Source organism: Aquarana catesbeiana, linkage group LG01, assembly GCF_042186555.1.
Source record: "Aquarana catesbeiana isolate 2022-GZ linkage group LG01, ASM4218655v1, whole genome shotgun sequence".
Classification (NCBI taxonomy): domain Eukaryota; kingdom Metazoa; phylum Chordata; class Amphibia; order Anura; family Ranidae; genus Aquarana; species Aquarana catesbeiana.
The window spans coordinates 466,168,307-466,240,395 of record NC_133324.1 but is presented as its reverse complement, the minus strand read 5'-3'; positions in this window follow the sequence as shown (position 1 = coordinate 466,240,395).

Here is a 72,089-nt window from a genome sequence, read left to right as displayed (position 1 = left end):
GGCGGACCTCCCTTAAACTTCCGCCAATGTCACGCCAATATAACGGATATGGCCCACTGATTCTGAAGGTTTTCCCTCCAGGTGTGAGTGTAAAGCTTTGCACAGGCACCCCCTGGATTAGTGCACCCTTAAAAGGGACTTCCACTGTTCTCCTAAGACAGGAGCCTTAAAGCTGTAAAGCTTCAATAATGAAGATTGGGTACTTCTCCGGTTCGTTTACTAATCTTTTTCCCGGTCCGTAGGATCTTGCCTCCTGGTGTCTACTTGGGAGTCGCCATCTGTATGCTGGACCTTTGAATTTTCTGTTTTTTGTCAGATGATATTCGCCCTGACCTGCTAATGGTCACCCTTGAGGTGGCTGTATCCTGTCTACTCCCAAATAGATTGGATCTGTGTTCTGGTGTCTTGCACCATTTTTTTTTTTTTTTGGCCGGATCCACCAACCATGGCTTCAGCCATAATGCACTCCTTGCCGTGACCGTGGGGAACACCACTCTTGAAAAACATCAATTAATGTCTAACACATCCACCACAGAGTATGCCGCCAATTTCAGCTCTTACAAAGCTATTACCACCTTGTCTCTTCACTTCTTCCAGACGGGCTTATTTAAAGGGTTACACCACTTTTTTTTTTCAGGGCTGCAGTTTTCTGTAAATTCTGCACACAGAATGTGTACATAACACTCCCTTAAACATAATTTCCCAGAAGTCTGCACCAAGATAAAAGTCAGATTCTTTGGCATCCACCACAATAAAAATTTCATTTTTGATAAGATACTCCCAAAAGGGAATCATGTCTAAAGGGATGCAGACCCTGCCACTTTCCTCAGTCCTGCAGGTACAGCAGCTGGTTGACAATTATGAAACCACTCCCATTAAAACTCATTCAGCACATGGGCTGGTTATTGCTGGTGTGCCAGCACCTGCAGATGCTACAGTATGAAGGAGCACTTCAGATCTAATTTTCGGACTAGAGCCTCCTTGAATGTGCCATGTCTTGCCAGCTACATTCATGATGCATCCATCAGGAGAAGACTGTAGCAGGTTGACCTCTAGCTTTTTCAGGGAATACAGTTTTGACAGCCTGTTTATAAGGGCATTTTTCTCTGACCCCTTCAATGCTTCCTGGATTAACTCTTCCAGCTGTTCAGTGAAGGAAATTAGTACTTTCTAACTTTAACCCAGGCAATTGCATCCTTAGCTATCCTTGCAAAAAAAAGTCTCTATTGGGCAATCTTCAAAGCTTGTGCAAGCTTTCCTATTTGGACACCACCTACTGGTTCTGGTTGGAAGTGCTAGGCAATTTATGCACTGTAGCTTGTCAAGCAATGACTTTCCACCACAAATGCAGCAACATTAGGGCTGGTAATCTGTGGTGTTCGTAAACGGGGAGCAAACAAAATGAGAGGTGAGAAGATGACATTGATCAATGTTGCATGTATGTCTGTGCTTTGAACGGTGACTTTTCTGGCTTTTAGCAGTCTCTCTTCACCTTGAGGTCCTTGCAGGGCTGTATAGTGCTTGCTCCAGGCAGATTTGACATACTAGCTTGGCAGTCAAATGACCTTCCACCACAAATGCAGCGACTATTAGGGCTGGTAACTTGTGATGTTTGTAAACGGGGAGCAATGATAATGAGGGGTGAGTTGATGAGTTTAATCAACATTGCCTTAATGTCTGTTCTTAGATGGTGACTTTGTCTTGACCGTCAGAAGGCTCCCTCCATCTTGTATTCCTTTTAGGACTATAGATATTGGCTCGCTTTTTCTCAATCTTCACTACTTACCTAATCCCTATACCTTAAAAGCAATGGGTGGTCTGGCTGGACAGCGTTTCCCATAGAAACAGAGCAAAGCAGCAGACTTAAATGAAAAACAGCATAAGCTAAGTCTCCACTATTGCGACCTGAAAGTCACAAGATTTTGCTGCAATTTGAGGCGACTTGAAGCAATGCCTGTGTATTCTTAAGGTCTATGAATACAGATATGAACGGTACTCATTGGAAATCATGGGGTACGGCTTGTCATGCAACTTTGCAGTAACAAGTCGCACTAGTGGAAACTGAGCCCAACACAGTGATCCCAGAGCAAGCATAGAAAAGGGGATAGGAAGAGCCCAGGTGAAGGCCATAAAAAGCACAATGATCCTAGAGCAACACTGAGAAGGAGATAGGAAAAACACAGGTGAATGCCATAAAAAGGAAAAACATACCTGCAAACAATGACCACATAAGCATCCAGCATGCATGAGTAGAGAGCTCCACCATTTGTTGCCCAAAAATGCCAAAAAAACATTTAGAACTCACATTTGCCATTAGCGATGATATCAGTGCTTGAGCATGTTAAGATCGCCAACCTGGAAAAGCTCTAGCCAGGAAACACAGAGGCCGCATCACTTCCTGCCTCTCATGCTCAGAGTGTACTTGCACTGCTGCAGCCATCTTGGAAATGGCAAACGCCCATAACACAGAGAAAAGAAGTAAAAAGCATATGGAAAGCAAAAGGAAACACTGTCACTTATGTCAAAGCTTGTTTAAAGCTTTCTTTGAGAAGCCTGCACCACCAGAATGGGGCTCCAACCATTTAGCTCATTTAGAGGCTGTACAGGAAAGACTTCTGCCCAGGAGAGGCTTAAATATGCCCCCCAGACCACCAGAATGGGGCTCCAACCATATAGCTTCATTTAGAGGCTGTACAGGAAGGACTTTCACCCAGGAGAGGCTGAACCTGGCTGGGGCGACAAGCGGTAAGGGATACCTCGCCACTCCAGTCTTGATCAGGTGAGGAAAAAAAGGAGAATGCTGTGAGCCAGGTCTGTCTTTGATTTATAGTTAACCAGTCCTATCAGGTTGTGGGGGCGGAGTCACAACCCATATGTATGCTGCCATGATGCACCAGGAAATATCTTTAAAAATTGTGTTTAATGGGGAGTAGCTCATTTAAAAATGCTTAAGGCAAATTTTCACCCTCAGGAGAGACTTCCCTCCTCACCACCCTCTCCTCCACTCTGCTGCGGCTGTCTCTTTTTTGTTTTGTTTATTTTTATTTAAAAAAGTGCAGCCCCGCCGTCCTTTGCACATGTCCTCCCTATGCCTCCTGGGATATGCAAGTCACATGTCCCAGGAAGCATAGTGCTTCATTCAGAAAAGAAGATGGATGTATGCCTAGTGCCATATCATCAGGAGGTATTACAGCTGAGCCAGGAACCCCTGGCAGGCCTCTAGATGATGTTACAATCAACATGGTGGAGTGGGACTGAGAGGTGGCCGAAAACAAGAGGATCTTATTGGGACAACGCTGGATCCTCTGGGTAGGTGAGTATCAGAAATGTGTCACCTAGGCTACCCAGTAAGCGGGGGTGGGGGAAAGGGGGGGAGGGTGGCCACAGATTTGTTTTGAAGTGATACTAAAGAAAAAAAGTTTTTCTTTTTAAATAACAAACATGCTATACTTATCTGCTCTATGCAATCATTTTATACATAGCAGCCCTAATCCTCCTCTTCTGAGGTCCCCTACTGATGCTCCTGGCTCCTCCCCACTGCTGAGTGTCTCCAAAGCGAGCGGGGAGGACTCAGCACTCCGAGTCCCACTCTGTGTGTCCATAACACACAGAGTGGGGCTCAGCTCTGCACTCCGCAGCCTCCTTACTAGCTGTTATTGACAGCAACGAGAGCCAATGGCTCTCATGCTGTGTCTGAGCCAGTGAGACTGGGAGCGCAGCTGCTCTCATGCACATTGGTGGGTCAAGATCAGGATCAGGTAAGTATTAGGAGGGGTGGGGGGGGGGGATACATACTGGAGATTTTTTACCTTCATGCATAGAATGTATAAAGGTAAAAAACACCTTCAGCCTTTAGAATCACTATAATTGGTCACATTAATAATACAGGATTCCTTTAAATACCAAACTTGGTGGATTCCTTAAACCTACAGGTGAAGTGGCGCACCTGTATGATTTACTACAGTAAAAGTGAAATGTAGAAAGAAAGAAGTATTTTTTAAATTGCCTCTAAATGACATTTCCGGGATACTTTGTTTACTGTTTATAAAAAAAGTGGCCAGGGATTACCCTGAACAGATAACCAGACCCAATCCTTTATAAGGGTCTGGTATTGGTTTAAAGGGGGAATCCCCCACAAAAACAGAATTCATACCAGACTAGACCACAGTATGAGGTCTAGGTAACTAGGAAAGAGGGGGCAGCAAGCATTCTCCCCCCTACTGAAACATTCCATGCCACATGCCCTTAAAAAGGCCTCATCTTCACATATCTGGCACATATATGGGAGTCTATAGGGAGCCCCCAGATATCTGTCCCCCCCTACATGAATGAAAGAGGTGCATAGTACCAACAGTTACTAAAAAAGTAAATAAGCACACCATGCCCAATTAATTTACACCTGCCAACTCATTGACCTGCCCCCCAAAAAAATGCCGACCTGCTTGGACAATCCTCTTCTGACAGACTCCCATTGTGAATAACATTTCAGCAGCTGACAGATAAATGGTAACAACAGGGCAAGGGATCACAGGTGACATTATTGACTAACTAAACATGATCATGACCATATTTGGTTAATATGTCAGTCAGTATCACCTTCCACTTTGTTTGCATTTGGCAACAGTCCATCTGAAGTGGGTTGTATCGATGGGTCAGAATGTTCTGTTTTAGTGGGTAGTTCATTGTGATTGATATGGATTTACATTGTGGGTCTTTTTTAACGAAGGACTTAATATGGCATTCCATTTGGTGGTGATAGCGATACCACCACTCAATAAATAATTTCAGCTGCAGTAGTTGGGGGTTTAGTAGGTGAGTGAAGTGGCCTTCTAGTTTGTCTAATAGGGATTGGCTCAATGTTCGAGTTGAACGCAAGTTCGACTTGAACATCAGCTGTTCATTTGTTAATAGAACAAACAAATATATGGGGCGCTCGTGGCAAGTTTGTCCACCGATATCGCAGTGCATTGATGGCTGCTAATTGGCCAAAACATGCACCTGACCTGTATGCATTGGCCAATCACAGCAGAATGTGCTGTGAGAGCCATGATTGGCCAAAGACACGGTGCCTCTGGCCAATCATGGCTCAGGGGCTAAGTCTCCGCCCCACACCATATTAGGCTGCTGCTTACACGGTGGCCACATATAGTGAATGAATAGAGATTAGGCAGGTAGTGTAGCGTAGTGTGAAGTCCGTCAGTGTAGTGTATACCGTATATATTACAGTTCAGAGTATATATAAAAAAGTTCAGAGTATAAATTGCAGTCCTTGCAGTATATACACTACATTGCAGAGTATATAGTGCCATCAGTGTAGTATATATAATACATTGCAGAGTATATAGTGCCATCAGTGTAGTATATATAATACATTGCAGAGTATATAGTGCAGTCAGTGTAGTATACAGTATGTAATACAGTGGAGAATATATAATGAAGTCCATGTAGTATATTGTATTGTATTTGTGGATGAGGCTCTTTATCTTCTCTGATGGTAATGCTGTCCATTCCTCTTGGCAAAAAGCATCCAGTTCTTGTAAATTCTTGGGCTGTGTTGCATGAACTGCATGTCTGAGATCTCCCCAGAGTAGCTCAATGATATTGAGGTCAGGAAACTGAGATGGCCACTCCAGAACCTTCACTTTATTCTGCTGTAGCCAATGACAGGTCGACTTGGCCTTGTGTTTTGGATCAATGGGGGTTATTTACGAAAGGCAAATCCACTTTGCACTGCAAGTGCAGTCACTCTAAATCTAAAGGGTAGATCTGAAATGAGTGGAAGCTCTGCTGATTTTATCATCCAATCATGTGCAAGCTAAAATGCTGTTATTTATTTTCCTTGTATGTCCCTCTCGGATCTACAGCGACTTTACTTCCAAGTGCACTTTTAGTGCACTGCCAAGTGCACTTGCAGTGCAAAGTGGATTTTCCTTTAGTAAATAACCCCCATTGTCATGGTGGAACGTCCAAGTACATCCCATGTGCAGCTTCTTGGCTGATGAATGCAAATGTTCCTCCAGTATTTTTTGATAACATACTGCATTCATCTTGCCAACAGTTTTGACCAAATTTCCTGTGCCTTTGTAGCTCACACATCTCCAAAACATCAGCGCTCCACCTCTTTATTTCACAGGAGGAATGGTGTACCTTTCTTCTTTTCAAACTTTTTTATTGAGAGTAAGACATAAGGTTTAACAGGCAATACATATGTCACATAATTGGGTTTGTCATTGTACATTAATACCCCAGTGGGGATTGTGTTATAACAATTTTCAAGGATAAAATATGCGGTACGGTCCAGTGACAAATTTTTCACAGAGTTAAGTGAGAACAAAATATAACGGTTTCTTGTTACGTCTATATGACAAAACAAGGTTTATATCAAGAAATATTAAAAAAATAAGAGCAATGTCAAGAGTAAAGTGATAGCATTTACATATAGATAGTAAATCTGCGAACATATAAAGGATCAGAGTTGGTAGACTTTATATAATCTACAATAAAGTTACCTGTAAAAAGAGCGCAAGAAGAAAGAGAGAGTAAAGAAAGGGAGATCCGAGAGAAAAGAAGGGTAGGGAAGATAGAGAAAGGTTAGAGAAGGGTAGGGAAAGGGAGAAGGGGGGTCGGGGGGAGCGCACGAAAATCCGGTTCGCCACCAGGTCTATCTAATGTGATATTGGGTCATTAAGGGTTAAGGAGGTTTTTATCAAAGTCTGGGGGTAGAAAATGTTCGGTCCAGGGATTCCAAATTTTCAGATGTTGAGGAATCCTATCAAGTATCGTGGCTTCTATTTTACTATGGATCATAGCTTGGGTAACCCTATTTTTAGCCTCAGCTAGGGAGAGTTTCTGGGTTTTCCAGGCCCTGGCTATCGTCTGTTTAGCTGCTGTTGTGAGCTGAAGAAGGAGGCGGGTCTGAGATCTGGTGAAGTCCGAGGGGATTAGATTCAGCAACGCTATAGCTGGATTGGGTTCAATTGGATGTTGAAATAAGATAGAGGCTATTTGGAAGATCGCAGCCCAAAATTCCTGTGCTATAGAGCATGACCACCATATATGTGCATGGGTACCTTGCTCGTTACAGCCACGGAAGCAATTGGCTGGGTAATTTGGGAGAAATTTGGCAATCCTGGCAGGAACCAGATACCATCTCATAAGTACTTTATAATTTGCCTCTTGTGCAATTACGTTTTGAGAGGATATTTTCGTATTGGACCAAATGTCAGACCAGTCCTCTGTATCAAGGTCTAATGCAAGATCCGCAGACCACTGTGCAGTATATGGAGGAAGGTTGTTTGGGGGAGAGGTCAGGTGAGCATATATAAGAGATATTAGTCCAGGGGCGTGAGGGTCAGAGTTGCAAATTTCTTCAAAAAGAGATAAGTCGTCTAGTGACGTATGTGTACCAATCGTTGTTCGGATAAAATGGGATATCTGTAGGTATCGAAAGATTTCTGTATTGGGAATATCAGTTAGGTTTTGTAGCGAGGCGAACCTCTTTATATCTGATCCTGAAACAAAATCGCGTATGCGACATAATCCTGCCCTGCGCCAGATTTGAAATGAGTTCGGACTGATTTGGGCTGGGTAGAAATTCGGATGGTCTAGAAAAGAAAGTAGTGGGGAGTGTGGGGATTGTAGTTTAAAGGGACCTCGGAGTTTGTCCCATAGCTTAAGAGAATGTCCCGTTATGGGGTTACTAATTGGGCTACGAGTTGTGGGGGGCAACCATAGTAGGTTAGATATTTTGAGCGGATATAGGTCAATAGCTTCCAAACTGACCCAAAGTGGTATCTCATTCTGTGCATGAAATAATGTAATCTGGGCCAGCTGGGCGGCGTGATAATATCCCATGAAATTAGGCAGACCCAACCCACCCTTGGTTTTACTTCGGAGCAGTACCGTTTTAGAAACTCTGGGTCTAATTGGGCCCCATATGTATTTGGATACTCGCGTTTGAATGATTCGATGGTAATATGGGGGGATTGGGATCGGAAGGACTCTATATAGGTAAAGTAGTTTTGGAAGTAGGGACATCTTTACAGCCGCTATCCGGCCTAGCCAAGAGGTACATATTGGGCGCCACGCTTCCAATAAGGCTGTTAGGTGTTTTAACATGGGGAGATAGTTGGTTTTAAAAAGATGGTCTGGGTCACTGGTTAGTTTAATACCAAGATAAGGAATTGAAGCTGGGGCCCAAGTGAAAGGGAAGAATTCCTTTTATATGTACCAATTCAGGTTGTGGTAAGGATACGTTGAGAGCCCTTGATTTAGACTGATTAACTTCCAGGCCTGATATTCGGGCAAATTTGTCAAGGAGATGTAGTAGGTTGGGGAGTGTAGTTCTAGGTGATGTGACAAATAGCAACGCGTCATCTGCAAATAAGCATATCTTATGTGATGTAGAGGCTATGTCAAGGCCTTTGATATTTGGGTTTGCCCTTATGAGGGCTTCAAGGGGTTCGATCGCCAGTGCGAATATAAGTGGAGAGAGGGGGCATCCTTGTCTAGTACCTCGTAAGATTTGGAAACAGTCCGAACGATATCCTGAGTATTTGACATAAGCTTGTGGTTGGTGATATAGGGAATTAACCCATTGCAAAAAATTTGGACCAAATCCCCATCTCTGGAGTACATAGTTAATATAGGGCCATGAGACTGTGTCGAACGCCTTACGAATATCAAGAGAGAGTAGGTGCATGGGGATCTGGCGTGTTCGGGCTAGGTGTTGGAGCAGAATGACGCGTCGAATGTTGTCACTGGCTTGACGTTTTGGTATGAAGCCAACTTGGTCTTTGTGGATTAGGCTACCTATAATTGGATTGAGGCGTAATGCCATAATCTTGGCCAATATTTTTATATCCAAGTTAAGTAAGGATATGGGTCTATAGTTGGACCATAAGGCGTTGTCTGTGTTAGGCTTGGGTATCATGGAAATGATGGCTGTCAACGTATCTCGACCAAAGGAATGTTGTTTAAGGAGAGAGTTAAAAGTATTAGTAAGAAGGGGGGCTAAAGTGGGGGCAAATTTTTTAAAATAAGAGCTAGATAAACCATCGGGGCCTGGTCTTTTATGGGGTTTAAGAGATTTTATGGCATGAAGGACTTCCTCAGACGTAATGGGGCATTCCATAGACTCTCTGTGGGCCTCTGATAGATTTGGTAGGGTGATATTTTGAAATAGTGACTCAGCTTGTGTTGCCGAGAATGAGCGTGTCGGGGTATATAATTCAGCTAACTTCTTACGGAATTCTGCAAGAACTTTAACAGGATTACTCGTGAAGTTATCTTTGGCCAGTTTGAGTCTGATAGGATTATGCGCCCTTTCCGGTCGACGGAGTCTTAGTGCCAGGAAGGAATCAGGTTTGTTGGCTTTTGTGTAGATTGTATGATTAAATCTTCGAATGGTTTTATCTGCTGATTCTGCTAAAATTAAATCCAGTTCAGTTTTCGTTTTTTCAAGATCCTATGGGGTTCAGTTGGGGTGGATTGGAATTGGAGGAAGAGACGATGATATTCAGCTTCTAGTTGTTGTGTTTTAAGTTTTTTATCTCTTTTGAGATGAGTGGATGTAGATATACAGGTCCCTCTAATCACGGGCTTGTGGGCTTCCCATAACAGGATAGGCGAGATATCAGGTGTGGCATTATGTTGTGTGTATTCTTTTAGGGCTAGTTGTATATCAAAACAATAGGATTGATTGGTCAAATGCGCCTCATTAATGCACCATGTACGGTCTTTAGATTGGGGGATCAGGGAGGAGACTGTTGTTATTACTGCGCAGTGGTCTGACCAAGTGATTGGATGTATGTTTGAATGGAGCAGGGTTGGGGAGAATGAAACTGGTATAAAAATATGGTCAATCCTTGAGAAGGATTTATGTGGGTAGGAGTAGAAGGTATAGTTTTTCTTAGCAGGATTGCATTCTCTCCAAGTATCTAGTAGGGAGGCTTGTTGAAAAAGTTTTCGAAATGATAGAGAAGAGGAATATTGTTCTGGGGCGTAAGGAGATTTGTCTAAGTGTGGGTGCAGTACTTGATTTGAGTCGCCACATAAGAAGAGGGTACCTTTACAGTGTGCTCGTATAATTTGTAGGAGGTGAGAAAAAAAGGGGTTGGGATTAGTATTAGGGGCATAATAAGAGACAACAGTAGTTGTCACATCTTGTACATGCCCAACTAAAATAATATAACGGCCTTCAGGGTCTTTGATTTCATTAGTTAAGATAAACGGAAGAGTGTGGTGGAACGCAACAAGGACACCCCGTTGCTTAGTAGCTGCAGATGCAGTAAACACTTGGGGGTATTTGGAGCTAAAATATTTAGGTGTTGCCTGATTAGAAAAGTGAGTTTCTTGTAGAGCTATAATACTAGCCTTCAGGGATGCGAAAGTGCGGAAGGCCTTAACCCTTTTGTTAGGAGAGTTAAGTCCCTTTACGTTAAGGGAAAGTATGTTCAAAGGGGCCATTTAAGCAATTTGGGAGAACGACTACTGGGAAGATATGTATGGTTCGTGCGATTCCCCCGACCCAGTGAGAAACTATCAGGAAAGGAGAGGTGAGGAAAAAAGTAAAGAAAAAAAAGAGAGAGAGAGAAAATAAGAAGCAGAGAGAAGGTTTTGTAGAAGGAGAAGGTAAGTGTCAGAACACTTGGTGAGTTGGGCTTCTCAGTCCAACAGGTAGATGTCTGTACCCCCAAACCAGCCGGCTGGGATGGAAGCACGTACATCTTGTAGGGGGGGAGCAGTGACAGTTCCCCACCGCAGACTGGGGAAAAAATATAAACAACATAAATCTCAAACAGTCCAAACATCTCATGTTAGAGAATTACCGGTATATATAAAAAAGAAAAAATATAACATTTAGGTAACATACCCATTTAGTGGGAGAACTCAGTGTCGCAATTCTGGTAAAAAGGCAGAGACATGAGGGGAGGGCGGGGAATGGGTGGGGGGAGAAAAAAAAAAAAAAAAAAAAAAAGGGGGGGGGGTAAGAGAAGGCGGTCAAGCAGGAAGGGAGGGAAGAAAAATAACCTGGAAGGGAAGCAGGGAAAGGGAAGAAGTGAGGAAAGTAAGAGTGGAAAGAGAGGGAGAGATGACACAGTTAAACTGAAGATTACCAGTACTTTTACAGAGATGTAGAGGAAGTCCTCTTATCAATATTCTTTCAATTCTCTAAGTTTCAGTAGCTATCACCTCCTAAATCCTATCTAAAAGATAAGGAAAAATAAATAATAAACAAAATATAACACAACATTTAAAGGTTAATAACACCAGTGCCTAAGAGTACTGGGAATGGCATGTGCAAACCAAAAGAGGAGAGGGGGGGGGAAACAAAATTGAGTGGGGTATATCAAAAAGGATATATCTCAAGGATTTGGTAAAAAAAAAAAAAAAAAAAAAAAAAAAAAAGAAGGGGGGGGGGGGGGGGGCAAAAATATGAAAAATAATAAAGAGTATATAAAAGTAGGGGGGACGTATTCAGGGCGTCTCAAATTGGCAAGAGTTCTCACAGGTATAACATCACCTGTACATTTGTAGTAAGGTAAAACCACATCTGTTTCCGGTCAGTATTTTAGTAACAATATGACCAGAGGTTCACTTGTGGTGTGAAAGATGATCCGAGATTAGTCAAAAATCAATCAACGTGATGTATGAGACTTTGGATCAAACAGGTTTGCTTGGCGAGATGGAGTTCCTTTGCGAATCGAGGATGGGCCTTGCTGATTCTGCTTCGGTGTGGTGGTATAAGGGTGGTATGATGAGCGTGCTGGGGTGCGCGGTAGAGCAGTCTCAGATTGGTGTTGAGGAGGGGACAGGTGAAGCGTTTCGAGGAGGCGTTGCAGCGATTCTGGAGTGGTGGAGGAGTGTTGCTGCCCCTGGTATGTAAATTGAAGGGAGAAAGGGAAACGCCAGGTGTATTTTATTTGATGCTGTATCAGGATTTGTAGTTGTGGTTTCATGGCTCGTCGCTTAGCTATAGTAAGGGGTGCCAGGTCAGAGAAAAGCTGGTAATTATGGTTTTGGAACTGGAGAGCGTCCTTGTTACGAGCAGCAGTGAGAAGTTGTTCCTTTGTGCGGAAAAAGTGTAATTTAATTATTATATCTCGTGGAGGGCCGTCTTGCTGGCGACGAGTAAGCGCTCTGTGAATTCTATCGAATTCTAGACGTTCGATAGGAATAGAAGGGCAGAGTTCTTGGAAGAGAGCTGTGGCGAAAGATTGTATGTCCTCAACCACCTCAGGGATACCCCTGAGGCGTAAGTTGGACCTACGCGAACGGTTTTCTGCGTCTTCCAGACGTGACAGTAATGTCGCATTTTCTTCGCGGAGGGCTGCCTGTTCCTGGGCATGCTCTTGGAGAGTAAGCTCTATGTCATCTACCCTTGTTTCCAAATCTGCAGTGCGCTGTCCTAGTTCCCTTATCTCACGTGACAGTCTGTTAGTGATTTGGTCGGAGGTGACTTTCAGGGCCTTATTAAGCATCTTTTCCATGTGTTTCAAAAAGTCAGGCTGTGACATACCTGGTTGTGAGGGTGTGGGGGAACTGCTGTATGCTGGATGTGTGTCCTCATCCTCCTCGCTGTCCGCTCGGTCAGATCCGGCTGGAGATGCAGCGTGCTGTGCGGCGAGAGCCTTCGCCGCCATCTTGGACGAGGCGCGGGCCAGGGCCTCCTTAATCGGTTTGGACTTGTTTTTGCCCCTGTGTCCCGTTAAAACCATCCCGATTGTATCTCGGGATTTGCGGGAGAGGATCGCTTGATAGCTGGAGCGTCTAGACAGTCCGAGAGCGGTGTAGGGTCTCGAGTCTGCGGCGGGGAGTGCGGAGCTCTAAGAGGAAGCGTCCTCCATGTTAAGCCTCGCGCATGCGCCCCATGGTGTACCTTTCATCATAGGCCTTGTTGACTCCTCTCCAAATGTAGCGTTTATGGTTGTGGCCAAAAAGTTCAATTTTGGTCTCATCACTCCAAATGACTTGGTGCCAGAAGGTTTGAGGCTTGTCTCTGTGCTGTTTGGCGTATTGTAAGCGGGATACTTTGTGGCATTTGTGTAGTAATAGCTTTCTTCTGGCAACCATGCAGCCCATCTTTCTTCAAGTGCCTCCTTATTGTGCATCTTGAAACAGACACACCACATGTTTTCAGAGAGTTCCGTATTTCACCTGAAGTTATTTGTGGGTTTTTCTTTGCATCCCAAAAATTTTCCTGGCAGTTGTGGCTGAAATCTAAGTTGGTCTACCTGACCGTGATTTGGTTTCAACAGAAACCCTCATTTTCCACTTCTTGATTAGAGTTTGAACACTGCTGATTGGCATTCTCAATTCCTTGGATATCTTTTTATATCTCTTTCCTGTTTTATACAGTTCAACTACCTTTTCCTGCAGATCCTTTGACAATCCTTTTGCTTTCCCCATGACTCAGAATCCAGAAACGTCAGTGCAGCACTGGATGAAAGATGCAAGGGTCTGTCAGGAGTCCAAAAACTCATTGACCTTTTATACACACACATTAATTACAAGCAAACAGATCACAGGTGAGGATGGTTACCTTTAATAGCTATTCAAACCCCTTTGTGTCAACATTTGTGCATGTTATCAGGCCAAAATCACCATGGCATGTAAACTTTTTGATCAGGATCAGGGTAGTTTCTTTTGTCATTATGATTTAAAAAGAGTAAACACAGTTGATTGATAGGGATGAGCCGAACACCCCCCGGTTCGGTTCGCACCAGAACTTGCGATCAGACAAAAAATTTGTGCGAACATGCGAACACCGTTAAAGTCTATGGGACACGAACATGAAAAATCAAAGTGCTCATTTTAAAGACTTATATACAAGTTATTGGCATAAAAAGTGTTATGGGACCTAGGTCCTGCCCCAAGGGACATGTATCAATGCAAAAAAAAGTTTTTAAAACGGCTGTTTTTTCAGGAGCAGCAATTTTAAGAATGCTTAAAGTGAAACAATAAAAATGAAATATTCCTTTTTAAATATTGTGCCTGGGGGGGGTCGCCTTAGTTTGCCTGTAAAGCAGCACATTTTCCCCATGTTTAGAACTGCACCACAGCAAAATGACATTTCTAAAAAGAAAAAAAATGTAATTTAAAATTGCTCACGGCTGAAATGTATTGCCATATCTCGGCAATATACATAAAAAAATTGTTGAAAAAAAAAAAAAAAAAACAACAGAGTAACAGAGTGGTCCCCCCCCCCCAGTCCATACTAGGCCCTTCGGGTCTGGTATGGATATTAAGGGGAACTCCACGCCAATTTGTTTTTTAAAAATGGCTTGCCCCCCCCCAAATCCATACCAGACCCAAAGGGCCTGGTATGGACAGGGGAACCCATGCCGTTTTTTTCTTAATTCTGTCATAGGACTCCCTTTAACCACTTCAATACACTATATTATATATTGTACACTGCACTATATACCCTGCACTGTATTATATATACTACACTGGCTGCACTATATACTCTGAACTGCAATATATATATATATATATATATATATATATATATATATATATATATATACTATATGGACTGCACTATATAATCTGCTGAAAAATTGGGCTTTAGGTGTTGGTGGTGGCAGAACACAGTAACCCCTCAAAGTTACTTTTGTTGGGTGCAGGAACGGGCCCTGCTGTTAAATATTATTTCAAAAATTGTGATTACATTGTAATCACATGCCCCTGTTAAACAGGGGCAGAAATTTGGGCCTTGGGTGGTGGTGGTGCCACAACACTGTAAACCCTAACAGTTACTCTGAACTGCAGTATATATACACTATACGGACTGCACTATATACTCTGCTGAAAAATTGGGCCTTAGTGGTGGTGCCACAAACACTGTAACCCCTCACAGTTACTCTTGTTGGGTGCAGGAACGGGCCCTGCTGTAAAATATTTCAAAAATTGTAATTACATGCCCCTGTTAAACAGGGGCAGAAAAATTGGGCCTTGGGTGGTGGTGGTGGCCTAAACCAAAAATATTGTTGGAAGCTAGCATTATCATGATTGAGGAGGAATAGGATAAGCAGCACAGGCAGTCTTCAAGGGATCCCAGATCCATAGAAAATTCAATCAGTTACATCAGCATCAGGTGCTTGATAGCTGCTGATCCAAGACTGATTAATTTTGATAAATGTGAGCCTATCAACAGAGTATGTAGACAGGCGCACTCTTTGATCCCTCCAGCAGCACTGAATGTGCATTCAGAAAGCACGCTGGATGCAGGACAGGCTAGTAGCTCAATTGCATATTGAGCAGGTTCTGGCCAGTGGTCCATCCTCAAGACCCAGTAACCCAGTGGATGCTCGGAAAGGTCTCCAAGTCTGCTCCTGCTCCTAGATTTTCCTGCACCATGTAATGCAGATGCTGGCAATGGTTGCTTGAACCTTTCAGACCTTGATGCTCAGGACTGAAAAATTGTTTAAAGGCATCGGTCAGCTGGCCACCATCTCCACCACTCTTCCTCTGACCGAACAAAGCCTCAGAAACATGTTGTCCAGCACCAGGAAATGGTAACCTCCCAGGGTCTGGAAATGCATTACACAAACCTTTCTTCAAGGCCCCCGGGAAGATGTTTCATCCTTTGTTCCCTCTGCGATAGCAGAATGAGTTCTGCAACCTTACCCTTGTAACGTGGATCAAGAAGGGTTGCCAGCCAGTAATGATCCCTCTCCTTAATACCACAAATCCTAGGGTCCTTTCTCAGGCTTTGCAGAATCAGGGAGGCAATGCAGCATAAGTTTGCAGTGGCATTTGATTCTGAGTCCTCTGGGTCACTAAGGATCACATTATCCGTAACTACCTCCTCCCAGCCACGTACAACTCCTTGTGTTTCTGGGGAGTGAAAACCAACCCTTGAAGACTGCTGTGTGTTATCCTCAACAACCATGCTGACACAATCTTCCTCCTCTTCTTCCTGTGTGTTTGGCGGACCCACAGGAATGCTAAAATAAAGGGGGCCTTGAGAGGAAAGGAAGTCCTCCTCTTTCTCCCGCTGTTCTGCCTCAAGTGTCATGTCCATGATTCCACGAAACGTGTGCTCCAGCAGGAAGACTAGAGGGACAGTGTCACTGATGCATGCATTGTCACTGCTCACCATCCTTGTGGCCTCCTCAAATGGTGACAGGACAGTGCATGCATCCTTGATCATTAGGTACTCATTGATAAAACACAAAACCCCCCTTGGGTGAGTGTGACTTTTGAAGTGACCAAAAACAATACTTATATCGTATAAAACAAAAGTTTATTACAAAATAGTATATTCAATAAATAAAGTACATAGACATTTTTGTAGGTAACGATACATATACAGACACATGTAGGCTTAATGGATGAACCCGACGTTTCTGGCTTGATGCCCATCTTCAGGGATTTTTTAACATACAGAGCCAAGTGTCTAGTAGAAAAACATATATATCATTAATTACTATGTGGCTGGGCGGCCCTCAGTGTGATACAGCACCTCATCCCAAAAATTTGAAAGTCAAACCAGAGGAAAGGGAGTACAGGGATTATGACGGTGCCAGGAAAAACACAGTATATTCAAATTTTTTAAGTTAAAAATAATTTTTATTATTAGACAAAAATTGTAAAAAATGAACAATACAATCACAGAGACATGGTGTGCATAATTGCTAAAAACATATCTGTAGCGAACTTCACGTCACTTGGCCTGAGAAATGTAGCGGCCAATGCAGTGGGTAGGTATTTTAGATGCCCGACATGTTTCGCCAGTATTGGCTTCCTCAGGGACAGATTATTGATACCTAAAGCGCTACAGTAACTCTATAGAAAGAAATATAACAATCAATATGCATACTAAGACAGATGATACATTAAATACAAAAAAGATATAAAGGATATAAATATACACATGTTTGCGGGCCGTCAGGGTAGACCAACCCCCACCACCAACCAAATAGTGCCACAGGAGACTCCCCCACACATACGACACCAGATAGCCAAAGGCCCCCAACCAGACATTCTAGAGATGGAAATTATATACCTGCAAATCACAGGAGGGTGCCGCACACCTTTCTATTTTTTCCTCCTGAGTTCTGTCCCTCTTTCTATTCATGCCGTGTGTGCAGGCGCTTCTTTGGGGCTTTATATACATCCCTGGCTTGTTCTCACCCACCTCCGCCCCCTTTGTGCCCTGGTGGCATTCTTGCACCTCCGGATGCCTAGTCCCCCTTTCCTCCTCTTCCCCCTTTCCTCCCTCCCCTCTCCCCCCCTTCCCTTCTCCCCTTCCAGCTTCTCAATTGCCCTCAGGCCCCTGTATTTCGCTGTGGTGGATGCGCACTCGATCTGGTGCTCTCAGCCTCCTGCAATAGACACATTCAGCTGTATGGACACCCAAGGGCACTGGATTCTCCTCTGCCCGCCCCAGCCACGGCACACTGGAAATTGACACCATCTTCCAGGTATCATGCTGCTATTTGCGGCATCTGGATACTGCGGGCTGTCCGTGATGTGTTTACACATCACCATAGACACCACCGCAATGCTCTCTGGACCTTGTAGGCCTGGACGGAATTGCGATTGGCGCATGCGCAGTGGCTCTTTCTCGTCCGCTCACACATGCGGTGACGTCAGACGCCGCTCATGTGTGGGGGGCATAAGAATGCCAGCATCCCAGGCCAGTACACACGCCAGGGATGTACAGGACACCGTTGCATTCACTGCCATCTGGTCCGGTTGGCATTTTTGTGGACCATCTGTACTTGTGGTATTGGTTTATTTTCTTTACAGATTCATTTCTTGCTGACATTGTCTTTCGTCCTTCAGCTTGCCCCATCTGGTGTTGTAACCGGCTGCAGGCTCTTTCTCAGCCCACTATCTCATTTTATATCTACTTAGTGGTAAGTGTCAAACTTACTTTGCTTATTGTTGGTCCAATCTACTTACTGATTTAGCCCAAGTGCAATTTGCAATTGCACTATCCCTTAGACAATTCCATATGCCACAAAATTTCTCTTTTTCTATTCAACTTATAGAGATACCCTCTCTGCTGTTGTTTCAACATTAGTGACCTATCGGTGTTCTGTTATTCATTTTAAAGAGTATTTTTCTGTAAGTACATTAATTAGAGACTATGTTAGTCCTATATATTTTCTTTATTCTTTAACTAATGGGGGGCCATATGACCCCTCTAGAATCTATTATAATGAACTTATCTATAAATAATTGTACTTTTTAGACATATACTCGGCCAGGCCTTTCCTATTGCTCCCTGCAGCTACTTATTGTGATCTTTGTTGGAGGCCCTGCTCTGGAGGTGTGCGGCACCCTCCTGGTGATTTGCAGGTATATAATTTCCATCTCTAGAATGTCTGGTTGGGGGCCTTTGGCTATCTGGTGTCGTATGTGTGGGGGAGTCTCCGGTGATCAGAGCCGTCACAGCTGTGCTTACATACCAGCGACGGCTCTGATAAATATCGATGGGACATCCTCGCATGCGCAACGGAGGCATCACAACACACGCCCAGTGATGGGAGCAGAGTCACTGCGCATGCGCATCAGCCAGGTAGTACGGACTAACTGTTCCCCGAGCGCAGAACGCTGCCCCAAAGAGGCGTGACGACGGCACCAGGGGGGACACCAGCACATAATCACGGCCAGACGGCAATGAGCTAGCCACAAAAAAAGCCTGATAATGCCAAAGCCATGAGAAAAGTGAGGGGTATCAGTGCCAAAGGCACCGAATGCCCCCCAGTGCGGCGGGTGAGAGATCATTGAAACCGAGGGTGGACCACACAGATAGGAGGGATTGAAGTCAAATAAAGGAGTCAAATAAAGAAAGAGGGGAGAGGTAGGAGCAAAGGAGACCGATGTATAAGAAATGTACCCAATAAAGTACACATAGAGAAACCATATGAATATTGCTCATTCAGGAGGAAATGGTGTATTGAAAACATATCAGATATGAAATACCTTATATTAAGTGGTAGAACAAAAGGCAAACATCCTAGATTACAAAGAAAAGATTAAGCTCAACAGATAAAAGGTGTCAATATCATAAATAATAGAATTTAAAGAAAAAATATCTATTCTTCCCATCCCCCAGAGGAGAAGCCTTCCAGAAAAGAATGGTAGCTAACTGTATTATTAAGGCCAGGAGGTAGGGTGGCATTTAAATAAATCATCCAGCATGTTTCATGTTGTAGTAAAATTCTGTTCCAAACACCACCCTGAGTACTGGGGTGTATTCTATCAAGGATTAGGAACTTTATGTTGTACTCATTGATGGCCCTCTGCTGTGTGTGCAGCCGCTGCAGCATTGCCAAATGTCACAAATAAGGCGGTTGATGGGCAGGTTGCATTCCCTTGGAATGTCATCCAGCCGAGCACTGGCATTGTATGACCGGTGGAAATGACTACAGACTTTTTTTGCTTGCCTCAGGAGATCTTGTAAGCCTGGGTACCTGGTCAAGAAATGCTGTACCACCAAATTCAGGACGTGTGCCAAACATGGAACATGGGTCAAGTGTCCCTGTCAGAGGACGGAGAAAAGGTTGGTGCCATTGTCGCATCCAACACTTCTGGCTGAAGCTGGCATAGCATCAACCACCTCTGAGCCTGCCCCTGCAGAGCTGACAGAATCTCTGCCCCAGTGTGGCTCCTGTCCCCTAGGCAGATCAACTCAAGCACTGCATGACATCTTTTTGCCTGACTGCTTACATAGCCCCTTGAACATTTAGGGAGCACTGCTGGTTCAGAGGACAATTCTGCAGAAGAGGCCATAGAAAATAAGAAAAGGAGGGAGGGGAGCATATAGATGTTGTGGCAGAATCACCACTAGCTTTTTGGAGGTGTGGTGGTGGAACAAGCTCCAACACTGAACCCTGTCCTGCATCCTTCCCAGCTTCCAGAAGAGTTTTTCAGTGCATCGCGAAGGAAAGGCAACGTCCCTGCCCATGCCTGCTGGACCATGAGTCAGCGGTAATATGAACCTTACTGCTGACCGCTCTGTCCAATGAGGCCAAAATATTGCCTTCCACATGGCAGTAGAGAGCCGGAATGGCCTTATGTGAAAAGAAATGGTGTTTTGGAACCTGCCACTATGCAGCAAAATCCACAAATTCACGAAAGGGGGCTGAGTCTACCAGGTGAAAAGGCAGCAGTTGCAGTGCTAGCAATTTGGCCAAGCTAGCATTCAGATGCCAAGCATGTGGTTGGCTGGGACAGAATTTCTTTTTACAGTTCAGCATCTGGGGTAGGGAAATATGCCTGCTAAAATCAACTAGTGGTGTACTGCTAGCAGATTGGCTGCAAGTACTTGTGACACATATTGCTATACCTTCATTCCACTCAGTGCAGGTTTTGAGAGGACTGGAGGTATAGTAGGGTTTGAGATCCCAGATGAGGAGCAAGGAGAAGTCTGCCTTTTTCTATGATGTGAGTCTTTCAGGTGCTGCTGCCAAGGTACTGCACGGCAGGTCTTCATATGTCTGGTCAAGCATGTGGTGCCCAAGAGGCTGCTCTTCTGGCCATGCTTGACATAGCTTGCAAACAGCAACGGTGCGATCTGCTGCACACGTGTCGAAAAAGGCCCACACCAAGGAACTTTTAAAAGTCAGCGGGGAGTCAGCAGTGCCCTGCACCTGCAGAGCTCTGCAGTGTGATGCAATAGGGTGGCTGCCCTTAAGCTGACCCATAGAGGACATCCTGCCTCATTGTGCCTCCACCTCCTCACTTCTCTCAGGCACCCAAGTATGGTTAGTGACCTCATCATCCCCTCACTCCTCATCCCTGGAGCAAACTTAGCAGTATGCTGCAGCTTGGGGAACATGACTGCCAGTTTCTTGTCCTTCTGTGGCACCCCCTCTCTCTAGGCTCACGTTACTCCCTTCCTCCACCACCTGGGAACCAACATCAGAGCCTTCAAACTCCTCCAGCAGCATATAACCAACACTGTGGTCAAATAATTCTGGGGACTCCTCCGTGCATGATGGTGGGGCTAAGAAAGGAGTAACTGTAGACAAGGAGACAATGGAATAGGCCGCTTTGGCAGCTGCATTGGAAGGCAAACTACTATGAGCCTGGGTGACAGAGGATGAGGACGGCTTCATTATCCACTCCACCAACTCTTCTGCATGTTGTGGCTCAATAACACGGCCAGCAGCAAAAAAAAGAAAGACAAGCGTGCCCCACGGCCACCTTCAGAGGATGCACCATGTCCACCACTGTTGACTGTAGACACAGAGGCTGCTTGCCCTATTTTAGTGGCCTGTTTGCATCTGCCTCTCCTTAGTGGCCTTCCGGACATGATGGGGATTTTTTATTTTCACAGCACACTACACTATATTAGAAACTGTATAAAATATTGCGTACACCGCCTGAAGTGTATTAGAAACTGTACGCCACCAAATGCACTGTATATATAGGCCACACTGAATGCAGAGTATATACTCTGCATTTGAGATATATATATCTCAAATACACTGCAACTAACTAACCTGCCTGCCTAATCTAGCTCCAACCTATCTCTGTCCACAGTCACACACTATACACGTCCGCTATGTAAGCAGCCTTATATATAGTGTGGGGGAGGACTCCCCCTGAGTCATGATTGGCCAGAGGCAACCTGCCTTTGGCCAATTATGGCTCTTTCTGCAGAGTACACTGTGATTGGCCAAAGCATGCAGGTCAGGTGCATGCTTTGGCCAATCAGATACTAATGTACTACAATCTCGCAGTGCATTATGAGGCGTTCCGCGGTGCTCTAATTTTCCGTGAATGCCCCATATTGTTCGCTGTTTGGCAAACACCCAATTCGAGTCAAACATCAAGCTCATCCCTATTAATTGACAATAAATGGCTTCAGCCAAACACAAACCATGAGTGAAAGAAAGGTTTGTGTTAGCATTCATATTCTCTGAAAATGGCCAATAAATCATAAATTCTGCCAGGGTGTGTAAACTTATGAGCACAACTGTATATAATACAGTACAGAGTATATAGTGCAGTCAGTGTAAATATATATATTATATATTTTCACACACATACACATAGTTCAGAGTATATATAATACAGTGGAGAATATATAGTGCAGTGTGTTGAAATGGTTAAGGGGAACCCAATGACAGAATTAAAACCAGTGTGCCCCCCCCCCCCCCCCCAAGTCCATTCGCTATGTCTTGCCAACATATTCTGAAAATTTCAGCTCATTTAGTAAATCACACCAAAAGTTATTCACATTAAGCTATATTTTACAATGCTAAAACGTTTAATGTAAAGAGCTTAACGTACCATAATGTACCTTAACCTCAATCAATTGTCTTGAAACTTTGCACAGCCTAAGTTCTCAACTTCCCAAACCTATCCAAGACGTTTCATGTGATTCAGTTTACCATAAGGCAAACTATGGACATTAAGCTTGTTTTTTGGAGAGTTTAATGTTGCTTAATGTACAAAAAAGACCTTAAATGTTATCCAATTTTCCCCAAACTTCACACAATAAAAGACTCTATCCATGCCAACATATTCTGAAAATTTCAGTTCATTTGGTTCATCACACCAAAAGTTATTCACATTAAGCTATATTTTACAATGCTAAAACGTTTAATGCAAAGAGCTTAACGTACCATAATGTGCCTTAACTTCAATCAATTGTCTTGAAACTTTGCACAGCCTAAGTTCTCAACTTCCCAAACCTATCCAAGAAGTTTCATGTGATTCGGTGTACCACAAGGCAAACTATGGACATTAAGCTTGTTTTTTGGAGAGCTTAATGTGGCTTAACGCACAAAAAAGACCTTAAATGTTAATCAATTTCCCCCAAACGTCACACAATAAAAGACTCTATCCATGCCAACATATTCTGAAAATTTCAGTTAATTTGGTTAATCACACCAAAAGTTATTCACAGTAAGCTATATTTTACAATGCTAAAACATTTAATGTGAAAATGGCTTAATGTAGCTTAACGTATAATAAAGTGCCTAAACCTCAATCGATTGCCCTGAAACTTTGCACGGCCTATGTTTTTACATTTCTAAACCTATCCAAGAAGTTTCATGTGATTCGGTGTTCCACAAGGCAAACTAGGGACATTAAGCTTGATTTTGGGGAGCTTAATGTGGCTTAACATACAAAAAAGACCTTAAATGTTAACTAATTTCCCCCCAAACTTTACACAATAGAAGACTCTATCCATGCCAACACATTCTGAAAATTTTAGCTCATTTGGTTAATCACACCAAAAGTTATTCACGTTAACCACTTCAGCCCCGGAAGGTTTTACCCCCTTCCTGACCAGAGCACTTTTTACAATTTGGCACTGCGTCACTTTAACTGCTAATTGCGCGGTCATGCAATGCTGTACCCAAACGAAATTTGCGTCCTTTTCTTCCCACAAATAGAGCTTTCTTTTGATGGTATTTGATCACCTCTGCCGTTTTTATTTTTTGCGCTATACACGGAAAAATACCGAAAATTTTGAAAAAAATGATATTTTCTACTTTTTGTTCTAAAAAAAATCCAATAAACTCAATTTTAGTCATACATTTAGGCCAAAATGTATTCGGCCACATGTCTTTGGTAAAAAAAAATTTCAATAAGTGTATATTTATTGGTTTGCGCAAAAGTTATAGCTCCTACAAACTAGGGTACATTTTCTGGAATTTACACAGCCTTTAATTTATGACTGCCTATGTCGTTTCTTGAGGTGCTAAAATGGCAGGGCAGTACAAAACCCCCACAAATGACCCCATTTTGGAAAGTAGACACCCCAAAGAAATTGCTGAGAGGCATGTTGAGCCCATTGAATATTCATTTTTTTTGTCCCAAGTGATTGAATAATGACAAAAAAAAAAAAAATTACAAAAAGTTGTCACTAAATGATATATTGATCACACAGGCCATGGGCATATGTGGAATTGCACCCCAAAATACATTTAGCTGCTTCTCCTGAGTATGGGGATACCACATGTGTGGGACTTTTTGGGAGCCTAGCCGCGTACGGGGCCCCGACCAATCATTGCCTTCAGGATTTCTAAGGGCGTACATTTTTGATTTTACTCCTCACTACCTATCACAGTTTTGAAGGCCATAAAATGCCCAGATGGCATAAAACCCCCCCAAATGACCCCATTTTGGAAAGTAGACACCCCAAGCTATTTGCTTTGAGGCATGTTGAGTCCATGGAATGTTTTATATTTTGACACAAGTTGCGGGAAAGTGACAATTTTTTTTTTTTGCACAAAGTTGTCACTAAATGATATATTGCTCACACAGGCCATGGGCATATGTGGAATTGCACCCCAAAATACATTTAGCTACTTCTCCTGAGTACGGGGATACCACATGTGTGGGACTTTTTGGGAGCCTAGCCGCGTACGGGGCCCCGAAAACCAATCCCCGCCTTCAGGATTTCTAAGGGTGTAAATTTTTGATTTCACTCTTCACTGCCTATCACAGTTTCGGAGGCCATGGAATGCCCAGGTGGCACAAACCCCCCCCAAATGACCCCATTTTGGAAAGTAGACACCCCAAACTATTTGCTGAGAGGCATGGTGAGTATTTTGCAGCTCTCATTTGTTTTTGAAAATAAAGAAAGACGAGAAAAAACATTTTTTTTTTTTCTTTTTTCAATTTTCAAAACTTTGTGACAAAAAGTGAGGTCTGCAAAATACTCACTATATCTCTCATCAAATAGCTTGGGGTGTCTACTTTCCAAAATGGGGTCATTTAGGGGTTTTTTTTGCCACCTGGGCATTCCATGGCCTCCGAAACTGTGATAGGCAGTGAAGAGTGAAATCAAAAATTTACGGCCTTAGAAAGCCTGAAGGCGGTGCTTGGTTTTTGGGGTCCCGTACGCGGCTAGGCTCCCAAAAAGTCTCACACATGTGGTATCCCCGTACTCAGGAGAAGCAACAGAATGCATTTTGGGGTGTAATTTCACATATTCCCATGGCATGTTTGAGCAATATATAATTTAGTGACAACTTTGCGCAAAAAAAATTACAAAAAATAAAAAATTGTCTCTTTCCCGCAACTTGTGTCACAATATAAAATATTCCATGGACTCGACATGCCTCTCAGCAAATAGCTTGGGGTGTCTACTTTCCAAAATGGGGTCATTTGGGGGGGTTTTGAACTGTCCTGGCATTTTATGCACAACATTTAGAAGCTTATGTCACACATCACCCACTCTTCTAACCACTTGAAGACAAAGCCCTTTCTGACACTTTTTGATTACATAAAAAAATAATTTTTTTTTGCAAGAAAATTACTTTGAACCCCCAAACATTATATATTTTTTTAAAGCAAATGCCCTACAGATTAAAATGGTGGGTGTTTCATTTTTTTTTTTCACACAGTATTTGCGCAGCGATTTTTCAAACGCATTTTTTGGGGAAAAAACACACTTTTTTAAATTTTAATGCACTAAAACACACTATATTGCCCAAATGTTTGATGAAATAAAAAAAGATGATCTTAGGCCGAGTACATGGATACCAAACATGACATGCTTTAAAATTGCGCACAAACGTGCAGTGGCGACAAACTAAATACATTTTTAAAAGCCTTTAAAAGCCTTTACAGGTTACCACATTAGATTTACAGAGGAGGTCTACTGCTAAAATTACTGCCCTCGATCTGACCTTCGCGGTGATACCTCACATGCATGGTGCAATTGCTGTTTACATTTGACGCCAGACCGACGCTTGCGTTCGCCTTTGCGCGAGAGCAGGGGGGACAGGGGTGCTTTTTTTTTTTTCTTTATTATTATTATTTTTTTTATCTTATTTTAAAACTGTTCCTTTCATTTTTTTTTTTTTTAAATCATTTTTATTGTTATCTCAGGGAATGTAAATATCCCCTATCATAGCAATAGGTAGTGACAGGTACTCTTTTTTGAAAAAATTGGGGTCTATTAGACCCTAGATTTCTCCTCAGCCCTCAAAGCATCTGACCACACCAAGATCGGTGTGATAAAATGCTTTCCCAATTTCCCAATGGCGCTGTTTACATCCAGCGAAATCTAAGTCATAAAATGCTCGTAGCTTCCGGTTTCTTAGGCCATAGAGATGATTGGAGCCACTCTGGTCTCTGATCAGCTCTATGGTCAGCTGGCTGAATCACCGGCTGCATTCTCAGGTTCCCTGTTGAGACAGGAGAGCCAGAGAAAAACACGGAAGACGTTGGGGGGGGCATTCCCTCCCACTGCTTGTAAAAGCAGTCTAGAGGGTAATTAGCCGCTAGGATTGCTTTTACATGAAAGCCGACCGCTGGCTGAAAAGAATGATACCAAGATGATACCTAAACCTGCAGGCATCATTCTGGTATAACCACTCAAAGTCGTGAATGGCGTACCTGAAGACAAAAAAATGGTTAACAATAAAGCACAGTAAACGGTAAAGTATAAGAAATTGCATACCTGAAAAGCAAACATGATAAAACATAATAACAATAAAACATTGCAGAATAGAATACAGTAAAAAAGAGCAGAACAATAGAGAGAATAGAGAGAGAAAGAACAATAAAACGACAACTATTATTTTTTATTTTATATTTTTGTTTGTGTGTTTTTTTTTTTTTTAAACTTTTTTTTGTAACTAACTCTTATAACTGTAACCGGTTCCAGGTTCGGGTCTCTCAAAATGCGATGGCATCTTGGAGACCCTGTGAAAGTGTGCCTAGTCTGTGCAATGCTGTACCCTACGCTAATACTCAACTAGTGAATAGTAGCGTTCAAAACATTCACCAATGCAAAGACCAGGATTGTCAGGACAGGAGAGACAATAATAGCGGGTGTCACGCCTATATCCGCGCTTGCTGCAGACACGACATCTTTTTTGGGGGGGTTCGTTGGGTAGGGGTACTCGGGAGGACATAAAGAGAATGCCTCTCATGCAGCCGACTGCATTTGGTTGGGGATGTGAATGGGGGAAGTACGGGCACTGCAGAAGTGGTGGGTTCCCAATTAGGATTGGCGAATGCAGCAGGAAGGGCATTATGGGCATGACGGGCCTGTGTTTGTCTTTTTGGTGGCAGCGGGACACTACTTGTGCTTGCCACCTCACCAGCTTGAACTGCACTTATGGGACTCGCCACGTCACCAAGTGTTACTGCAGTGCGGGTTTGACTATGACCGGGCCGTACTAGGCCGCTGGTGCTTGCCAGTTCACCAAAACGCTACAAAAAAAACTGTTAGCGATCGCAGGGATCAGGCCTGACTCTGCGAACGCTGCAATTATGCGTTTAGTGTTTTGTAAGTGTCAGTGATCGATCGATACTGCACTTGGGTGGGCTGGGCTGGGCCGGGCAGAGGGGCAAAATGCAGGTGCTAGCAGGTATCTGGGCTGATCCCGCTAACACTGCGTTTGTGGGAACCCTAAACTGCTGGGGACGCTAGTATAGATCTGATCAGATCAGATATTGATCCGATCAGATACTATACCACCAAGGGAGGTGTACGGTGCGTGCATGGGTGTTAGCGGTACTGGCGCTAACCTGACGCTGCCTGGGGCTGGTGCTTGCCAGTTCACCAAAACGCTACCAAAAAAACTGTTAGCGATCGCAGGGATCAGGCCTGACTCTGCGAACGCTGCAGTTATGCGTTTAGTGTTTTGTAAGTGACAGTGATCGATTGATACTGCACTTGGGTGGGCTGGGCTGGGCCGGGCGGAGGGGCAAAACGCAGGTGCTAACAGGTATCTGGGCTGATCCCGCTAACACTGCGTGTTTGGGAACCCTAAACTGCTGGGGACGCTAGTATAGATCTGATCGGATCAGATATTGATCCGTTCAGATACTATACCACTAAGGGAGGCGTATGCTGCGTGCGTGGGTGTTAGCGGTACTGGTGCTAATCTGACGCTGCCTGGGGCGACGCATATCACCGCCGGGCGATCAGGGGGCTAAACCTTTATTCGGTAATAAACGGCGGGTGCCCTGACACTATAAAAAATAAACGAACTAACCAGCGTCACCCGTAACGGTTATACGGTGATCAGTGGTGAAAGGGTTAACTAGGGGGCAATCAAGGGGTTAAAACATTTATTAGATAGTATATGGGGGTCCCTGACGCTATAAAACGCTGACGGCGAACCTAAATATTTACCTCCCTAACTAGCGTCACCAGCGACACTAATACAGCGATCAGAAAAATGATCGCTTAGTGACACTGGTGACAGGGGGTGATAAAGTGGTTCAAACTTTATTAGGGGGGGTTAGGGGGGTACCCTAGACCTAAATGGGGCTACCACTCACTGCCCTAACACTGTAACTGTCACAAACTGACACCAATCAGTAATCAGAAAAAAAAAAATAATACTGGTTGGTGTCAGTTTGTGACAGGGGGGGGTGATCGGGGGGCGATCGGGGGGGGTCGGGGGTGTTTTATGTGCCTGGCATGTTCTACTGTGTGTGTTTGTGTTTTGTGCACTTACATGTCTTCTCTCCTCGGCGCTGGAACGGAAACTGCCAAGCCGAGGAGAGATGACATCACATCCTCTGCCTGTGTGAAACTACACACAGGCAGGGGAGGATTCTGATTGGCTGGGAGCGATCGCGAGGGGGGGGGCACGATCGGATGGTCTCCCCCTCACCTCCCAACGCTCCCAGTGAAATGCCGACCGCCGCTGGCACCGGGGGGGTTCCGATCGGAACCCCCGCCCGCGGGAGGCAGATCACGTACAGGTACGTGATTCTGCCTGCCCGTGCCATTCTGCCGACGTATATCTACGTTAGGCGGTCGGCAAGTGGTTAAGCTATATTATACAATGCTAAAACATTTAATGTGAAAATGGCTTAATGTAGCTTAACGTGTAATAAAGTGTCTAAACCTCAGTCAATTGCCCTAAAACTTTGCACAGCCTAAGATCTCAACTTCCCAAATCTATCCAAGAAGCTTCATGTGATTTGGTGTTCCATAAGGCAAACTAGGGACATTAAGCTTGTTTTTTGGAGAGCTTAACGTACAAAAAAGACCTTAAATGTTAACCAATTTCTCCCATACTTCACACAATAAAATACTCCATGCCAACATATTCTGAAAATTTCAGCTCATTTAGTAAATCACACCAAAAGTTATTCACATTAAGCATATTTTACAATGCTAAAACATTTAATATAAAGAGCTTAACGCACCATAATGTGCCTTAACCTCATTCAATTGTCTTGAAACTTTGCACAGCCTAAGTTCTCAACTTCCCAAACCTATTCAAGAATTCCAGATTGTTTGGTAAATTACCCCAAAAGTTATTCACATTTAACCATTTTTTTACAATCCTTAACCAGTTGCAGACTTTGGGCGCACTAGACACGTCCAAAAACATGTCGTTAGTGTACACAGATCATGTCTAGTACATCTAGTCCTTCTGCTCTGCTGCCAGGATGCTTCCCTGTCTCAGTACCCAACAATTCAGCAGGGGCTGTCAAAAAAAAAGAAGCAGGCTGGCAATGTTTATCAACTATGGAAGAGCCCTGGGGCCATCATAAAAAAAAATACAGAATTATGAGTTTGAAAAAAAATATTTTTTTTTTACAGAATTCTGAGTTTGAAAGTCAGAATTCTGAGTTTGAAAGTCAGAATTCTGAGTTTGAAAGTCAGAATTCTGAGATTCAAAGTCAGAATTCTGAGTTTGAAAGTCAGAATTCTGAGATTCAAAGTCAGAATCGTGAGTTTAAAAAAAAAAAAAAAATCTACAGAATTCTGAGATTAAAAGTCAGAATTCTGAGATTAAAAGTCAGAATTCTGAGTTTCAAAGTCAGAATTCTGAGATTAAAAGTCAGAATTCTGAGATTAAAAGTCAGAATCCTGAGTTTCAAAGTCAGAATTCTGAGATTTAAAGTCAGAATTCTGAGATATTAAAAGTCAGAATTCTGAGATATTAAAAGTCAGAGATCTGAGTTTCAAAGTCAGAGATCTGAGTTTCAAAGTCAGAATTCTGAGTTTCTAAATATAGTAGTCTCTATTAGGAAGATTTTAGGACCAATGAGCAATAATGTAGTAACACCCACAGACCATCATTCTGCAGACATACATGTCTTCTGCTCTGTATATGGATATGTAAATCTATCTTATTAACAGCACACAGTACAGGGAAGCAGGCAGTGCTGGGTTCTCTGGTTCCACAACTGTACTAATAGTTCCTCTGTTTGCTGTCTTATCCTTCTTCTCTGTCATCTGCTCTAACATAAAGAGTCATGCTGAAAACATGTGTATTGTGTGTGAGTGGGGGGGGACACAGCTTCCATAGATAGCAGAACACAATGGCCAGCACAGCTCTGCACCCCAACTTGTAGGAAACATTGCACTATTGCAGCAGGCTTACATTGGTGAAGTTCTGGGTGAGACTATATTCTTTATATAAATATATTTTAAAATATGAGATAGCGAGGGCTTAAATTGTACTTTATCAATATTTCCAAACTGATCCCAACAGAACACAATGGCCAGCACAGCACAGCTCTGCACCCCAACTTGTAGGAAACATTGCATGTTTGCCCCTACATGAGGGAATTGTGAATGGCTAGAAAGCAGCAGGACAATGTGTATCTATGGTCATAACGGATTGATCATAGCAATTACTTGTCTGGACTAATAGAGGTGTTTCACATACAATTAACCTCATATTAAACATAAAAGCAAATCCAAACCACTACTGAGAGATAGCGTAGTGGTTAAAGCAGCAGACTTATATTGGTGAAGTTGTGGGTTCTAATCCAGGTGAGGGAATTTATATATATATATGTATATTAAAATATGAGAAAGTGAGGGCTTAAATTGTATTTTATCAATATATCCAAAATTGATTTCAAGGTATATTAACAAAGACACACTGATATATTGAGCACTCAAAGTTGTAGTATATGCTGGCTACTATAAATTAGAGAGTAGAGATAAAAAAAAGTGTGTATATATTATCAAGGTGATCAGATTGGATCATTAGGGTGTCATCTACAGTTTCCCCTGGGGGGCAGTTCACAATTTAAAGAGACTGGTCATAACAAATCGATCATAAATCACTTGTCTGGATTAATACAGTTTTTTCACAGAGAATTAACCTCATATTAAACATAGAAAGAAACTATTTAGAACCCTTAAGTGATAGTATAGTGGGTAGAGTACAAGGCTTATAGTGTTGAAAGTTCTGGTTCTTATCCAGTTCAGAGCACGTTTTTTAATTATGTATGTATTTTCAATATATTGATTTTATATTAAACATATTTTAAACTATAAGTTACTGAGAACTTAAATTGTATTTTATTGATATAACCAAATTGATTTCAAGGCATATTAACAAAGACATATTGATAAAATTGTTGTAAAAGCTGACTACTATAAATTAGAGAGTAGGGATTTTTTTTACAAATCTGTGTATATATTGGGATGATTTTGGTGACATGGGGCCAGTTCTCAATTTCTGGAGATTGTCCCTGGAAGCTGCATGATAACCATCATGTGTCATAACTCAATCACCGATGCAGGGTCATTTTTCCATCCAGTGACACCACCGATGCAGGGTCATTTTTTCATCCAGTGACACCACCGATGCAGGGTCATTTTTCCATCCAGTGACACCACTGATGCAGGGTCATTTTTCCATCCAGTGACACCACCGATGCAGGGTCATTTTTTCCATCCAGTGACACCACAGATGCAGGGTCATTTTTCCATCCAGTGACACCACCGATGCAGGGTCGTTTTTCCATCCAGTGACACCACCGATGCAGGGTCATTTTTTCCATCCAGTGACACCACCGATGCAGGGTCATTTTGTTTGAATCTAGTGACACAACTGATGCAGGGCCATTTTTCTTCTTCACTACTGTTAGCCCCATATGTGTGCACCAGTATTAAAACTCTTAGACCCCTTTCACACCGAGCCGCCCATAGCGTCAGCGGTAAAACGCCGCTATTTTTAGCGGTGTTTTACCGTTGGATTAGCGGCACATTTCAGCCGCTGGCGGGGCACTTTTACCCCCCGCCAGTGGCCGAGAAAGTGTTAAAACCTCCCGCAATGCGCCGCAATAGCGCGGACCTTTCCTGAAGTCCTGCCAGCGCAGCGCTCTGGTGTGAAGGCCCTCGGGTAGAGCAATGTGAAGTCCTCGGGTAGAGTAATGTGAAGTCCTCGGGTAGAGTAATGTGAAGTCCTCGGGTAGAGTAATGTGAAGTCCTCGGGTAGAGTAATGTGAAGTCCTCGGGTAGAGTAATGTGAAGTCCTCAGGTAGAGTAATGTGAAGCCCTCGGGTAGAGTAATGTGAAGCCCTCGTGAAGCCCTCGGGTAGAGTAATGTGAAGCCCTCGTGAAGCCCTCGGGTAGAGTAATGTGAAGCCCTCGGGTAGAGTAATGTGAAGCCCTCGGGTAGAGTAATGTGAAGTCCTCGGGCAGAGTAATGTGAAGTCCTCGGGTAGTGTAATGTGAAGTCCTCGGGTAGAGTAATGTGAAGTCCTCGGGTAGAGTAATGTGAAGTCCTCAGGTAGAGTAATGTGAAGCCCTCGGGCAGAGTAATGTGAAGTCCTCGGGTAGAGTAATGTGAAGCCCTCGGGTAGAGTAATGTGAAGTCCTCGGGCAGAGTAATGTGAAGTCCTCGGGCAGAGTAATGTGAAGTCTTTGGGTAGAGTAATGTGAAGCCCTCGGGTAGAGTAATGTGAAGTCCTCGGGTAGAATAATGTGAAGCCCTTGGGTAGAGTAATGTGAAGTCCTCGGGCAGAGTAATATGAAGTCCTCGGGCAGAGTAATATGAAGTCCTCGGGCAGAGTAATGTGAAGTCCTCGGGCAGAGTAATGTGAAGTCCTCGGGCAGAGTAATGTGAAGTCCTCGGGTAGAGTAATGTGAAGTCCTCGGGTAGAGTAATGTGAAGTCCTCGGGTAGAGTAATGTGAAGCCCTCGGGTAGAGTAATGTGAAGCCCTCGGGTAGAGTAATGTGAAGCCCTCGGGTAGAGTAATGTGAAGCCCTCGGGTAGAGTAAAGTGAAGCCCTCGGGTAGAGTAATGTGAAGCCCTCGGGTAGAGTAATGTGAAGCCCTCGGGTAGAGTAATGTGAAGCCCTCGGGTAGAGTAATGTGAAGCCCTCGTGAAGCCCTCGGGTAGAGTAATGTGCAGTCCTCGGGTAGAGTAATGTGAAGCCCTCGGGTAGAGTAATGTGAAGCCCTCGGGTAGAGTAATGTGAAGCCCTCGGGTAGAGTAATGTGAAGCCCTCAGGTAGAGTAATGTGAAGCCCTCGTGAAGCCCTCGGGTAGAGTAATGTGAAGTCCTCGGGTAGAGTAATGTGAAGCCCTCGGGTAGAGTAATGTGAAGCCCTCGGGTAGAGTAATGTGAAGCCCTCGGGTAGAGTAATGTGAAGCCCTCGGGTAGAGTAATGTGAAGTCCTCGGGTAGAGTAATGTGAAGTCCTCGGGTAGAGTAATGTGAAGTCCTCGGGTAGAGAAATGTGAAGTCCTCTGGCTTTCACACTGGAGACAATGCTGCAGCTGTTTGAGGGCGGATTGCAGGCGCTATTTTTAACGCTAAAGCGCCAGCAAAACGTCCTTCTTACATACTGCAAATATATATATATATACAGATACAGTATTTTGCTCTGCATGCCACTATTTTCCCAGAATCCCCACCTGAGAGGGGGGAGGGAGCACAGCAACCAGTGTATATAATGGCAGAGCAGGCCATGACCTGTATGTACTGGCGGTGATTAAACACAATGCAGTGTCAGGGCAGTGAGCAGAGTGTAATAGCAGTTCTGTCCAATCAGCAGTATATGATGGCAATGCCGACATCCCAAGTCTCCCGTAATTGATGGCGGGGCTCACAGACACCTGCGAGTGCGGCACAATCTCCCGTCTGTCAACTGCAGCAGCCCGAGCCGCCCCTCCTCCAGGCCAGGGGTAGCAGTGGTATCGCTATGGGGATCGATTATATGAAAGCAGGTGCAGCACAGGACTTCCTATGTGTCCCAGACTGTTACTCCACCCTCCTCTCATATCCCTCCACCTCCCCCTATCACTGAGTGCCCCGCCCTCTGCCAGTACCCAGGGGGAAGTTCACAAACTGTGCCCCCTCCCCCCTCTCAGGTGGGATTCTGGGAAAATAGTGGCATGCAGAGCAAAATACTGTACCTGTATATGTGTATATATATATATATATATATATATATATATATATATATATATATATATATATATATATCTGCAGTATGTAAGTTTAAAACTGGAGCACACATAAGGGGCTAACAGTAGTGAAGAAGAAAAATGACCCTGCATCGGTGGTGTCACTGGATTGAAAAAAATGACCCTGCATCGGTGGTGTCATTGGATGGAAAAAATGACCCTGCATCGGTGGTGTCACTGGATGGAAAAAAATGACCCTGCATCGGTGGTGTTGCTGGATGGAAAAAAATGACCCTGCATCGGTGGTGTCATTGGATGGAAAAGTGACCCTGCATCGGTGGTGTCATTGGAGGGAAAAAAATGACCCTGCATCGGTGGTGTCATTGGATGGAAAAAATGACCCTGCATCGGTGGTGTCACTGGATGGAAAAAAATGACCCTGCATCGGTGGTGTCACTGGATTGAAAAAAATGACCCTGCATCGGTGGTGTCACTGGATGGAAAAAAATGACCCTGCATCGGTGGTGTCATTGGATGGAAAAAATGACCCTGCATCGGTGGTGTCATTGGATGGAAAAAATGACCCTGCATCGGTGGTGTCATTGGATGGAAAAAAATGACCCTGCATCGCTGGCGTCATTGGATGGAAAAAATGACCCTGCATCGGTGGTGTCACTGGATGGAAAAAAATGACCCTGCATCGGTGGTGTCATTGGATGGAAAAAATGACCCTGCATCGGTGGTGTCACTGGATGGAAAAAAATGACCCTGCATCGGTGGTGTCACTGGATAGAAAAAATGACCCTGCATCAGTGGTGTCATTTGATGGGAAAAATGCCCCTGCATCGGTGGTGTCACTGGATGGAAAAAAATGACCCTGCATCGGTGGTGTCATTGGATGAAAAAATGCCCCTGCATCGGTGGTTGAGTTATAAGACATGATGGTTATCATGCAGCTTCCAGGGAAAATCTCCTGACATTGAGAACTGGCCCCATGTCACCAAAAATCATCCTAATATATCCACAGACTTGTAAAAAAATCCCTACTCTCTAATTTATAGTAGTCAGCTTATACAACAATTTTATCAATATGTCTTTGTTAATATGCCTTGAAATCAATTTGGATATATCAATAAAATACAATTGAAGTCCTCACTAACTTATAGTTTAAAATATGTTTAATATAAAATCGATATATCGAAAAAATATATATAATTAAAAAACATGCTGTGAACTGGATACAAACCAGAACTTTCAACACTATAACCCTTTTGCTCTAACCACCAGGCTATCACTTAAGTGTTCTTAGCAGTTTCTTTCTATGTTTAATATGAGGTTAATTCTCTGTGAAACAACTGTATTAATCCAGACAAGTGATTTATGATCGATTCGTTATGACCAGTCTCCTTAAATTGTGAACTGCCCCCCAGGGGAAACTGAAGATGACACCCTAATGATCCCATCTGATCACCCTAATAATATATACACACTTTATTCTTTGAAATCTCTACTCTTTAATTTATAGTAGCCAGAATAGACTACAACTTTGTGTGCTCAATATATCAGTTTGTCTTTGTTAATAGAACTTGAAATCAATTTGGATATATTGATAAAATACAATTTAAGCCCTCACTAGCTCATATTTTAAAATATATATGTATAAAAAGTTCCCTCACCTGGATTAGAACCCACAACTTCACCAATATAAGTCTGCTGCTCTAACCACTATACTATCTCTCAGTAGTGGTTTTGCATTGCTTTTATGTTTAATATGAGGTTAATTGTATGTGAAACACCTCTATTAGTCCAGATAAGTAATTGCTATGATCAATCCGTTATGATCATAGATACACATTGTCCTGCTGCCATCTAGCCATTCACAATTCCCTCATGTAGGGGCAAAAGTGCAATGTTTCCTACAAGTTGGGGTGCAGAGCTGTGCTGTGCTGGCCATTGTGTTCTGTTATCTATGGAAGATGCCCCCCCCCCCCACCTCACACACAATACACATGTTTTCAGCATGGCTCTTTATGTTGGTGCAGATGACAGAGAAGGATAAGACAGCAGGGGAACCAGAGAATCCAGCACTGCTTGCTTCCCTATACTGTGTGCTGTTAATAAGATAGATTTACATATCCATATACAGAGCAGAAGACATGTATGTCTGCAGAATGATGATCTGTGGGTGTTACTACATTATTGCTCATTGGTCCTAAAATCTTCCTAATAGCGACTACTATATTTATAAACTCATAATTCTGACTTTGAAACTCAGAATTCTGACTTTGAATCTCAAAATTCTGACTTTGAATCTCAGAATTCTGACTTTGAAACTCAGAATTCTGACTTTGAATTTCAGAATTCTGACTTTGAATCTCAGAATTCTGACTTTTAATCTCAGAATTCTGACTTTAAATCTCAGAATTCTTGAAACTCAGAATTCTGACTTTTAATCTCAGAATTCTGACTTTAAATCTCAAAATTCTGACTTTTAATCTCAGAATTCTGTATTTTTTTTTAACCTTACAATTCTGAATTTCAATCTCAGAATTCTGAGTTTCAAAGTCAGAATTCAGTTTTTTTTTTTTTTATGATGGCCCCAGGGCTCTTCCATAATCAACAACCACATCACAGAAAGTTACATTGAATCATTGTATCAATTGTAACTTTTTGTGTTTTGCATTTACAAATTAAAGGGATGAACTTCGATTTGCAGGTAAAGAGAGTTAAAGCAACCTTGACAAGTAAAAAAAATGTTTTTTCTAATTAAATGTTCCTCTGTTGAACTCCTTATTAACCCTTTAGTTTTCTCTAATTAGCACTGATTAACTCTATATTTTCCTTCTCTATTCAATTGTAATTTTCCTGGTGATTTTTTTCTTTTCTATTTTATTAACTAATAGTTAAATTTTTTTTCTGTTTTTTGTTTGCTTTGTTTATTATTATTTTTGACACCTGTTTACATATATATACCAAAAGAAAGAAAAAAATGCCTTTTGTTTAGTTTTATTACATTTAATTGTCTAAGGATTGCAAAAAATAATTATTGTTGCAGGACAACATTCACAAAAAGAAAGCCTTGTTTGTCCTTAACCACTTCAGCCCTGGAAGGATTTACCCCCTTCCTGACCAGTGCGTTTTTTGCGACGCGGCACTGCGTCACTTTAATTGACAAGTGCGCACTCCCAAACAAAATTGAGGTCCTTTTTTCCCCACAAATAGAGCTTTCTTTTGGTGGTATTTGATCACCTCAATCACCGCAATTTTTATTTTTTGCGCTATAAACAAAATAAGAGCGACAATTTTGAAAAAAAACGCATTAATTTTTTACATTTTGCTATAATAAATATCCCCAAAAATATATAAAAAAACATTGTTTTCCTCAGTTTAGGCAGATATGTATTCTTCTACATATTTTTGGTAAAAAAAAAATCACAATAAGCGTTTATTGATTGGTTTGTGCAAAAGTTATAGCGTTTATAAAATAGAGGATAGTTTTATGGCATTTTTATTAATAATTTTTTTTTTACTAGTAATCGTAGCAATCAGCAATTTTTATTGTGACTGCGACATTATGGGGAACATGTCGGACATTTTTGACACATTTTTGTGACCATTGTCATTTATACAGCAAATCAGTGCTATAAAAATGCACTGATTCCTGTGTAAATTACACTGGCAGTGAAGGGGTTAACGACTAGGGGGCGGGGAGAGGTTAAGTCAGTACTAGGGATGTGTTCTAACTGTAGGGGGGATGGGCTGTGTGTGACACGTGACTGATCTCTGCTCCCGATGACAGGGAGCAGAGATCAGTGACACTGTCACGAGACAGAACGGGGAGATGCTGTTTACATCAGCATCTCCCCGTTCGTCCTCTCCGTGAGATGATCGCGGGTATTGGCGGCAAATTCAAAGTAACGTACAGGTACATTACTTTGCGCAGCCGTGCCATTCTGCCGACGTATATCTACAGGAGGCGGTCGGCAAGTGGTTAAAAAAAATGCATATATTATGTTGTTATCTTAAGTCAGGGGTTAGGCAAGCTCGGCACTCCAGCTGTGGTGAAACTACAAATCCCATCATGCCTCTGCCTCTAGGAGTCATGCCTATGATTGTCAGGGTCTTGCAATGTCATCGCTTGGCATAGGTGTGCGCACAAGGTATGCCAGGTGTGCCTGGTCACACCCTAATCACCCTATGTGGCACAGATTCTCCTGTTTAGACCCCTGATTATTCACCAAACCCCCCTAATGGGGCTCCTGAAAAAATAAATAATTAAAAATAATAAAATTGTAAAAAATAAAAACTGACACCGTCCACTACCCTACTGACACCAATCTGTGCCCTAAAGACACTGTCCACTTTACTGACACCATCAGTATATATACACATGCACATACACATATGTGTTTGAGCTTTGGGGTGCACACCTATGTCGCTGGATCTAGATGGGACTCAGGGTAGTGTTAGGGGGCTGCTGCACACAGAAGGCTTTTTATCTTAATGCATCATCGATCATCGTGAGATTTTGTCACTAGGCGATTCACAAGGACTCCTGGGACACATGACGCCGTTATCCCAGGGGCCCTTGCAAATCACCTAGTGACGTAATCGCCTCGGCGGGGACTACCGGAAATTCCAGAGAAAAAAAGATATTTAAGGTATTTCCTTAAAAAAAAAAAAAAAAAAAAAGAATTTCCATGGCGAAAAGGATTTTTACAGGGGATACCAGAGTGAGGAACTGTGTAAAATGGGTGGAACTCCACTTTAAGCCATTTTCACATTAAACGTTTTAGCATTGTAAAATATAGCTTAATGTGAATAACTTTTGGTGTGATTTACTAAATGAGCTGAAATTTTCAGAATATGTTGGCATGGATAAAATCTTCTATTGTGTGAAGTTTGGGGGAAATTGGTTAACATTTAAGGTCTTTTTTTGTACGTTAAGCCACATTAAGCTCTCCAAAAAACAAGCTTAATGTCCATAGTTTGCCTTGTGATACACCGAATTGCATGAAACTTCTTAGATAGGTTTGGGAAGTTGAGATCTTAGGCTGTGCAAAATTTCATTGATAGAGGTTTAGGCACTTTATTATACGTTAAGCTACATAAAGCCATTTTCACATTCAGCCCGGGTTCACACCTATGCGAATTAGATGCGGCTTACACCGCATCTAATTCGCAGGACATTTTAAAATACATTCATATGAATGCATCTGGTTCACATATGTGCGTTGCATTCGCACTGCGCATTGCACAAAAAACGTGTGCGTTTTTTGGGCATTGCGGTGCGAACTACAAGCCTATTATCTCCTATGGGAACGCATCTGATTCGCAGATCCATTGCGTTCTGTACAAGGTGTAATGGAAATTTGTAAGTTCTGTATATAATTGTATTGTATTTTGTATGTATTGCACACTGCCCTCACTGTGCACACGGCACTAATAATGTTTTCAGTAAATGTTTACATTCTTTTGAGTCCTGATTAGAATAAGCCTGCCTATGTAACGCCCCTTGTTACGATAAACCTACAATTGTAATATTAATGTGATACCTACGTAATCATGTGCATAAAAACCTTCAATTGCGTCATAATAAAGCAGAACAGTAATTTGGAAATATGCTGAGCGTATCTCTTGTGTCTGTTCCCTACTGCAGTAGTTATTATTAATTTGGAACCACTAATCAATATGAGGATAGGAGTTGCCTATCATCAATTCAACCGAGTCAGCATGGCGAGCTTTGCCTTAGGAGGGGATTCCAGGTGACCCTGAGTATCTGAAACGAGGAGCTTGAGACGATCCGGGAATTTCTGATAATCAGCCGGCTGAGGTAAGCCTTTTGCTTACATTTGAGTTATCAGACTTCCTTGATCGGTAAGGCATTTTTGGGACAAAGGGTACCTATTTTACTCCCCTTAATCGAACTGTATTGATTGGTGGTTATATGTTATGTTGTCCCTGTCTACTGTCCATCGGAGTGTTATAAATAAGAAAGGGAAGAATAGTGCTGTTCACAGGTATATGTAGTACATCTGCTAGATAAAGTAGTTTAGAGGCAAGAGGGTATAGGCACAAGTAGAGAAGAGAGAAGACTGGCCAGTCATTATGGGCATTAAATTAAGTAAGGGAATGAAGGGTAAGAGACCCTCAAAAATGCCCAGCGCAAGAGGAGCGCTATATATGAACCAAAGGTGCGGTTCCGCCTATACTGAGCCCCTAGATTAATGGCTAAAGTGGACAGGGATCCACAATGGGTAACTGGGTTACCAAGGTCCACAGGGACTAAGAATCATGCAGAGTAAACAGCTAGAGAAACAGCTATCTATGTGAGCAGGATGGATCAAGGGTGACATTAGAACTAGACAGAAAGGGACATTTTCATGTTAAGTTGTGGGATGAATTTGGGGTCAGGCACTACAACTAGTAAAAGTCAGAAACAGAGAAATAAGGAAAGCAGAATTTAGGCAGGGAAATATTAAAGAGTTAAAAGAAAGTGAGAGAATGATATGCATGTGTTGTGTACAAATGGGAAAAATGTAAGCGATTTTAGAGAGATATTGGTGTGTGTGCGAATGCTGGGACCTTTAGTTCTATTGCTTGTGTGTGTCATGTACGCAGATGTGACCCCCTCCTTTGTGCTCTCCTGAAAGAATGTGGTTAGTGATAAGCTGGAAGGACTCCATGCCAATTTCTGTTTTTTAGACAAAACATTTATAACAAAATGTGCCGGGTTAACGAATCTAATGGTAAACAATGTGATCACAATTATTTTGAATCTGTTTTCCAAACATGGTAAAATGAAGGTTACATTTAACCGTGTATTACACAAATTGAATATCCTTTGATAGTGGAAACACTGCATTTAAAAAAGGGAAATTAAGTAAAATTAAGTAATAATGAGTATTAATTTCTAATATGAGTTTAACAATTTTATTAATAATATAGATATATTGAAACTGGTTTAGACAACCTTTGGTTGGAAATGAAGTCGAGGTTAATGGGGAAATTTGTAATGAATGAGATTAGTTTAGATTAAGATAACAATTTTGTAATTTTACATTTATACAATAAGCCCTTATTGAGAGAAAAAAAAGATTAAGATGAGGTTGTTATTTTGAATAAAGCTGCCATAATATTTAACAAAGCCAAGAGGGATGGGATACATAAGAAGTTTTTCTACAAAAATGATATTGTAAGGTTTTTGATGAAAACTTGATGTGCGGTCCATGATGTAAGAGTAATATTAAATAAAATTTAAATATAACAGACCCATCACATCAAGTCCACACACCCTGTTAGGATAGATGCCGCCTGCAGCCAGTTGTTTTATAGTTTTTGATGCTTTCTGGTCCATCATACAGATTCTTGGTCCTTTAGTTTTTATTTATTTTTATTTTTGAAATCCAAAGCAGAATGTGTGGATTGTGAAATGATGTGCCCCTTTTTCTTGTAAAGTACAGTGGTATAAGCAGAAGAATATTTTGGATTTATGGGCATCTCTCCATGACCGCAGGGTATTGTTATCATTTATTATAATATTGCCAGGAAAAAGTTGTCTTTTGAAACATGAGACTGGAGTTCTTACACAAATAGCATGATAGAAAACAAGACATTGTAATATATTTATGCAAGCTGGACCCAGTAATGAAGGATTCATCCCGATATATCAGAGCTGCAGCTTTTATGCAAAGGTGCTATTAGACAAAGTTAGATATTGTTTTGGTCAAACATTTAATTTTTAATGGTCCGACATTCTGTGCAGCAAATATACAGCTAACTAAATGTTTGTTTAATGAAAGGTTTAAAATATGAGTTTGTTTATGTACAAATCTAACAATGAAAAATGCGTACATTTATTCAAAAGAAAGGAAAAGACGCATGTGTTAAATTGATGACATAGGAATCAGCTGCTGTGAGCCCAGTGCAGGACACACTCCCTGAAGACCCAGATATTACATTTTTTGTAGATTTGAGTATGCAGTTTATCACCCAGAAGGATACTCTGTATTCAAAGTCATTGGATCCTTTTTGCCCAGCTCAAGAAGCAGAGCTCCATGTTTTAGCAAAGCCTGTGAGCTATAAAAAGAGTGTATATTTATATAGATAGTCGAGATATAGAGAGCTTTTGGTTCCATTTGAAGGGCCAGAAGTTTGTTTTTACTTCGGCAGGTAAACCAATAAAGCATGCCAAGTTAATTTGATTGGCTGTTTTCAGCCTAACCAGGTTCTTGCTGAGGTAGCCATATTAACTTTCACACATGGAAGCAGACCAGGTGACTAAGGATGCTGCATTTACAGCCCCGGACACTTGATGGGTCTGTGCAACTTACAGATTCCACCCTAGTTCTGGCCCAGTATAGCTGGGATTAATAATTCAACTTTAAGGACCCCAGAACGAGAAGAACAAGTGGTCCACAGGGGGCAACTTCTTATGAAACAGGACTTTGGAAAAGGTGATCATTTATGTCTGCCAGCCACTCTTTTCCCTCCAGATTGACACATGGACCGTGTCATCAGTCACAAGCAGTTATGGCTGCCTTAGTAAATGAGCATGGGATAGAGCCAGGGTTCTCCACAGTTGTTTTTATAACATACCACTTCTTGTTTTACCTGTTACCAAAGGTGTTACCAAAAGCTGAACATCCCTCCCAGAGATTACAAAAAAGATATATCCAGATGCCCAAGTTAGGATCTTACGAGTATGCATTTTGTCTGTATGGACATGTTTTTTGGATGTCCAGTGGCAAATGCTACTGCAAAGGCCACAGTAAAAAGTGTTATCAGAAGTAGTTTGTAAGTACAGAGTGCCAGAAAGTACAGAGAGTAACAGAGGAAATCATTTTTTATAGGAGAGTCCTTAATAGAAGTTTTGAGGTTTTATTTTTACACCCCCACTGTCTACAATGTAGCGGACAAAGTAGAGTAAGAAACTAGAAAACTTTTGCCTGAATGTTTTCTTATATTTTATGAAGCCCCTAAGGGGGATATTGGACTCTCTCCCTATGGGATTTGGTTTGGGAGTGTGTTACTCACTTGCTTATATTTTGTCTCAGCAGCTGAAGTCCTCCATTCGGATCTCACGGAGAATGCTGATGATCTTTTAAGGTTTTTTACAAACTCATTTATGTGTTTTCTCCCTAATTCCAGATCCTAAAAGTTTGGAAGGATCTAAAACTAAAGCCAGGTGACTTTTGGATTGTTAAGAGACATTTATATATAAGGAAATGTTTGGAGACTCAATACAGCATCTATTTCATGTACAGTTTTTGCAAAACTTGAAGGAAAAGTCACCTGGATCCACACCAGACACTGCAAAAATGACTAAATTAAAGAAATCTCTGTGTTTGATTTGTTTCCCTCTTGTGATCACAGTCTAGGGTACTTTTTGATTAAATTACTTTAATTGTAAGGGATATATATATATTTGAAAAGTAGTTTAGCCATGTTGAAGTCATATCTTGTCTTTTGTACGTCTTCCATTTTATGTAGAATTGTCTGTGTTTACATATGCTGATAAGTCAGCATGCCAACAATTAAGCTAGAAGGCCATTCTGGCCACAGGAGTGTACAGCCAGTACTCTGTAAATATGTCTTATCAATCATTTGTTTTTCACAATGAAAAGTCATTTGGTAATGAAAAAGTTGCTCAGCTATTATTTTCTCCACAATGGAGTTTTTTTTTTGCCTCTTTGGCCAGGACTACCTCCACCTAAGCGTGTGGAGGTTCCAGGTTAAAGGTGATAGCAGGTATGGTTAGTGATCAAAATATTGATCAAAAGAGGGGAGACTGTAATGGAAATTTGTAAGTTCTGTATATAATTGTATTGTATTTTGTATGTATTGCACACTGCCCTCACTGTGCACACGGCACTAATAATGTTTTCAGTAAATGTTTACATTCTTTTGAGTCCTGATTAGAATAAGCCTGCCTATGTAACGCCCCTTGTTACGATAAACCTACAATTGTAATATTAATGTGATACCTACGTAATCATGTGCATAAAAACCTTCAATTGCGTCATAATAAAGCAGAACAGTAATTTGGAAATATGCTGAGCGTATCTCTTGTGTCTGTTCCCTACTGCAGTAGTTATTATTAATTTGGAACCACTAATCAATATGAGGATAGGAGTTGCCTATCATCAATTCAACCGAGTCAAAGGATTTTCTCTTTCTCCTCACTACACCTCCCCCTCCCCCCCCCCCTCCCTGCTCTCTAATCCTGAGCAAAAACGCAATGAATCTGTTGAACAGGAGATTGTTATCTCCCCAGTGAAACCTGAGCTTCAATTCGCACCGCACATGTGTGAAACCAGGCTCAATGTTTTAGTAAATCCCGCATGGATGCCCTGTGTCACCAGGAAGTCTGCGCTAATCAGCTTGGAATGCAGGGCGGAAGTGACATCACTGGGAGGAGCAAAGAAAGCTGGGGAATGCTAGGCTGTGCACTCTGAGCTATCTGCTCCTTCTATAGGCCCAGGATGGCATTACGGCGAAGGACCTTATATAGGCAAGGAAAGCAATGTAAGAAAAGACAGCGGCTATGGGACTACATGCGCCAGCAGTTTCACACTAACACAACCTGGACGTTTAAAGGCTAATATGGATAGGCAATATAAAAATAAAAAATACAGTGGTATGCAATATGAAAATAGGGCACAAATAAATCAAAAAATTAATCTAAAATAAAGAATAAATAAGAAAAAAAGTACAAAATAATAATATTTTTTTTTTTAAATGAATAAAAAATACATCATAAATCTATTCTGTACAGCTGTAATTGTATTTGTTTTATCTTTTACTATATATTTCATGTATATTTTTTATTCTTTTAGATCCATTTCTTATTTATTTCTTCTTAATTTTCATATTGCATGCCACTGTATTTTTTATTTTTATATTGCCTATCCATTTTATCCCTTCAACCACCAGTTGCCATTTGTTTGACGATTCCCCATGCCATTTGTTTGACGATTCCTAGCCTATTTACCTAGAAAATGGCCATTATTCTTTAACAGCTGGCTCCTATTGACTTTATGGGGTCTGGATTCGGCATCCTTAGACAACTTGATTATTATTATTTACTGAACCCTCCTCGAATTAAACCTAGGTACGCTCTTCTCATCCCTAATTCTTATTTAGCTTCTAAAATCAAACTTTCATGTGAATGGGCATCTTTTTTTTAACAGAAAATTTTTATTAGACAAATCAGCATTACAATACAAAATAATATAGTACATTCAGTGAAATAAGAATATAGACAGGGAAAACCACCTTCATCCTGTAGTCGTAATTTAGCAAATATTCCAGCAGTGCAGGTGTCATAAGTATTACTTATCAATACACATTAGTGCACTATAGCATTAGAAAAACCTCACAAACATTATGTAGATATCCAATATTCAAGTGGGCCAGGGTGGGGGGGGGGGAAATATGGGGATGCAGCAAAGCAAGGAGTAATCAGGATAAGTAAAGGAAGAAGGAGGGGCGTAGGGATGAGAGGAGGGGGGGGAGCAAGGTATGAGGGAGAAGGGATGAGATAGAGAATATCCGCTAGTGTGATTCAAGTCACAGTTAGGGGAAGGGAGTTCAGGGCCATCAGAGGCATCTATCCAAGAGGACCAAATTTTATCAAATTTCCCTGGGCATTGTCTACTTTCATAGGTCATTCTATACAGAGGAATTACCGAGGTCACCGACCTCCTCCACGAGGCCAGAGTAGGAGGCTCCTCTAGTTTCCATCTCAGTAAAATTTCACGTCTAGCATAATATAATGAGAAGGTAAGACACAATTTACAATATCTGTCTCCCTCAACATCTTCCAGATGACTGAGTAGTAGTATTTGAGGATCAACCTGTATATTTAATCCTGCAACATTGCTAAGTGTAGAGGCCACTGCCGTCCAAAAAGGTCGGAGTTTGGGACAGGACCAGACCATGTGCCAGAAGGTACCCACTTCCTGCCTGCATCTCTGACAGTTAGGGTCTCTTTGATGGTAAATGCGCGCCAGTCTCTGTGGGGTGAAGTACGCCCTGTGTAGGAACTTAAATTGTATGAACCTGTCTTTTGCAGCAATCATGGAAGGAATGTATGGAATTAAACACTCCTTCCACTCCTCTTCGTCAAGAGATGGAATATCCATCCTCCATTTGTCCCAGGTTTTGGTTAGTTTGGTGTCATATTCAACTGTGAGATATAAATATAATGTTGAGAGAGGCTTCCCCATCACACTGGAGATCAAGACACGCTCAATGGCGTCCGACTCCAAAGTGAGGGGGGCAGGGAACTGGGCCTCAAAGGCATGCTTTAACTGCCAGTATCTGAACTGAAAAGAGGACGGAAGTGCATATGTTTGCCTCAGGACCTGGAAAGTCATAATCCTACCATCCTAAACTATGTGCTTTAAGGTAATGATTCCCTTTTTGCCCACAGAGAAGGGTCCAGAATACTATAGAGGTGAGAGAGCATAGGGTTACCCCATAGGGGCATGTGTGGTGAAATGTGATTGGGTTTCCCGTAAATCTTCCTAGCCTCTTGCCAAACCCTCACTGTGGTTCGCATCAGGATTGTCATAGATGAGCTGGCCCTAAGACCATGAAATGGCAGGTTACTCAGGGCTGCAAAGGAGCCCAGGATGGCTGCTTCTAGAGTGACGACTGGATTCTGTGTGGGCTGGGAGAACCACCAGTGAACCGTGACCAGGACGGCCGCCCAATAGTAAAGTTGAAAGTTCAGGAGCGCCAATCCCCCCCAAAAGTGGGAGATATAATATCTGCTCGGCCACCCTGGGGGGGCCTCCCAGCCCAGACAAATGATATCAGCAGACTCTCCAACCTCCGGAAAAAAGTCCTGGGAATGTGTGTGGGGGTATTATGGAAGAAGTATAAGTATTTGGGAAGATAAATCATTTTTAACAGATTAACTCTGCCCACAGGGGTCAACGGGAGGGAACGCCATGCAGCACACCTAGCCGCTAGATGTGTCATAAGTGGTCGCAAATTGTTTTCCATATAGTTCTGGACTTTACAGCTAATTTTAATCCCCAGGTATTTAAAATCATCTACCCATTTGTGCTGCGGATGTGGCACTCTAGGGGTCGAGGGATGGAGTGGGAAAAGAACCGATTTGTCCCAATTAATACGAATCCCCGAGTATCGACCAAATCGATTGATTAGTTCCAGCGCAGTCTGCAAAGAGGATGATGCATCCGCTAAATAAAGCAGAGCATCATCCGCATACAGCGACAGCTTTTCCTCAATTGGGCCTACCTGAAGTCCCCTTACACCAGGATCCACTCTCAGCAATATAGGCAGGGGCTCCATTGCTAGAGCAAATAGGCTCGGAGAGAGGGGACAACCCTGCCTCGTGCCCCGATTTAATTGAAACTCCATGACCATGATATAACATGCGAATCCAGTTCATGAAGCCCGGACCAAACCCGAATGGCGAGAGCACTTCCCATAAGTAACCCCACTCGACGGAATCAAAAGCCTTCTCCGCGTTGAGTGAGGCCACCATTCCCATTGTCATCTTGTTTGCTCTATCTATGTGGGTAAGAAGGCATCTGATATTTATAGCCGTGCCTCTTCCCAGCATGAAGCCCATTTGGTCCCTGTGGACAAGGGCAGTAATGACCAAATTAAGCCTATTAGCCAAAACCTTCGCCAATATTTTCGCGTCCACATTTAGCAGGGATATGGGGCGATACGAGGAGCATAATGTGGGGTCTTTTCCCAGCTTGGGGATCACAACTATAATCGCTTCACTCATTGTGTCAGGAAGTTTCTCGAGACGCGTCGAAGCAGAGAAGAAACCATGAAGTTTATCAACTAGTTCTGCAGCATACTGCTTGTAAAACTTCACTGGGATGCCATCGGGTCCTGGAGTTTTTCCTGCCTGCATTGATTTAAGTGCCTGGATTATCTCCAAAGTTGTAATAGGGGCGTCAAGTTTGTTACGATATGTTTCGGTAAGGGTCGGAATGTCAATATCAGCTAGATATGCCATCAGATTCTCCTTACTGTAATCTGCCCTAGAGGTGTAAAGGGATTTGTAAAACTCTGCAAAACAGCAATTAATCCCATCTGGGGTATGAATCAGCTGTCCCGAGGGCTCCCTGATATGTGAGATGCTCATCCCTCCTGCCTGTTCTCTGGGGAGCCAGGCCAACGGCCTCCCCGATATCTCCCCCTGCTCAAAGATCCATTGGGACTGTGCTAACATTTTCTTCTGGGTAAGAGAGGTACGGAGGCGAACCACCTCCTTAGTCATAAGCTGTAAATGTGAGTAGTGTAGGGGATCTAGAGTGTGAACAAAAAGAACCTCAGCGCTAATCGCCTCCCTCTCAGCCTTTATCAAGTCCACCCTTAGCATCTACAGCAGTGTCTGATATCCAAAATCTAGATAGCCTCCATAACCTGTCAACTGAGCCCAGGGAGAGGTCTAATGACAAGAACAAGGGTGCATGGTCTAAAATACCCCTAGGCAATATTTGTATGTCCGTGACCCTTGGGAGGAACGGGCTCCCAGCAAAGGCCAGGTCAATGCGGGAGAATGTTCTATGGATGGCTGAGTGACATGTAAACTCCTTGGCCTGGGGGTGTCTTCACCTCCAAACATCTGTATACATAGTTATCCGCCCATTCAGCCAACCCAGGACAATGATGTCCTGCAGTCGTCAGTCTGTCGAGATCCAGGTCAGGGACTAAATTGAAATCACCCAGGATGATAGTGTTGTCAGAGGCAAACTCAGCCATCTTGCTGGTAATTTGATTTAGCACCAGCAAGGATGCTGGAGGGGGTAAATATAAGCCCACAATGGTCCATGTCAGAGAGTGGATCTTAGTGTGAATGATAACATACCTACCGTCCGGGTCCAGGGCCAAATCCAAGAGCCGGAAAGGAAGAGACTTAAATACCAGAATACTAACACCTCTGGAAAAACTGGAATGCGTGGAGTGGTAGTGGTAGCCCACCCATGGTTTTTTAAGGGCAAGTACCCTGCTCCCTATGAGGTGGGTTTCTTGGAGCACACATATATGTGGGTTATAAGCTTTAATGAATTGGAACACCAGGGAGCGTTTGACTGGGGAATTTAACCCCCTGGTATTCCATGAAAGAATGTTAAGGGTGGACATGGGCTCTAGGGGTGACAAAAATATCAGGAACAGTATAGATCTCGGCTCATGAACTGGACCTCAGGACCCAAAATGGACACATCTGAAAACAATGCAATGCTGATAAATCAATTATTTTAGTACATTTATAGAACAAAACAAAACCAAACTAAAAACATTTATAAGGACCCAATAACCGAAGTAAAATAAACTGGCCCTGTTAGGGGAACTTTCCCCACTCCACCCAACCCCCCTAAACTGAGGCGGGTATTCATCCCAAACTGGTTCAGCTCACCGGCTGCAACAGGGGTCCGTGGAAGAGGCGAGCTTAGCCCCCTGAAACTTCTTGGGGGAGGCAAGCAGCAGTTCAAGCAGCTTTCCAAGTGTGAGATTACCACTGAGTTAAAAAAGCAAGCTGTAAGGGACTAAGAGTCAAAAGGAGAAAGGAAAACCGTAGTGTGTCCTCACAATGAAATCGATTCAGCAGTAGGTAGTCTCCCCTCCTGGAGCATTATGAACTCTAATGCTCCAGGAGGGGAGCAAACAAGTATAGAGGAACAGCATATCACAACAGTCTCCTGACCATGTCCATTGTCAGGGACGCTAACTTAAATATCACCGGCAGGGGCGGATAACTACCGCTATCAAATCCGCACACACCATGGATGTAAACGGGGCACAAGAGGTGCAACAAAGATAGTTCATCCATGGGGTATTTTGTAAGGCAGCCCAGGCCTGGGCCCTGATTAATTTGAGCAAAAATTGAAGGGTGTCATGTGGCACATACCGTTTAGTCTATCAGCGGATCTGTGGTAGCGAGTCCAGCCAGATAGAAGCCTCTCTAGGTGTGCTGAAAAATCGGGTTGTCTCACCGTCCTGGACTCGTAGATGGGCAGGGAAGAGTACACTGTAGCGGATATTGATAGACGCGGTTTCCATCAGACCCGCGGCCGCCGCCATCAATCCGGCCTCCATCCGGCTGTGCACAGCTGTCACTGGCCTGGGAGAGAGGTAGGGGACCTCATCAGTCCCCCTGTGTGTCCGGTGGGGTCCGGGAGTTTGTGGGGCCGCCGTAACTGTCTGTGGAGGCCGCGGCCTGTTGCGGCCTAGTGAGGCCTGCCGCTCACCGGACTTTCCTGAGCCGCCGGCCCGCAGAGGAGCGCCACGGTCGGCACGGACTGCAATCTGGAGCGCGGATGCTGCTGTCCCCCACCATTCTGAAAGTCATAGTGTCTATCAGGGACTGCCTGTGAGGGTAGGCCACAGAATCCAGGGGCCCAGTATCCTCTACACCCTTCTAATACCAATCCAGCTCTCTGACTGCATTGATTACCTTAAATGCCATCCAGAAGATCAGCAAAGAAGCAGCCGTCTCCTAAGAAACAGACCCCGGTGGTGTCATGTGCGGGGGTCGGTCGGCCCTCAGGTGTAGGCAGAGCCGTGGCCGCGTTGTCAGCGCTTCAGCTTCTGGGAGACATGGAACACAACGAGCCGCGGCCCTCAGGTGTGGGGCAATCAGAAGTTACCGACTCCACTGCAGCTATCCTGGCGGCCATTGAGGAGAGTAAAACTATGGTCATGGGAAGGATAGACACATTGGCCTTGGAGTGTGGCCTTATCCGACAAAACATGGACAAGTTTAGAGGCCGTGTCACTGCCACTGAGAACAGAATTTCTGACTTAGAGGATAGTAAGGCTACTACCTTGCGGAATGTCGCAGACCTGCAATGCACAGTAAAGACTCTGATGGCGCGGTCCGAAGACGCCGAAAATAGACTGCGACATAACAGTGTGCGAGTGGTGGGTCTTCCTGAGGGCGCAGAGGGCTCACAACCAGCCAGCTTCGCTGAAAACTTCTTTAAAGAAATCCTTGACTTGCAGCAAGTTTCCGCAGCATACATTGTGGAGCGTGCTCACAGGGTCCCATTGGGCCCGAGACCGCAGGGCGCCCTTCCCAGACCATTCCTGGTTCGTTTTCTCAATTACCGTGACAGGGATCTCATCCTTGCTGAAGCGCGGAAGAAACCACAGCTCCGATTCGAAAACACCACCCTGCATTTTTTCCCGGATTTTTCCCCGGAGCTGCAGAGGCGCCGGCGCATGTTTGTGGAGGTCCGGAAGAGACTACGGGAAAAGGGGCTTAAGTATAGTATGCTGTACCCCAGTAAGCTCCGAGTGGAACACTGGGGCTCTGTGAAGTTCTTTGAGGCCCCCTCAGATGTCTCGGATTGGCTGGACACCCTGAGTTGAAGTGAATCATCACCTTTACTTCATATTCTTTAAAGGGGGAGGAAAGGAAGAGAGAGAAATGTTTTTTCTATTTTTTTTGTTTTTTCTTTTTCCTGTTCCCTCCATTTTGGTGCAAAGAAGGTTGTATGCACTCAGGCGGTTATATATGCATTAAACATGCTCTCATTCATTTTTGTTTTAAGGCCTTGTACGGGTGGAAATGGGCTCTTTGATCCGTATCCTATGGGGCTCCATGAAGAAACAAGAATAGGACATCTACACTTGCACGTACTTCCAGTTTTATTTTTTGTTCTCCCCCTTTTTTGGGAGTTTTTTTGGGACTAAGCCACATACCAGTGGCTGTGTTGTTTTGTTTTTATTTTTGTTGTTTTTGGTATAATGGCAGTAGGGGATAGTGATACCACAGTTCACCACTCACAAGGGGGAATGGGTATAGCTGGGATATCCAATAGTACTTGCAGATTGAACAAAGCACTGCACTTAGGCTCCTGTTACTTCATATTCTGTTTAGAGGTTGATGGCTAAGTGTGCAAAAATTGTCTCATGGAATGTGAGAGGACTGAATAACAAGTGTAAAAGAGCATCCATATTTCAGTTCCTTAAACAGTCTAAGCCGCATATCACCTTCCTGCAAGAGACTCATCTAGATGGTAGTAGGGTCCTGGCTATGCGTAGACCCTGGGTCCAAATATCTTTTCATGCAACGTTTTCCACGTTCGCCAGAGGCGTCTCAGTTCTTATCAGCAAGGCCCTGCCATGTACTATACATCAGGTGTTCTCGGATCCAGGGGGTAGATATGTGGCTGTTCTATTGGATGTTTATCATTACAAAATGTTACTAGTGAATGTATACCTGCCTCCTCCTGTAAACATTCAAATTTTATATGATTTGTTTACCAGATTGGTTCCCTTTGCTCAACTCCCTCTTATTCTGATGGGTGATTTCAATGCCATTTTAGATGCGTTGGACTTCTCAAATCCAGGGAGAATGGGTTCTGGTGATCTTCTATCCTGGGCCGCAGTGACTGGGTTGACGGAGTTGTGGTGAGCTAGAAATCCATCGTGCAGAGCCTATTCGCATGTCTCATTGACCCACTGCTCGTCGGCCAGGATAGACATGGCGTTTGGAAACCAAGCCTTGTTACCGTTTGTGAAGGACATAGCTTACCTGGCGGGGGGTTTATCTGATCATTGCCCTCTGTCCCTTGACCTCAGTATGTCGGTTGGAAGGGGGGCAAGGGGTTGGCGGCTGTCCCCAGGATGGCTGCAAAATAAGCAGGTATCTGCCCGCTTACAGGAGTTTATCGCCTCTTACTGGTCTTCTAATGAGAATACAGTGGACCCTCCGGTGGTTTGGGATGCATTCAAGGCAGTGATATGGGGAGAATGTATTTTGGCGATAAAAGCTGAAAGGGTGGCTCACAACGCTGAGGTCGCCAGGTTACAGGAAGATGAGAAGGAATGTGCGGAGAGACATGCTGGCAGTCCTTCTGAGTCCACATATTTGTCTCAGATGGAGGCTAGGCGTCTTCTCTCTCTACATTTCTCAGATCTGGCTCATACCGAATTGAGACACAGGGCTAACTCAGTTTTTGCAGAAGGTGATAAAAATGGGAAATTGCTGGCAAGACTGGTGGCAGTTGATAATCAAATAACAAACATCCCAGTAGTTAGAGGGCGGGATGGCAATATGATCAGTGACCCCTTAGGTATATTGGAAGAATTTAGAAATTTCTTTTCTGAACTCTATGCTCCTATACCGAGGTATGATCAGGCAGATTTGAATGCTCTTTTGGATACACTGACCATTCCGAGTTTATCCGAAACTGACCAAATGGAATTAGATAGTAAAATCACCACCAAAGAAATAATGGCAGCTATTTTTGACTTCCCACCCTGTAAGGCTCCGGGACCGGACGGCCTCCCTGCGGATTTTTATAAAAACTATGCTGACGAATTAGCCCCCAGACAGATCACACTCCTGGCCAAATGTTGAGAACAGAACAGTCTTCCGGCATCTATGCTAGATGCCTATATGGTGCTATTACTGAAACCGGGTAAAGATCCCTTAGATTGTTCTTCATACAGGCCAATCTCCCTCTTAAACACGGACCTGAAGATACTGACAAAGGTATTGGCCAACAGGCTGGTCGGGGTGATCCCCTCCCTGGTCAATATTGACCAGACAGGTTTCATGCCCAGTAAATCCACTGACACTAATTTGAGAAGGTCGTTTACTCACCTCCAGCTACCGGGGTCTGAGGATGGAACCAGAATTATTGTTTTGATCGACATAGAAAAGGCGTTCGACTCAATTGATTGGTCGTATATGCTCCGGGTGCTGGAGGTGATGGGGTTCGGCAGCATTTTTAGGAGGTGGATAACGTTGCTATATTCCAATCCCAGAGTAGCAATTAGATTGGGTCAGAACACTTCTCCCTTCTTCTCGGTGGGCAGGGGCACCAGGCAGGGGTGCCCTCTATCCCCATTTTTGTTTGCGCTTATGATGGAACCCTTAGCGGTAGCACTCAGAATGTCTAGTGAAGTCAAGGCAATTAGAGTGGGTTCCATTAAGGAATGTTTAGCTTTATATGCGGATGACATGCTCTTGTTTTTGGAGGACCCTGTATCATCATTGCAGGCAGTTCTAAAAATTTTCAATAATTTCACAATTTTTTTGAGACTAAAGCTGAACTGGAGCAAATCCTCCATTTTACCATTGGATGTTGGGGCCAGGAATGAGGTTGTCCATAGTCTGCCTCTGAAGTGGGTTTCTTCCATCAAATACCTAGGAGTTAAAATTACAGCAGACAGTGCTGACTATGTGACTCTTAATCTACTGCCCCTATTATCCTTTTTTAAGCAAAAGGCGCAGGCCTGGCAAAGGCTCCCTCTGTCACTGATAGGGAAGATAAGTTTGCTAAAAATGAAAATTCTTCCAGTCATACTCTATTTTTTGAGACATGCTCCAGTATGGCCTCTCAAATCCTTTTTTAAAAAACTAGAGGGCATTACCAGTTCATTCATATGGGCCCCCAAGCAACCACGCATAGGACTTAAGGTACTTCAGGAACCTTGGGGGCAGGGGGCTTTGGCCTTGCCTGACTGGAAGAAGTATTACCTAGCTGGTCAGATGGTATTTGTCCATAAATGGTTAATAACTGATGACGGAGATTCTGCAACTGTTGTGGAGGCGGCTCACTTGGGGTCATATGAGACCCTCTGGTTGGCCATTCACAGGGTGTTGGGTCGGAGCTTCCTTTGACATTGTCCATGAAGGCCACTATAAAGGCTTGGGGGGAGGCAGTGGTGTTGGCGTGCCCAAGCTATTTGGGTTTCTCACCTCAGACTCCCTTGTGGGGGAACCCCAAGTTGTCTCAATTCTACTCCTTCCAGGATCCTATGGTGTGGGTGGTCAAGGGAATTAAGTTACTAAAGGACATCACCAAAGATGGAATACTTCTGACTTTTGACCAGCTAAAGACTAAGCATAACCTCCCTAACTCATATTTCTTCAGATACATTCAGCTACTACACGCATTTCAGGCCCAGTTCAGAGATAGGGCGGTGAAGTCTATCCCATCGGCTTTAGAAGACTTGCTCATGGTAGAAGACCTCCCTAAAACTTTGTCGGTCACATATAAAGAACAATGGCTAAATGTAGAGAGCGTTGGGAGAGTTAAGTCCCTGATATGGATGGTGAGGACTGGGATGGCGTATGGGTGCATCCCTTTAAACATTTAGTCTCTGCAAGAGACAGGCTCATACATTTAAAATTTTTACACAGAATTTATTTTACACCAGCCAGATTGGCTGTAATCTACCCATCAGTCTCATCAACTTGTTGGAGATGTGGTTTTTCACCGGCAGATCAAGACTTTTTGGGAAGGAGTAATAACATATATAGAAGAAATTTTAAGTATACCTATCCCGTTGTCCATCAGAGTATGTTTGTTGGGCCTAGTAGAGGAGCTAGTTCCATCCAGAGCTCTTAGAACTTTACTAAACATTCTATTTTTCTATGCAAGAAAAGCCATATTATTTAAATGGAGGAATTCTGCTCCCCCTGGTGTTCCATTTTGGAAGGGTCTCGTAAATTCCATGATGTCATATTATAAGGCAACGTACCAATCTAGAGGGTGCGGAAAAAAGTTTGACAAAGTTTGACAGGCATGGTTTGGCACGGAGGTTACGGCTGGCTAGTTCTGCCCTAGATCCCATATGAGGTAAAGTTATAGTCATGGGATATTGATGTAACCAAATACATGAGGAGGGGTGGGAGTTACTGGTAGTGGTGTCCTTTTGTTCATAAATTAGCTAACCACCAAGTAAGGTGCAGTGCTTTGGGGATTATAATAAACTCATACATACATTTTCACATCGTTTTACTTCAGATGGTCCCCCATTGGTAAATTAAAGAGAAGTCAGTTTTCTTAATTGTGGTGAACTGTGGTACGGGATGTTGGGGGGGGGTTAGGTATAAGATGGCACCTGTGTTAGGTAGACTAATGTTGGTTTCAAGTTGACCATGTTGGTCAAGGAATGGCCGGTGTTGTGCCGGTCAATCCATTATTTTTGTATGTTTTATATGTCCAAAAATTTAATAAACAGAATTTTCAAAAAAAAAAAAAAATGACAATGAACACTGTCTTCCTCGGGGTGACCCTGGATTTGATTGGCTCTACAAAATTCAGCCCCTCGTAAACCACTTCAACCAACATTTTGCAGCCTTGTTTACTCCCCATCAAGTTGTCTGCGTTGATGAGTCCCTGATTAAGTTTTCTGGCCGCTTGTCTATCAAACAGTATCTTCCCAGCAAGCGTGCCAGATACGGGGCCAAGATGTATAAGCTCTGTGACAGGGCCACAGGCTATACATATAGTTTTATGGTTTACGAGGGAAGAGACAGTCACTTAGGGCCGGAGAACTGTCCAGACTACATAGGGAGCGCTGGCAAGATAGTGTGGGACTTGGTGTCACCCTTATTCGAAAAGGGGTACCACTTGTACATGGACAATTATTACACGAGCGTGCCACTTTTTAGTCACCTTTTTGATTATGGAATTGGCGCACGTGGCACAGCGCGATCTAATCACTGGGGCTTCCCCAATGGCTTGTAGAATCCCGACTTAGGGGAGAGAGAGCCTGCTTGAAGTGTAATAATTTGTTAGCAGTGAAGTGGAGGGATTCACGGAATGTTTTTGTTCTGTCCTCGATTCACGCAGACACGACGGCCCAAATTCCTACTGCGACTGGTGTTGTGGAGAAACCCCTCTGTGTCCACGAATACAAACTTAACATGGGAGGGGTGGACCTCAATGATCAGTCGTTGGCACCGTACCTAATTGCCCGTAAGGTCAGACGCTGGTACAAAAAAAGTGTCTGTTTATTTATTTCAATTGTCTTTGCTGAACGCTTTTGTGCTATACAAAGCTTCAGGACGGACTGGATCCTTTCTTAAATTTCAGGAAGAGATCATCAGAGCCCTTCTGTTGCCAGACTGTGCTCTTGTCCAACTTCCCAGTGCAAATGCAGTGAGCTGGCTGCATGAGAGGCATTTTCCTTATGTCCTCTCTGGTACCCCTACCCAAAGAACACCCCAAAGAAGATGTTGTGTCTGCAGTAAACATGGATTTAGGCGTGACACCCGCTTTTATTGTCCCTCCTGTCCTGACCAACCTGGTCTCTGCATCAGTGACTGTTTCAAACGCTACCACACTAGTGGAATATTAGCATAGGGGATAGCACCACACAGTCCTAGGCACACTAACACAGGGTCTCGGGGTCTCGAAAGATGTGATGGCCATCACATTTTTGAGAGACCCTAATCTGCAATGTTCAGTTTCTAGTTTTTTTACAGTTTTTTTAAAAGTGAAAAAAAATAAAAATAAAAACCACAAAAAAAATAGAATAAAAAATCCAAAAATAGTTGTGGTTGTATTTTTCTTCTCTCTCTCTATTGTTCTCTCTCTTATGTTCGCTCACTATTGTTCTATATCTATTGTTCTCTCTTGATTTTATTTTTATGATGTTTTATTGTATTTGCTTTGCAGATATGGTATGTTATACTGTAATGTTTGTTTTATTGTTAACCATCATTTGCTTAACAGGTACTCCATTCAGCTGCAGCGCAGGTTTATTTATCTTGACAGCAACAACGTTTGCTCCCATGATGCATAAAGCCATTGCTTCATTGCTGTCGGAGGTGATTTCACCACCACAGTTAAAAACAAAAAAAAGAGCATATATGCCGAAGCATGGGGGCAGGGGCGGAGGAGCGAATTGCTCCTAACATTAGGGGCGGATCGCCCCCATGCTTTATGCATATTTTTACAGGGAGAAGCCTGCAGGACCTCAAGTTCTCGACAGGCATCTCCCCCCAGGCTCTGGGGATCATTATCCCAGAGACCTGTTCTGCCATCATCCAGGTCCTGCAGAAGGAGTATATGAAGGTAAGATTTTTATCCTTTAATATCACATTTGATTGTATTAAATGATTGATAATATATTGTATTTCTTTCCTCATTCCCTAATTACCATGATTGGAATATGCTGTGAATGTCCCCTTTGTCCTCATGCATGCTGGATTTTTATGTAATTAATTTGTTAGGTCCTTCATACAGATTGGCCTTCAATAACCTCCCCAGCATGCTCTCCTGCCCTATATTCACCTCATGTAATCACTTAACAATGTATTTTGTCAGCTCCATAGTAGTGCTTTACCCCAAACACCCCCTAAAATGTTTTTAAATGTGATTTGTGCTTTAAATTCAGGCAGAGTGCCAGAGGTTTTTTTTTGTGGTGTCCCCAAATCATTTTTATTAACCCTCCCTCCCCCCAACTGCTAAGTCAGCTGATCCCAATTCTCTAACTATCCTCAATCATCTATCTGCTGACTTTGCCAAACCCATACACACTATACCCATCTCTTTTGTGCTCATATTTATGGATGAATTCCCCAAAGCATGTAGTGCAAGGGCCTGCTGTATACTTTAAAATGGTACTGTTTAAACTTTTTATATCCTATTATTATCTTGACAGGTAATAGCAGAATGTCCAAATGTCCTCAAATGTGTACAGTGTGTATTTAGATCTTTGTATTATGACACTTCTTACCTGTTCAGTGGGCTGCCAATAGTGTTACCCTGTATTTAGGCATTCATCTCTCAATGAAGTGAAGAGGGTTACCTGTCCAAGACCCCCCCATAATGTTAGAAATGGCCCATGAGAGGGGGGGGGAATATGATAGGTGTACCTTATACTTTGGTGTTGTTAAATTCCCCTTAATAAATGCTATCTGGAGGTTGGCCAAGAATGTTTGTGTCTAATCTGCTTGCCATGTTTATGTGCAAAAATATGAATTTATTTTTGTGTTCCTCAACAGTTTTCTTCCACGCCACAGGAATGGCAGACTGTAGCCTCCCACTTTGCCCAGCGGTGGGACTTTCCTAACTGCGGAGGGGCAATTGATGGGAAACATGTCCACATCATCCCACCACCCAACTCAGGGCATACTATTTCAACTATAAGGGGTTCAACAGTATTGTGATGTTGGCGGTGGTGTCGGCTAATTACGACTTCTTGTATGTGGACATGGGGAAGAAAGGCCGGATGTCCGATGGTGGAGTCATCACCCAGACGGAGTTCTACAGGCGTCTCCAGAATGGCAGCTTGGACTTGCCACCTCCAGAGGACAATGTGGAAGGACTCCCATTCGTCTTCGTTGCTGATGAAGCGTTTGCGCTGGGGGACCATCTTATGCGGCCATTCCCTATGAGGACCCTCACCCCGGAACAGAGGGTTTTTAATTACCGGCTGGCCAGAGCCAGAAGAGTGGTGGAGAACACATTTGGAATCCTGGCCAGCCGTTCCGCCTATTTCTGACACCCATCCATATGGAGGAGTATAAACTTAATCATATAATCCTGGCGTGCTCTATTCTCCATAACTTTTTACGCAAACATTCGGCCAACTATGCTGGCTCAGTTGGACCTGAGGCCGGAATCATCCATGAAACAACACTGACGGCGCTTGAAAGTGGCCGTCCTGGCTTGCCCTCCCTGAGTGCCCGTGATGTCCGGTTACGATACCTGTCGTTCTTTACGGGTAGGGGGGCCATCAATATGCCAGCAAATTTGTGAAGCCTTTATCAAATAAAAAAGCAAAAAAAAGAAAATCTTTGTGGACATTTACTGCTTGTGTTTGTTTTAGCTGACCCTGACAGAAATGTGTTGAGTCCAGAAAATGGCGTGATTGTGTAACCTTATACAAAGCACTGTTGGGTGTTATTTACTAAAGGCAAAGACATTTTGCACTACAAGTGCACTGAAACTGCACTTGTAGTGCAAAGAGGATTTGCCCTTAGGAAATAACCCCCATTTTCACAGAAAACACCAATTACATCACCACAAAAGTGTTGTAGCGTTGACACAATAATCCCCACATTCTTGCTTAACAATCTCTTTAAAACCTGCACAATCACATGTGCATTTAGAAAAGGTTTTTCTAACAAACCAACATGTTTGGTGTATAACAATTTTTGGGGTAGCATTATAAAACAGATAAATGTCCATTTAAGATAAAACAGGCATGTGTAAAACCAACAAGAAAGACACAAATCTTGAACTTACAAAGTTCACATTTGGTAGAACTTGAAGGCAATATCAGACATGAGTATTTAGGAACTGTGTTTGATATTGCGTTCAGATGGGGTGAAGTCACCCCAGGAAAAGCCAAATTTGGAAGATGCACACAAATTTACCAATGTCAACATGTGCTAGCTGCCATCACGGGGGATCAAGGGACGTGTTTTGGGGGAGAAACCCCTTCCTCTCAGCTACTTTATTATTGAGGAAGGGGTTGCACCCCCAAAACGCGTCCATTGATCTCCCGTGATGGCAGATAGCACATGTTGGCACACTGTGTGCATCCTCCAAATTAGGCTTTTCTACAAATCTTTCAAACATTTTGAACATTGGAGCACACAAAAAACAAAAGGGTTGTGAGGGGTTTTAAACTCGCCCCAAAACATCAATGATGTTTTTATTTTTTTGAATAACATCATTGATGTTTTTCTTGAGGTTTTCCAATTCTAAATTACACCCCATGATCTCCCCGATCAGGATCTGGGCACTTTCTGATGTGAAAGGATCTGGATCCACAACATCACGATCACCTAAAATGAGAGAAACACAAAAAAAAAGGTATCAAAAATATGCCGGCATCCATCTCTTACCTGAGCCTGTGGTCGCAGACACTCACCTGTTGTGGTGACAATTTCCACCACGTCTTCTTCCTCCTCCTGCACTTCTTGGGTTGGGGGTATTTCCCCTTCTTCCAGAGGTGGGGGGGTCTGTGGTCTCCTCGGATGAGGGGTGTCCTCCGAGTCTTTTCTCCCCTATGTCAAACAAAAATGCTATACTTAGCACACAGTGATTTGATGGCAGAACTATAAATATAAAACATTGCTTGGAAGTGGGGTACAATTGTCTATTTTGGCAGAGTTCCAAAATGTTGCATTTTCAGTGTCCTTTGTCAAGCTTCAATACTTTACCTGTTTGGTACAAGCTTCACAGATGTAGCCCCCCCCTATAGTATACACTGGAGCACCTGTGTGGCCCCCTAATAAAAATGGTGTTCTTGTGTCCCACACTAGTGCTCCAGTGTCCAGATGTGAAAACAGCTGCTGAGTGTCCTCTCCTTACACAGAATCTAGTTTGCATTTCATTCTAGTAACAAAGCCATCTACACAACCAAAATAGTTTCTGACAAGTAGGGCGTAAAAATTGTGGCCAAATGCATATGGCCTAAACAATGGTGTTTTATAGGCCGAAAGAAAAATGTTTGATACGAACGAATAATGTACTCATGAACATGAAATTTGCCATTTAAAAATGTACACTTTTAAGAAAAGCACATGGAGCAGCACGAACGTAAGAAACATAAAGAATAGGAACACAGCACAACTACTTACTTTTTTGCAGCACTCTCCAGATCTTTCTGTACTGCTCATGTTCTCGTAATTTCAGGTCCGACCACCGCTTCTTGAGCTGATCTTTCGATCGTCGTACCCCGAAATGCCGGTGCAGACTCTTGACCACTTTCGCCATTATCTTGGCCTTTCTGATATTGGGGTTGGGGTAAGGTCCATACTTCCCCTCATAGTCGGCCCTCTTCAGGATGTCCACCATCTCCAACATATCCCCAAAGGACATATTTGATGCCTTAAATCTCCTTCTGGATTGTGACGTTTCAGGCTCCAGGCTTTCCTCCTCCTCCTCCTCGTTGCTATAATTAGCATGCACCTGCTTTGTATCCACCATGTGCTCTTCCCCACTGTGCAGAACGAAAAGGGGTGGGGAATAGACTAGAAAGAACGTCAGGGGCGGGCGGAGTTACACGCATGCGCAGTGTGTATAAAGCGTAACACGCATGCGTATTACGTACGATCTGTGAGGGGAGGAAGGAGCATCGAAAGCGCCGATCGTGATAACGAAGGTAAGATCTAAACTTGGGCCTATACTGCTTCGAAATTGAAGCCTATATTGTAACAAGATTAGGAGAGTTTGGCCTGACCTTAGGGTTTGTCTTGTGTTGTGTCTTGCAGAGAAAATGGATGGGTTCAACGACCACAATTTCCTCCCCCTTTTCATAGACAAATACAGGGAGTTGCCCTGTCTGTGGCAGGTGAGACACCCCCATTACAACAATAAACAAAAGAGGCAGGCAGCGCTGGAGAAACTGCTGGAGTTGGTGAAGCCGGTGGTCCCCACAGCAACCATCCCCTATTTAAAAACCAAAATTGGTAGCCTGAGGAGAACTTATCTTAGGGAGCGCAAGAAGGTCACGGATTCCCAGAGGTCCGGAGCTGCAGCAGATGACATTTATGTCCCCAGGCTGTGGTACTATAAGAGACTGCGATTTCTGTCAGACCACACTGAAGTCAGGGAATCCCTCTCAACCCTTCCTTCCACTCTTCCTTCCACCCCAGATGAGGCTTCCGATGTCCAACCTGGGCCTTCCAGCCAGGAAGAAGTGGAGGAGCCCAGCTTGAGCCAGGTATAGCATTCTTCTACAGATTTATGGTCTATAAATAAATGATGTTTATTAGATGTTATTATTGATCAGTAATTGCTGATTGAAAAAAGTGTTTTACATATCAATAGACAGTAGTGGGCAAAAATAATTGGGACAAGAATGAAAAATGCTGGGCTCAGAAGGATAGTCTGTTATATTTGTTAACATTCAATTTGCAACAGTCAGGAGGTGAAAATTGTGTGTGATTGATGAATAAAAAAATAAAACTATGTCCCTTTTTCATACACAGGAAGACCTCAGCCAGGAGGAGGTTGTGGAATGTGGCAGTCAGGAGGAGGTGGGGATTAGTGGCAGCCAGGAGGAGGCGGGGCTAAGTGTCAGCCAAGAGAAGCCTGGGACCAGTCGCAGCCTGACTGAATCGCAGGTTCCTCCCCTCCGCCTTCCATATAAAAGAGTGAGGAAGGCGACTCCCATGCAGGATTCAGCGCTCAGGCTCATTCAGGAGGCTTCTGCGTCCCTCCGAGCCTTACCCACTCCTGAAGAGGCCTTTGCCTGCATGGCTGCCACAAAACTGCAGGGCATGCAGGAGGGTCAACGCCTCCTATGTGAGCAACTTATTTATAAAGTCCTAACTAAGGGGGTGAGTGGGGAACTAACACCCAACACCGACGTGATTGAGTTGGACCCTCCTCCTGCTGCCACAACTCCACCACCAGAGCCACCGCGTGGAAGGAAGCGTGGAAGGAAGACAAGAGAGTTATGACCCTGGGTTCAGTCTGGTCTGACAAAAGCTGCAGTCTCTCGTATGACCACAGCCTGGGGACACAGATGTCATCTGCTCTTTTCGGGATCTCTGGGACTTCTGGACCAGACTGCACTCCCTTAGATAAGGACTCCTCAGGCCACCAATTTTGCTAGAAAATAGTTGATGTCTGCCCTGGGGGTCCAAGGCTTCACCCATTTCTGCAGTTTCTCCAACGTTGCCTCCCTCTTTGTTTAGTTGTGAGCCCTTAATAAAAGTTATTTTTTGGAAAATTATACTCTCCTATGTGTGTTTTCATCCCAAAAGGACAGTTTGACGATTCAGGTACATTTCTAACATAAAATGTGAAATTAACAAGGGACAACAACACCAAACAATCTCCTACAGATTAAATAGAACAACATATCAATGGTGTTGTGGTAACTTGACACAAAAAACACACACAAAAATTTTCAGGAGTACAAATAAAAATCCCAAAAACAAAAAATAAACCTTGAAAAAAATACAAACCAAAAAAAAAATAATCGGCCTTAAAAAAAAAAAAAAAAAAATACACCAAAATAATGTTGTCAGATGTGACAAATCAAAATATATTGAGGGAATCCCGGTAAATAGTAAAGGAATAAGCTTGTAAGAAGTCTGTGTGAATATGAGCAGCAAAACTACTTAATTCTTGTCACATTATAAAGAAGAAAAGAGTGCGCTGTATTAAACCATTTTTAACATTGCAGCGTGACGAAAGTGCTGTATCTATTGCGAACGCTAATTTTACCAGACAGAGCTGTTCCGTGTCGGAATTTCTTCTGAGCATGCGTGGCACTTTGTGCATCAGAACAGGCCACACACGGTCGGAATTGACGCGATCGGACTTTGTTGTCGGAAAATTTTATATCCCACTCTCAAACTTTGTGTGTCGGAAAATCCGATGGAAAATGTCCGATGGAGCCCACACATGGTCGGAATTTCTGACAACACGCTCCGATCGGACATTTTCCATCGGAAAATGCGACCGTGTGTACGGGGCATAACTGTTATACTGTAATGTTACTTTGTTTTATTGTTAACCATGATTTGCTTAGCAGGTACGCCATTCAGCTCAGCATAGGTTTATTTATCTTGACAGCAACAGAGTTTGCTTCCACGATACATAAATCTGTGACTCCAGCGCTGTCGGAGGTGATTTCACCACCACAGTAAAAAAACAAATGGTGCATGTATGCCCATCATTAGAAGTGGGTGGATGAAGGGCGGTATTCTAATGGTGGGTATACCCACCAATCAATCTCTTTTTTTTTCGTTCAGCCCACAGGCTGCATAAAAAAAAGAACATTACAATGTATGCCCAACAAGGACCAGCAATGTACTGGTATGTTGCTGGAATTTGAGTGGTTATACCAGAATGATGCCTGCAGGTTTAGGTATCATCTTGGTGTCATTCTTTTCAGCCAGCGGTCGGCTTTCATATAAAAGCAATTCTAGCAGCTAATTAGCCTCTAGACTGCTTTTATAAGCAGTGGGAGGGAACATTCCCCCCCACCATCTTCCATGGTTTTCTCTTGCTCTCCTGTCCCAACAGGGAACCAGAGAATACAGCCGGTGGTTCTGTCAGCTGACCATAGAGCTGATCAGAGACCAGAACAGCTCCAATCATCTCTATGGCCTAAGAAACCAGAAGCTACAAGCATTTCATGACTTAGGTTTCGCCGGATAAAAACAGCACCATTGGGAAATTGGCAAAGCATTTTATCACACTGATCTTGGTGTGGTCAGATGCTTTGAGGGCAGAGAAGAGATCTAGGGTCTAATAGACCCCAATTTTTTTTTTTAAAAAAGAGTACCTGTCACTACCTATTGCTATCATAGGGGATATTTACATTCCCTGAGATAACAATAAAAATGATTAAAAAAAAAAAAGGAAGGAACAGTTTAAAAATATAATAAAAAAGCAAATCTAGGATGGAAAAGGACCTGGGGGTCATAGTAGATGATAGGCTCAACAATGGCATGCAATGCCAAGTTGCTGCTAACAAAGCAAACAGAATATTGGCATGCATTAAAAAGGGGATCAAAAGAGATAAAACAATAATTCTCCCGCTCTACAAGACTGGTCCGGCCGCACCTAGAGTATGCTGTCCAATTCTGGGCACCATTTTTTAGGAAGGATGTACTGGAAATGGAGTGAGTACAAAGAAGGGCAACAAAGCTAATAAAAGGTCTGGAGGATATTAGTTATGAGGAAATGTTGCGAGCACTGAACTTATTCTCTCTGGAGAAGAGACGCTTGAGAGGGAATATGATTTCAATATGCAAATACCATACTGGTGACCCCACAATAGGGATAAAACTTTTTTTTCAGAAGGGAGTTTAACAAGACTCGTGGCCACTCATTAAAATGAGAAGAAAAGAGGTTTAACCTTAAACTACGTAGAGGGTTCTTTACTGTAAGAGCAGCAAGGATGTGGAATTCCCTTCCACAGGCGGTGATCTCAGCAGGGGGCATTGATAGGTTCAAGAAACTATTAGATAAGCACCTGCAACATACAGCGATATACAATGTAATACTGACATATAATCACACACATAGGTTGGACTTGATGGACTTGTGTCTTTTTTCAACCTCACCTACTATGTAACTATGTAAAATAAATAATAATAATAAAAAAATAAAGCACCCATGTCCCCCCATGCTCACATGCAAAGGCGAACGCAAGCATCGGTCGGATGTCATATGTAAACAGCAATTGCACTATGCATGTGAGGTATCACCGCAAAGGTCAGATCGAGTGCAGTAATTTTTGCAGTAGACCTCCTCTGTAAATCTTAAATGGTAACCTGTAAAGGCTTTTAAAGGCTTTTAAAAATGTATGTAGTTTGTCGCCGCTGTACATTTGTGCGCAATTTTAAAGCATGTCATGTTTGGTATCCATGTACTCAGCATAAGATCATCTTTTTTATTTCATCAAAAATTTGGGCAATATAGTATGTTTTAGTGCATTGAAAATTTAAAAAGTGTGTTTTTTCCAAAAAAGTTGCATTTGGAAAATCGCTGCACAAATACTGTGTGAAAAAAAAATTGTAAGACCCACCATTCTGTAGGGCCTTTGCTTTAAAAAAAATAGATAATGTTTGGGGGTTCAAAGTAATTTTCTTGCAAAAAAAAAATATTTTTCATGTAAACAAAAAGTGTCAGAAAGGGCTTTGTCTTGAGTGGTTAGAAGAGTGGGTGATGTGTAACATAAGCTTCTAAATGTGGTGCATAAAATGCCAGGACAGTTCAACCCCCCCTCCCAAATTACCCCTTTTTGGAAAGTAGACACCCCAAGCTACTTGATGAGAGGCATGTTGAGTCCATTGAATATTTTATATTTTGCCACAAGTTGGGGGAAAATTTTTTTTTTTTTTTCGCACAAAGTTGTCACTAAATTATCTATTGCTCAAACATGGCATGGTTATATGTGAAATTACACCCCAAAATACATTCTACTGCTTCTCCTGAGTACAGGGATACCACATGTGTGAGACTTTTTGGGAACCTACCCACGCACAGGACCCCAAAATCCAAACACCGCCTTCAGGCTTTCTAAAGGCGTAAAATTGTGATTTTACTCCTCACTATCACAGCTACGGAGGCTCTGAAATGTCCAGATAGCACAACCCCCTCCCCCAAATGACCCCATTTTGGAAAGAAGACACTTCAAGCTTTTTACTGAGAGGCATGTTGTGTCCATGGAATATTTGATATTTTGCCACAAGTTTCGGGAAAATTACAATTTTTTTTTTTTTACACAAAGTTGTCACTAAATTATATATTGTTCAAACATGGCATGGTTATATGTGAAATTACACCCCAAAATACATTCTGCTGCTTCTCCTGAGTATGAGGATACCACATGTGTGAGACTTTTTGGGAACCTACCCACGCACAGGACCCCAAAATCCAAACACCGCCTTCAGGCTTTCTAAAGGCGTAAAATTGTGATTTTACTCCTCACTATCACAGCTACGGAGGCTCTGAAATGTCCAGATAGCACAACCCCCCCCCACCAAATGACCCCATTTTGGAAAGTGGACACCCCAAGGTATTTGCTAAGAGGAATGGTGAGTATTTTGCAGATCTAATTTATTTTTGAAAATGAAGAAAGAAAAGAAAAATGTATTTTTTTTCTTTTTAAAATTTTCAAAACTTTGTGACAAAAAGTGAGATCTGCAAAATACTCAACATGCCTCTCAGCAGATAGCTTGGGGTGTCTACTTTCCAAAATGGGGTCATTTGGGAGGGTGCCATCTTGTCATTTCATGGCCTCCGGAACTGTGATAGGTAGTGAGGAAGTGAAATCACCATTTTACTCCCTTAGAAAGCCTGAAGGCGGTGCTTGGTTTTGGGGGTCCTGTACACAGCTAGGCTCCCAAAAAGTTTCACGCATGTGCTATCCCCATACTCAGGAGAAGCTGTAGAATGTATTTTGGGGTGCAATTTCACATATGCCCATGGCATGTTTGAACAATAGATCATTTAGTGACAACTTTGTGCAAAAAAAAGAAACATTTCATTTTCCCGCAACTTGTTGCAAAATATAAAATATTCCATGGACTCAATATGCCTCTCATCAAATAGCTTGGGGTGTCTACTTTCCAAAATGGGGTCATTGGGGGGTGCTATCTTGGCATTTTATGGCCTTCAAAACCGTGATAGGTAGTGAGGAGTAAAATCAAAAATTTACACCCTTAGAAATTCTGAAGGCGGTGATTGGTTTTCGGGGTCCTGTATGCAGCTAGGCTCCCAAAAAGTCTCACACATGAGGTATCCCCATACTCAGGAGAAGCCGTAGGGGTGTAATTCCACATATGACCATGCCATGTGTGAACAATATATCATTTAGTGACAACTTTGTGTAATTCTTTTTGTCATTTTTCAATCACCCGTGACACAAAAATAAAATATTCAATGGGCTCAACGTGCCTCTTAGCAATTTCCTTGGGGTGTCTACTTTTCAAAATGGGGTCATTGGGGGGGGGTTGTACTGCCCTGCCATTTTAGCACCTCAAGAAATGAGATAGGCAGCCATAAACTAAAAGCTGCGTAAATTCCAGAAAATGTACCCTAGTTTGTAGACGCTATAACTTTTGCGCAAACCAATAAATATACGCTTATTGACATTTTTTACCAAAGACATGTGGCTGAATACATTTTGGCCTAAATGTATGACTCAAATTTAGTTTATTAAAAATTTTTTATTTTATAACAAAAAGTAGAAAATATCTTTTTTTTTTCAAAATTTTTTGTGTTTTTCCATTTATAATAGCAAAAAATAAAAATCACAGAGGCAATCAAATACCATAAAAAGAAAGCTCTATTTGTGGGAAAAAAAGGACGCAAATTTCATTTAAATCAGTTAAAGCAGTGCAGTGCCAAATTGTAAAAAGTCCTCCGGTCATTGAGCAGCCAAATCCTCCGGGGCTGAAGTGGTTAAAGAATAAACATCTATAAGGTTGTTACTTGGAAAGATTTGTCTTTTTTTTTAATCATTTACCTTGTTGCTTTACTCTAAATATGCCCAGACTTTTAACACATATAAATTGTTTATCAGAAAGGAATATTTTTAATTAATTAAAATGGGAAAAGCACATACTAATTAAGTTCTTAATGTAATACTTATAAGAAAATGTTAAAGACGACTTCTAGTTTAGATCTGCCATTAAATGAAACATTCAACAAAACACAGCAATTTATTTTTCCAGATGAACCTCGGCATTTGTTTAAGTCATCAGCTTCATAAGATTCTACAAATTGCTCTGCCTTTGGGTGGTTTTTGAAATTAGAATTAATGCAAGAAAATATAAAGACTAGCCAACCATAGATTTTCTTATAATTGGTTTTATTAGCCTAGAAAATGTACTTATGCCACAGAGAGTTCTCCGTGATCTTCAACAAGTGTTTTGAAAAGTTACTGTCGTTTTAAACTGAAAGCTTTTTTTATTCTGAAATGTCCAGAATAGCATTAAAAATATAAAGCATTATTGAAATCCTAGGTAATGTGTTACTGTAACACCTACAGCTATTTATAACCTTGCACAAATATCACAATATTCCACATGACTATGGGATTGATTTACTAAAGGTAATTAGTCTGTGCACTGCAAGTGCACCCACATGTGCACTTCAAGTACAGTTGCTCTAGTTCTGACCGGAACATGCAAGGAAAATAAAAAACTGCATTTTTGCTTGCACATGATTGAATGATATGAATCAGCAGAACTTCCCCTCATTTCAGAGCTTCCCCTCAGATCCAGAGCAACTGCACTTACAGTGCACTTGAAGTTCACTTTCAAGTGCATTTGCAGTACACTTCTAGTGCACAGTATATTTGCCTTTAGTAAATCAACCTCAGTGTCTTCATCAGCTTTGTCTTTCTAGAAGGATGGAATCATTTTTGTTTTTCATTATCCAGGGTTACCGTATATCTTATGGAAAGAGATATTGGTAGGGTTGTATAACTACAGGCAAATACGCTCTCTGCAAGGGAAGTTGCACCTTACAAGGGATTTTGCCCAGAGCTTAGTGAACGTGGTGAAATTACACAAATAGTACCAAATTATAAGTGATGACAATAAAATATTGCATTTTAGATTGATCATCATAGGACGATGGAAGTCAGCAGAGCTCCACAATTTTCACTAAGCTCTGGGATAAATTCCCTTGCAAAGCGCAACTTCCCTTGGAAAGTAAGCAGTCCACTTGCCTTAAAGTAATACAAAAGTCTTGTTTTCTTACATTTAAAAATAACAAACACTTTATACTTACCTGCTCTGTGCAGTGGTTTTGCACAGAGCAGCCCAGCTCCTCCACTTCTCTGGTCCCTCGCCGGCCCTCCTGGCCCCTCCCTCCTGCTGAGTGCCCCCACAGCAAGAAGCTTGCTATGGGGGCACCCAAGCCAAGCCGTTGCTCTGTCTGTGAATTCAGGCACAGAGCCATGGGTCAGCCCCGCCCCCTCTCTCTCCTCATTGGCTCACTGATTGATTGACAGCAGCAGGAGCTAATGGTGCCCCGCTACTGTCTCAGTCAATGAGGAGGGAGAGTCTCAGGCAGCCGAGACTCTCGTTCAACATTGCTGGATCGAGATGGGGCTCAGGTAAGTATTAGGGGGGTTGAGGGTGCTACTGCACACTGAAAGTTTTTATCTTAATGCATAGGATGCATTAAGATAAAAAAACTTTCCAACTTTAGAACCACTTATAGTAATCAGCCCCACTGGCGTGACACAGTCCTTCAAATTCTTCCTGAACAGTGCATTTCACAAATGTCTAATACTGATTAGCCCCCTTTCCACACCCCCTCACTTTGTGACTTGCTACAAAGTTCAATTTGTTTCTGCTCACTGGGGAGAGTAAACAATGCACTTTCTGTCCTGCACCATGCTCAGCCTAGACAAAGCCACTTGACTGGAGCTCAAGATTCCTTTTTAATGATGAAAGGTACAGCTTTTGAAAATAAATAATGTTGCTTTATATTATGACATGTCAGAAAAGCTTACTTACTAAGACTAGGTTTGTGTGAGTGCACACTTGGTTTTTGCTGCTTTTCAATCTTTATGAAAACATAAATCTGAACTGATTGCTAACATCTACTATAAATGTGTAGCCTATCTACTATAAATTTGTAGCTCTGAAGAAGGGGGTCTGTCCCCCCAAACATCTAAGCTTTTCCACCGTGTGGCATTCGATGGAACACCTGCCTCACTTTGAAGAGCTGTCTACTTGATTTTATTTGCATTTTGTAAGTTAAGCCTATTTTTGAAATTTGGTGTTTACAAGTTAAAATCCGTATTTTTTGCTAGAAAATTACTTAGAACCCCCAAACATTATATATATTTTTTTAGAAGAGAGTCTAAAGAATAAAATGGTGATTGTTGCAATATTTTTTATCACACGGTATTTGTGCAGCGGTGTTTTAAACGCAAATTTTTGGAAAAGTGACACTTTCATGAATTTTAAAAAATCCAAACAGTAAAGTTACCCCAATTTTTTTGTATAATGTGAAAGATGATGTTACGCCGAGTAAATAGATACCAAACATGTCACCCTTTATAATTGCACGCACTCGTGGAATGGCGACGAACTACGGTACCTATGAATTTCCATAGGTGACGCTTTAAAAATTTTTTACGGTTACCAGGTTTGAGCTACAGAGGAGGTCTAGGGCTAGAATTATTGCTCTCGCTCTGACGATCGCGGCGATACCTCACATGTGTGGTTTGAACACCGTTTACATATGCGGGCGCGACTTCCGTATGCGTTTTCTTCGCTGCGCGAGCTCGCGGGGACGGGGGCGCTTTAAAAATTTTTTTTTTTTTTTTTTTATTTATTTTATTTATTTTTGTACTTTTATAAATTGTGTTTAAAATTTTTTTTTTTTTTTACTTTTATTGCTGTCACAAGCAATGTAAACATCCCTTGTGACAGTAATATGTGGTGACAGGTACTCTTTATGGAGGGATGGGGGGTCTAAAAGACCCCCCATCCCTCCTTTACACTTCAAAGTATTCAGATCGCCAAAAACGGCGATTCTGAATACTGTGTACTTTTTTAAATTCGGCGCCATTGGCAGCCGAGTAAACGGGAAGTGACGTCATGACGTCGCTTCCGCGTTTACAATTAGAAGGCTGGAACGAAGCCACTCACAGCTTCGTTCCAGCCCGCCCCCAGCCGCCGGAGATTCCCGAATGGACACCGGGCCTCCCGATCGCACGGGAGGCCCGGTAACAGCGGCGGGAGGCGGCGGGAGGGGGGGATGTCCCCTCCCGCTCCTCCGGTATAACAGCCGAGCGGCTTTTAGCCGCATCGGTTGTTATATTCGGG